The following is a 71,395-nucleotide window of genomic DNA, read 5'->3' on the forward strand; positions in this document are numbered from 1 at the left end:
CCTGGACCCACACACCAACCTCTGCAGGCAGAGGTGCACGTACCTCGTTTGAGGCCTGAGCCAAAATGGCATTGGACTCGAACCATAGAACCATAGTAAAGTTACGGCGCAGAAATGGGCCATTCAGCCCATCGTGTCTGTGCTGGCCGAAGAAGGAAAAAAACTAGCCTCCCATTCTAATTCCATCTTCTCACACCTGGTCTGCAGCCTTGCAGATTAATGCACTTCAGGTGCAGATCCAGGAGTCTTTTAAATGAGTTGAAGGTTTCAGCCTCAACCACCAAACCAGGGTGCAAATTCCAGACACCCACCACCCTCTGGGTGAAGACGTTTTTCCTCATGTCTCCTCTAATCCTTCTATCAATCACTTAACTATGTGCCCCCTGGTAATTGACAGCTCCGCTAGGGAAACAAGTCTTTCCCCTCTACCATATCCAGGCCCCCCATAATTTTGTGTACCTCAATCAGGTCACCCCTTAGCCTCCTCTGTTCCAAGGAAAACAACCCCAGCCTATCCAATCTTTCCTCATAGCTGCAATTTTCCAGCCCTGGCAACATTCTTGTAAATCTCCTCTGCACTCTCTCCAGCGCAATTGTGTTCTTCCTGTAATGTGGTGACCAGAACTGTACACAAAATTCCAGCTGTGGCCTAACCAGCGTTTTATACAGTTCCAGCATTACATCCCTGCTTTTGTGTTCAATACCTGGTCCAATAAAGGAAAACATTCCATGTTTTCTTTACCACCTTATCCACCTGTCCTGCCACCTTCAGGGACCTGTGGACATGCACTCCAAGGTCTCTCAATTCCTCAGCTCCTCTTAATATCCTCCCATTTATTGAGTATTCCCTTGCTTTTTTTGCCCTCCCCAAGTGCATTACCTCACACTTTTCTGGATTGAATTCCATTTGCCATTTTTCTGCCCATTCATCCGAACCATTGATATCATTCTGGAGTCAACAGCTTTACATACATATGAACATACAGACGTATGAACTAGGAGCAGGGGTAGGCCACTCAGCCCTTCAAGCCTGCTCCGCCAGTCAATAAGATGATGGCTGATTTGATTGTAACTTCCCACCTACCCTTGATAGCCTTTCACCCCTTGTTAATCAAGAATCTATCTAGCCCTGCCTTAAAAATATTCAAAGACCCTGCCTCCACTGCTTTTTGAGGAAGAGAGTTCCAAAGACACTCAACCCTCTGAGAGAAAAATTTCCTCCTCATCTCTGTCCTAAATGAGCGATCCCTTATTTTTAAACTGTGACCCCTAGTTCCCACATGAGGAAACATCCTCTCCACATCCACTCTGTCCAGCCATCGCCCCTTGATGTTCAATGGCATTACCATCACTGAATCTGCCACAGTCAACATCCTGGGGGTTACCATTGACCAGAAACTGAACTGGACTAGCCATATAAATACTGTGGCTACAAGAACAGGTCAGAGGCTAGAAATCATGCGACAAGTAACTCAGTTCCTGACTCCCCAAAGTCTATCCACTATCCACAAGGCACAAGTCAGGAGTGTGATGGAATACTCTCCTCTTGCCTGGATGAGTTCAGCTCCCACAACACCAAAGAAGCTTGACACCGTCCAGGACAAAGCAGCCCGCTTAATTGGCACCACAGCCACAAACATTCACTCCCTCCACCACCGAAGCACTGTAGCAGCAGTGTGTACCATCTACAAGATGCACTCCAGGAATTCACCAAGGCTCCTTCAACAGCACCTTCCAAACCCACGACCACTACCATCTAGAAGGACAAAGGCAGTAAAAGATGGGAACACCACCACCTGGAAGCTCCCCTCCAGGTCACTCACCATCCTGACTTGGAAATATATTGCCGTTCCTTCACTGTCGCTGGGTCAAAATCCTGGAACTCCCTCCCTAACAGCACTGTGTATGCACTTACACCAGCTGGACTGCAGCGGTTCAAGAAGGCAGCTCACCACCACCTTCTCAAGGGCAACTAGAGATGGGCAATAAATGCTGGCCCAGCCAGTGAAGCCCACATCCCGTGAATGAATAAACAAAAAAGACCCCTTAGGATCTTAAAGGTTTTGATCAAGTCACCTCTTACTCTTCTAAACTCCAATGGATACAAGCCTCACCTGTCCAACATTTCCTCCTAAGACAACTCACCCATTACCAGTATTAATCTAGTAAACCTTCTCTGAACTGCTTCTAACGCATTTACATCTTTCTTTAAATAAGAAGACCAATAGTGTACACAGTATGTGGTCTCACCAGTGCCCTGTACAACTGAAGGATAAACTCACTACTTTTGTAATCAATTCCCCTCACAATAAATGATAACATTCTATTAGCTTTGCTAATTACCTGCTGTACCTGCATACTGGCCTTTTGTGATTCATGCACTCGGACACCCAGATCCCTCTGAATCTCAGAGCTCTGCAATCTCTCACCATTTAGATAATAAGCTCCTTTTTTATTCTTCCTGCCAAAATGGACAATGTCACATTTGCCCACATTATACTTCATTTGCCAGATCTTTGCCCACTCACTTAACCTATCTATGTCACTTTGTAGCCTCCTTATGTCCTCTTGACAACTTATTTTCCTTCCCAGCTTTGTATCATCAGCAAATTTAGCAACCATACCACCTGACCCTTTATCCAAATTATTTATATAAATTGTAAGAAATTGAGGCCTCAGCACTGATCCCAGTGGCACACCATTCATCACATCTTGCCAACCAGAAAAAGACCCATTTATGGCTATCCTCTGTTTCCTGTTAGCCAGCCAATCTTCTATCCATGCCAATATGTTACCCCCTATACCATGAGCTTTTATTTTCTGCAATAACCTTTGATGTATCAAATGCCTTCTGGAAATTGAAGTATAGTTCCCCTTCATCCACAGCACATGATACTTCCTTAAAGAACTCCAATAAGCTGGTCAAACATGATTTCCCTTTCACAAAACCATGTTGACTCTGCCTGATTGCCTTAAACTTTTCTAAGTGCCCTGCTATAACATATTTAATAATAGCTTCTGACATTTTCCCTACAACAAATGTTAAGCTAACTGACCTGTGCTTTCCCCCCACCTTTTTGAATAAAGGAGTTACATTTGCTATTTTCCAATCTAATGGAAGCTTCCCCAAATCTAGAGAATTTTGGAAAATTAAAATCAACGCATCAACTATCTCACTAGCCACTTCTTTCAAGACCTTAGGATGAAGTCGATCCAGACCCGGGAATTTGTCAGCCGGCAGCCTCAACAATTTGCTCAATACCACTCTCTGGTAATCGTAATTTTCCTGAGTTCCTCCCTCCCCTCCATTTCCTGATTTACAGCTATTTCTAGGGTTTCTGGGATGTTACTCATATCTTTTAGGGTGAAGACTGATGCAAAATACCTGTTAATTCATCTGCCACCTCCTTACTTTCCATTATTAATTCCCCAGACTCACTTTCTAAAGGACCTGTGCTCACTTTGTTAACTCATCTTTTTAAAATACCTATAGAAACTCTTACTATCCATCTTCATATTTCCAGCTAGCTTTCTCTCGTACTCTAATTTTTCCCTCCTTATTAATCTTTTTGTCATTCTTTGCTGTTCTTTATATTCTGTCCAATCTTCTGACCTGCCACCCATCTTTGCCCAATTATATGCTTTTTTATAAGCTTGATACTGTCTTTAACTTTTTAAATTAACCACGAATGGTGGGTCCTCCCCTTGGAATTTTTCTTTCTCATTGGAATGTATCTATTCTGCGTATTCTGAAATATCCCTTTTAAAGTCTGCCACTGTACCTCTATGGGCCTATGCCTTAACCTCATTTGCCAATTCACTCTAGCTAGCTCTGCTTTCATGCCCTCATAATTGCCCTTATTTAAGTTTAAAATACTAGTCTTGGACCCACTCTTCTCTCCCTCAAACTGAATGTAAAATTCAACCTTATTATGATCGCTGCTACCTAGGGGTGCTTTCACTATGAGGTTATCAGTTAATCCCATCTCATTGCACAATACCAGGCCTAGTATAGCCTGCTGCCTCCAGAACATGCTGGTCCAAGAAACTATCCTGAAAACATTCTACGAACTCCTCATCGAGGCTACATTTGCTTGTCTGGTTTTTCCAGTCTATCTGTAGGTTATCACTGTACCTTTCTGACAAGCTTCCAATATCTCTTCCTTTACACTCTGTCCTACTGTGTAGTTACAATTAGGGTGCCTGTACACCACTCCCACAAGTGACCTTTTTTATCTTTATCATCCTCTTCCTAATCGACTACACTGCCAATTTTTGTGTCATCTGCAAATTTCCCAATTTAAGTTGACATTTAAGTCCAGTGATAATATATGTCACAAGCAGCAAGTGCCCCAACACGAAGCCCCTTGGAATGCCCCTGAAAACCGCTTTCCATTCACAAGAAACGTCCATCGACCATTACCCTTTGTTTCTTAATGCTGAGCCAATTTTGGATCCAACTTGCCACATCCTCCTGTATCCCATGGGATCTCACTTTTCTGAGCAGTCTGCCACGTGGGACCTTGTCAAATGTCTTACTGAAATCCATATAGCCAACATCCCCTGCACTACCCTCATCAATCTTCCTTGTTACTTCCTGAAAAAATTCGATTAAGTTAGTAAGACATGACCTTCCCCTAACAAAACCATGCTGACTGTCCCTGATCGATCTGTCCCTTTCTAAGTGACAGTTTATTCTGTCTCTCAGAATCGATTCGAACTGATGCCTTCTGCAACTTGGTGAGGAATTTAACTGAGTGAGCAGAGTACTGGTTGTACAAGCTAACAACAACATGCATTTATGTACTGCCTTTCATGTCATTAAATGACCAAAGGCACTTCACAGGGGGAATAATGAGTTAAAAGGTTGATATCAACAGGGATAAAGACAGTTGGGGTGTAATACAAACCTTACACCCAATGCTTGATCAGTTTCCTGACAGGCAGGTTAGTTTAAAATTGCCCCCCGCCCCCGTTTTACATCTGAAAACTCACCAGCACTGAGAACACTGTTCATGGGTGTGGTTAAGGGTGGGCTGGTAACAGGGAATGTGGGAAACCTCAAATACAATTTAAAATACTTCTGCAGGATGTTATTTAACAGAAGCAAAGCCTGCTGTCCCATGCCTTGTGTTAGAGGTCAGTGGAGCATGTATTACAAGCAGAGCAACTTGTCCACGGAGTATTTGAGGGAGTACGACAACACCCTCAAAGAAACCAGAGAGGAAATAGGTGGGCTCCGGGTAATATTTTTAGCAGCTTTATAAAGGCAGGAGCAACGGCTGTCCTCACATTCAGGGAAGGCACATGAGTCAAAACTAAAAGTGTTAGAGCAGTTAGCCTGAGGTCTGTGGTAAGGAACTACTCAACATGGGTTCAGAGCAGAAACAGTTTGGGACAGCTGAGGAAAGAGGGAGAGCATGGAAGGAGTGGGAGACAGCGCAAGAGGGAGGGAGGGGTGAGAGGAGGGAGAGAGGACACAGCAAGAAGGAAAGAGAGGCAGAGAATGGAGAAAGCAGAGAAAGGAAAGGAGAGGGGGACAGCGAGAGAAAGAAACAGAGCAAAATGTGGAAGGGGTGAAGGAGCGCGATGGAGGAATGGAACAGAACAAGGGACAGTAAAAGAGAGGGAGAGAGACAGACAAACAAAGGGAGGCAGAAAGAATAAAAGGGATGGAAGTTACAGGGAGTGAGATCGAGAGAAACAGTGAAGGACTATCAGGGACAAGAGTGAAAGAGAGCAAATGATCAATGACAGACTGATGTGAAGCAGCAGAAAGTGAAACATATGAAAGAAATGGAGAGAAAGAAACAAGAGAAAGAGAGAATGAATGCAGGAAAGACTCACAGGAGGTGGGGTACAGTGTGTGTTTGAGAGGGTGGGGTGTTGGATGGGGTACAGTGTGTGTGTGAGGGTGGGGAGTTGGATGGGGTATAGTGTGTGTGAGAGGGTGGAGAGTTAGATGGAGTACAGTGTGTGTGATAGGGTGGGGAGTTGGATGGGGTACAGCGTGTGTGAGAGCGTGGGGAGTTGGATGGGGTACAGTGTGTGTGAGGGTGGGGAGTTGGATGGGGTACAGTGTGTGTGAGAGGGTGAGGAGTTGGATGGGGTATAGTGTGTGTGTGAGAGGGTGAGGAGTTGGATGGGGTATAGTGTGTGTGTGATAGGGTGGGGAGTTGGATGGGGCACAGTGTTTGTGAGAGGGTGAGGAGTTGGATGGGGTACAGAGTGTGTTTGAGAGGGTGGGGTGTTGGATGGGATACAGTGTGTGTGATAGGGTGGGGAGTTGGATGGGATACAGTGTGTGTGTGAGGGTGGGAAGTTGGGTGGGGTACAGTGTGTGTGAGGGTGGAGAGTTGGATGGGGTACAGTGTGTGTGATAGGGTGGGGAGTTGGATGGGGTACAGTGTGTGTGATAGGGTGGGGAGTTGGATGGGGTACAGTGTGTGTGATAGGGTGGGAAGTTGCATGGTGTACACAGTGTGTGTGAGGGCGGGGAGTTGGATGGGGTACAGTGTGTGTGAGAGGGCGGGGTGTTGGATGGGGTACAGTGTGTGTGATAGGGTGGGGAGTTGGATGGGGTACAGTGTGTGTGATAGGGTGGGGAGTTGGATGGGGTACAGTGTGTGTGAGGGTGTGGAGTTGGATGGGGTACAGTGTGTGTGATAGGGTGGGGAGTTGGATGGGGTACAGTGTGTGTGATAGGGTGGGGAGTTGGATGGGGTACAGCGTGTGTGAGAGCGTGGGGAGTTGGATGGGGTACAGTGTGTGTGAGGGTGGGGAGTTGGATGGGGTACAGTGTGTGTGAGAGGGTGAGGAGTTGGATGGGGTATAGTGTGTGTGTGAGAGGGTGAGGAGTTGGATGGGGTATAGTGTGTGTGTGATAGGGTGGGGAGTTGGATGGGGTACAGTGTCTGTCTGTGAGGGTGAGGAGTTGGATGGGGTACAGTGTGTGTGATAGAGTGGGGAGTTGGATGGGGTACAGTGTGTGTGATAGGGTGGGGAGTTGGATGGGATACAGTGTGTGTGTGAGGGTGGGAAGTTGGGTGGGGTACAGTGTGTGTGAGGGTGGAGAGTTGGATGGGGTACAGTGTGTGTGAGAGGGCGGGGTGTTGGATGGGGTACAGTGTGTGTGATAGGGTGGGGAGTTGGATGGGGTACAGTGTGTGTGATAGGGTGGGGAGTTGGATGGGGTACAGTGTGTGTGAGGGTGTGGAGTTGGATGGGGTACAGTGTGTGTGATAGGGTGGGGAGTTGGATGGGGTACAGTGTGTGTGATAGGGTGGGGAGTTGGATGGGGTACAGAGTGTGTTTGAGAGGGTGGGGTGTTGGATGTGGTACAGTGAGTGTGTGATAGGGTGGGGAGTTGGATGGGGTACAGAGTGTGTGTGATAGGGTGGGGTGTTGGATGGGGTACAGTGTGTGTGATAGGGTGGGGAGTTGGATGGGGTACAGTGTGTGTGATAGGGTGGGGTGTTGGATGGGGTACAGTGTGTGTGATAGGGTGGGGTGTTGGATGGGGTACAGTGTGTGTGAGGGTGGGGAGTTGGATGGGGTACAGTGTGTGTGTGATAGGGTGGGGAGTTGGATGGGGTATAGTGTGTGTGATAGGGTGGGCAGTTGGATGGGGTACAGTGTGTGTGTGATAGGGTGGGGAGTTGGATGGGGTACAGTGTGTGTGATAGGGTGGGGAGTTGGATGGTGTACACAGTGTGTGTGAGGGTGGGGAGTTGGATGGGGTACAGTGTGTGTGAGGGTGAGGAGTTGGATGGGGTACAGTGTGTGTGATAGGGTGGGGAATTGGATGGGGTACAGTGTGTGTGATAGGGTGGGGAGATGGATGGGGTACAGTGTGTGTGATAGAGTGGGGAGTTGGATGGGATACAGAGTGTGTGAGAGGGCGGGGTGTTGGATGGGGTACAGTGTGTGTGATAGGGTGGGGAGTTGGATGGGGTACAGTGTGTGTGATAGGGTGGGGAGTTGGATGGGGTACAGTGTGTGTGATAGGGTGGGGAGTTGGATGGGGTACAGTGTGTGTGATAGGGTGGGGAGTTGGATGGGGTACAGAGTGTGTTTGAGAGGGTGTGGTGTTGGATGGGGTACAGTGTGTGTGTGATAGGGTGGGGAGTTGGATGGGGTACAGAGTGTGTGTGATAGGGTGGGGTGTTGGATGGGGTACAGTGTGTGTGATAGGGTGGGGAGTTGGATGGGGTACAGTGTGTGTGATAGGGTAGGGAGTTGGATGGGGTACAGTGTGTGTGATAGGGTGGGGTGTTGGATGGGGTACAGTGTGTGTGTGATAGGGTGGGGAGTTGGATGGGGTATAGTGTGTGTGATAGGGTGGGGAGTTGGATGGGGTACAGTGTGTGTGTGATAGGGTGGGGAGTTGGATGGGGTACAGTGTGTGTGATAGGGTGGGGAGTTGGATGGTGTACACAGTGTGTGTGAGGGTGGGGAGTTGGATGGAGTACAGTGTGTGTGAGGGTGAGGAGTTGGATGGGGTACAGTGTGTGTGATAGGGTGGGGAGTTGGATGGGGTACAGTGTGTATGATAGGGTGGGGAATTGGATGGGGTATAGTGTGTGTGATAGGGTGGGGAGTTGGATGGGGTACAGAGTGTGTGAGAGGGCGGGGTGTTGGATGGGGTACAGTGTGTGTGATAGGGTGGGGAGTTGGATGGGGTACAGTGTGTGTGAGAAGGTGGGGAATTGGATGGGGTACAGTGTGTGTGAGAGGGTGGGGAGTTGGATGGGGTACAGAGTGTGTGAGAGGGCGGGGTGTTGGATGGGGTACAGTGTGTGTGATAGGGTGGGGAGTTGGATGGGGTACAGTGTGTGTGATAGCGTGGGGAGTTGGATGGGGTACAGTGTGTGTGAGAGGGCGGGGTGTCGGATGGGGTACAGTGTGTGTGTGATAGGGTGGGCAGTTGGATGGGGTACAGTGTGTGTGTGATAGGGTGGGGAGTTGGATGGGGTACAGTGTGTGTGATAGGGTGGGGAGTTGGATGGTGTACACAGTGTGTGTGAGGGTGAGGAGTTGGATGGGGTACAGTGTGTGTGATAGGGTGGGGAATTGGATGGGGTACAGTGTGTGTGATAGGGTGGGGAGATGGATGGGGTACAGTGTGTGTGATAGGGTGGGGAGTTGGATGGGATACAGAGTGTGTGAGAGGGCGGGGTGTTGGATGGGGTACGGTGTGTGATAGGGTGGGGAGTTGGATGGGGTACAGTGTGTGTGATAGGGTGGGGAGTTGGATGGGGTACAGTGTGTGTGATAGGGTGGGGAGTTGGATGGGGTACAGTGTGTGTGATAGGGTGGGGAGTTGGATGGGGTACAGAGTGTGTTTGAGAGGGTGTGGTGTTGGATGGGGTACAGTGTGTGTGTGATAGGGTGGGGAGTTGGATGGGGTACAGAGTGTGTGTGATAGGGTGGGGTGTTGGATGGGGTACAGTGTGTGTGATAGGGTGGGGAGTTGGATGGGGTACAGTGTGTGTGATAGGGTGGGGAGTTGGATGGGGTACAGTGTGTGTGATAGGGTGGGGTGTTGGATGGGGTACAGTGTGTGTGTGATAGGGTGGGGAGTTGGATGGGGTATAGTGTGTGTGATAGGGTGGGGAGTTGGATGGGGTACAGTGTGTGTGTGATAGGGTGGGGAGTTGGATGGGGTACAGTGTGTGTGATAGGGTGGGGAGTTGGATGGTGTACACAGTGTGTGTGAGGGTGGGGAGTTGGATGGAGTACAGTGTGTGTGAGGGTGAGAAGTTGGATGGGGTACAGTGTGTGTGATAGGGTGGGGAATTGGATGGGGTACAGTGTGTGTGATAGGGTGGGGAGTTGGATGGGGTACAGAGTGTGTGAGAGGGCGGGGTGTTGGATGGGGTACAGTGTGTGTGATAGGGTGGGGAGTTGGATGGGGTACAGTGTGTGTGAGAGGGTGGGGAATTGGATGGGGTACAGTGTGTGTGAGAGGGTGGGGAGTTGGATGGGGTACAGAGTGTGTGAGAGGGCGGGGTGTTGGATGGGGTACAGTGTGTGTGATAGGATGGGGAGTTGGATGGGGTACAGTGTGTGTGATAGCGTGGGGAGTTGGATGGGGTACAGTGTGTGTGAGAGGGCGGGGTGTCGGATGGGGTACAGTGTGTGTGATAGGGTGGGGAGTTGGATGGGGTACAGCGTGTGTGATAGGGTGGGGAGTTGGATGGGGTACAGTGTGTGTGAGGGTGGGGAGTTGGATGGGGTACAGTGTGTGTGATAGGGTGGGGAGTTGGATGGGGTACAGTGTGTGTGATAGGGTGGGGAGTTGGATGGGGTACAGAGTGTGTTTGAGAGGGTGGGGAGTTGGATGGGGTACAGTGTGTGTGATAGGATGGGGTGCTGGATTGGGTACAGTGTGTGTGTGAGGGTGGGGAGTTGGATGGTGTACAGTGTGTGTGATAGGGTGGGGTGCTGGATTGGGTACAGTGTGTGATAGGGTGGGGTGTTGGATGGGGTACAGTGTGTGTGAGAGGGTGGGGAGTTGGATGGGGTATAGTGTGTGTTGAGGTACTTGATGGGCTATTAGGTTTGGTGTAAATCCAAATGTCAGTTAATTTTTTTGTTTTTCTTTGTCGTTAACATGTCATTAGAATTATAAGTGATCATTCTGCAGAGCAAATCATTCGTGCAGATTGAACAATTATGTTTTCTGACGCATATAGAAATCTGCCACCAATTTGCTTCCTTCAGCCTCCTCTTGGCCCATGTGAATTATTCTAATGCATGTTTGATTGTAATGAGTTCGATGTTGCTGATTTAACAGTTTCAGTAGTGCTCTGCTCCCTCGCCTCCACCTACCAGCTTCTCAGACAGGATCAAAACCCAGAAAATGCATCCCTCCCGAGTCTTGGAGGAGGTAATAAAGTGGTTTTATAATTACAATGTCTTGTACTAAGTGGGATTTTGTTGCAGATATTTTGTCTTCAGCACTGAGATTCCGAGCTGATCCTCAGGGAGTACAATCGCATGTATCTACAGCAGCAGCGTACATTTTTATAGCGCTGTCACGGTCGTAAAACAGCCCAGGTTGCTTCACAGGAGCAAAATTGGACATATCTGTCACCAAGCAATGCGGTTGACTCTTAACTGCCCTCTGAAATGGTATAGCAAGCCACTCTGTTCAAGGGCAACCAGGGATGGGCAACAAATGCTGGCCTTGCCAACGATGCCCACAGCCCATGAAAGAATTTCAAAAAGCGAAGCCACTAATGAAGGACGTGGGGCCATTGTCCACAGCCTTTGTTCAAAGGGATAGATTTTAAGGAGCGTCTTAAAGTCAGTGAAAGGGAATTTCGGAGGTTAGGGTGGGAATTTCAGCATTTAGGAGCCAGGCAGCTGAAGGCAAGGCTGCCAGTGGCAGACTGATGAAAATGGGTGGTGCGCAAGAGGCCAGAATTAGAGAAGAGCAGATATCTCAGAGGGACATAAAGTTTTGATACAAAAAGACCCACTGTTCCATTGACCTTGCCACACCCACCCCCCACCCCCGCTCCCAGAGTAGTGTTTCCTGAACTAACATTATTCACAACTCCTATTCATCCAGTCACCCACCAGCAGCCATGTAATCCCCTGAGAAGGCCACCTTTAAAGCCGCTTGCTCAACTTCCTTCCCCTCCACTTAAAGGGACCGGAAGGCGGTCAGTTTTACATCATGAGCAGGATATCCTCCCTGTCCTGATCTTCGCCTCGCTGTGCTCCGCCCAGACCTTGTTTAACCGCACCCCCCCACCCCGTCCTTCCACCCCTCATTCACACAGGACTTGCAGGATGTAACAACACTGTAAGTGAGAGCACTTCCTCAACGGCCCAGTTTCCTCAGGCACTGGCAGCTCTCTGGCACACAGCCCCTAGCAGACTTCACTACACATCATTCGGAGCTGAGGGAGTATCATAGTGCTGCAGGAGGATAGGCACCGTCAACCTCTAGGATTAACCCCCACTCCCCCCGCCTCCCACCACCTCCCCATCTCCCCACCGCAGCATTGACCTGGAGTCTTAAAAGTCTTACTCCTGGCACTGCTACCAACAAAAATCACAGAGGCAGTCATTGGAAGAGAAGGCTGCTTGACAGTCAAGAATCATCCAATGGAGGAATTCAGAGTCTATTCATCTTCCAATTAGCCGGATATCATAATGTTGCGTGGCTGGGGCAGAGCAGCTGAAGACAGGGGTCATGTGATGGCAAACCAGGACCATGTGACCAGGTAGAGTTGGCAACCCAACCCGCCAGCCCGGACTTGGCGATAGGACTAAAACTGAGGCCTGTGTAGGAGGGCCCAAGCTGACCATAAGGTTGTGGGTGAAGGGATAAGACGTGTTAAGGCGCTTTCCCCAGGTCTTCTCCTACTTCTTCCTCCCCTCACCACCCTGTCACCCCTTCCCCCCCACCATCCCCATGCTCCCTCTAACACCCCATCCTTGTGGAGCCTTGCTTTCCTGAGCCAGCTGGAACACATCGACTGGGTGACTCTAGAGTGTTGTCCAGCCTTTTAGTTCACAACCCAATGCCTATATTTTTATAATTGATGAACAAAAGTGCTCAAAAAAGTTTTAAAAAACCCATTTTTTCCCTCCTTTTTTTGGAAGCAGAAAGTGTCCTGGGGATTAGCCTTCAATTCCCGGGTATTCTAGAGAAATCTGGGAGGTTTGAAAAGCCCTAAGACCTCAGTGGAGAGCAATTCAGAGGCTGCGTGTTAAATAAGGCAATACCACTCACAGGGGCTTCAGGGATCCTGTGGGGAATGTGATCAGGGCAAATGTAAAGCTCTACTTGAGCACAGTTTGAAATCTGGTACTTCATCCCTCGTTCTCTCTGCCTATAGTCAGGCCTCCCCCGACTCTCGCCCTCCCTGGATTCTCCCCTCCCCCTCCCCCTCCCCCTCTCAGCTTGTCTGCGATGAGAAAGCAGACAAAGACTGCGAAGTCTCATCAATCTCATAGCAGGCAGCTCTGTGTTCACTCAGTGTCAGGAATAGGCCAGGCGAGGTCCAGGAACAGGATGGATTGAGCCTGAGGGGGAAGGCTCTTTTCCTAATCTGTGGAACAGCCCAGCTTCCTGCTGATGCTCATCTTATTTTGTATATGTGCCACCTGAGGACGTGATCACTGCAAGGTTTTTCTACTGAGAACAGCTGAGCAGTTTGTGTTTACACTTGCTAAATCCTCAAAACCATTAGGGACACAGGGCAGCCTGGTATAAACAGGAGCTCACTGAGAAAGCACACCATTCTCTCTCTGTGCCACTGGCTGGTTTTCCCTACCCTCTCTCTGTGTCACTGGCTGGTGTGCCCTGTCCTCTCTCTCTCTCTCTGTGTCACTGGCTGGTGTGCCCTGCCCTCTCTCTGTGTCACTGGCTGGTTTGCCCTGCCCTCTCTCTGTGTCACTGGCTGGTGTGCCCTACCCTCTCTCTGTGTCACTGGCTGGTTTGCCCTGCCCTCTCTCTGTGTCACTGGCTGGTGTGCCCTGCCCTCTCTCTGTGTCACTGGCTGGTGTGCCCTGCCCTCTCTCTGTGTCACTGGCTGGTGTGCCCTGCCCTCTCTCTGTGTCACTGGCTGGTGTGCACTGCTCTCTCTCTGTGTCACTGGCTGGTGTGCCCTGCCCTCTCTCTGTGTCACTGGCTGGTGTGCACTGCTCTCTTTCTGTGTCACTGGCTGGTGTGCCCTACCCTCTCTCTGTGTCACTGGCTGGTGTGCCCTGCTCTCTCTCTGTGCCACTAGCTGGTGTGCCCTGCCCTCTCTCTGTGTCACTGGCTGGTGTGCACTGCTCTCTTTCTGTGTCACTGGCTGGTGTGCCCTGCCCTCTCTCTGTGTCACTGGCTGGTGTGCCCTGCCCTCTCTCTGTGTCACTGGCTGGTGTGCCCTACCCTCTCTCTGTGTCACTGGCTGGTGTGCCCTGCTTTCTTCCCCCCACCCCCATGCTCCTCTCTCTGTCCCTGGCTACCAGTACAGCACCGAGAGAGTGCTGCACTGCCGGAGGTGTCGTTTCTCAGATGAAATGTTAACCTGAGGCCTTGTCTACTCCCTATAGTGGACGTAAAAAAAAAATCCCACAGCACTATCAGAAGAAGAGCAGGTGAGATTTCCCGCACCCCCCTCACACCTGGTCAATATGTATCCTTCAACAAACATCACTGAAACAGATTGATATGTATATTATCTCATTGCTGTTTGTGGGATCTTGCTGTGTGCAAACTGGCTGCCTGGGTCAAAACTAATGTTACTTCATCAGCAAAGCAGACCGATTTGATACACAAACAAGTGTTTGTCAACAGTTTGAGAGAGACGTGAATACACAGCATTAATTCATTGAAATATTTGCTACATTACAACCGTGAATACACTTAAAAAAATACTTCATGACTGTAAAGCGCTTTGGAATGTCCAATAGTCATGAAGGGTGCTATACAAATGCAAGTCTTTCCTTTCTTTTTCCAGTATCACAGTGACTGATGTTCTCCTTGAGTATGTAATAGAGGTCTTTAAAATGATGAAAAGGTTTTGATAGAGTCGATACGGAGAAAATGTTCCTTCTTATGGGGAAGGGCATAACTTGAGACCGTCAATGTAAGATAGTCACCAAGAAATCCAATAGGGAATTCAGAAGAAACTTCTTCACCCAAAGAGTGGGGAGAATGTGGAACTCGCTACCACAGCGAGTGGTTGAAGTAAATAGTATAAACGCATTTAAGGGGAAGCTGAAATAGTATATGAGGGAGAAGGGAATGTTATATATGATAGATTAAGATGAGGAAAGATGGGGGGAGACTCGAATAGAGCATAAACACTGACACAGATTGATTATGCCATATAATCTATTTAATGCTAAAGTTCAAATCGTAGATCGAACCAGAGATAAGGAGGGTGGGGGAGGAGGGGGTTGGGAGTGATTCAGAAGATAAAGAGGCAGCTCTAACTATGTTGCTGTTGAGAATGCTGCTAAAGAGCTCCCCCTGATGACTAAAGTAGCACTGATGAGAAGGCTCAGGGTGGGTGGGCAGTGTTTGTGCTGAACTCAAGAAGCGGTGCGATCAGCCTCACTAACCCAGCAAACTGTGCCACCAGCAGCTGGGAGATTGGTCACATAGGGTCGGCTGGGCTGTGACATCCTTCTTGGTCAAATAGCTGACTAAAACACCAGTGGCTTTATAGCCACAGGGGAAGCAGCCTTCTCAACAGTAACATGCTCGGAGCAAACTTCTTGTCTTCATTGTCACCCGTTCCACCACCCACATCCTCTGGTCATCCCAGGCCCCTCTTTTCTCTGATTCGATCAAACAATCAGGCTTGATTTGATTCCTCGATCAGGATGATTTGAAACCAGGTGATGCTGGGTTAGAATTCCACTGCCTGGGCTCCTACACAAAGGAGTGGCCACTTCCAGGGAACTAATGGAGTTAGTGCCAAGGCTTTGAGGCTTTGGAGACAGAAGAAGAAGCAGTGCAGCTGCCAGAACCCCAGGATAGCCCTGGAAGTCTCCAGGAATGAAAGATTAAGCTCCAGACCACCCCGGGGGAAGATCAAAACGAAGATCAATTAAAAATAGTGCTTTTCACACATTTTCTTTGAACCGTTTTGATCACTGGTTCTAACACATTCAGACATTGGAGTAAATATTTGACAGTCCAATTAAGCAACGAGTATTAAGTTCTGGAGAAGAGTCGTATTGGACCTGAAACGTTATTTCTGTTTCTCTCTCCACAGATGCTGTCAGACTGGCTGAGATTTTCCAGCACCCTCTGTTTTTACTTCAGATCTCCAGCATCTGCAGTATTTTGCTTTTATTTTCGTGTTTAATTCACTGTCACTTCTCTTCAAGGGATGCCTACCTTGAAGGAGCTCTACTCTTTTCTTGGACTGGATTTTGTTTGCCACTTTAATAACATCATCACCGCTCCTTTTGTCTTGTGTTCCATGACATCTTTGTAACTTAATCTCCCCCCCCCCACCCTCTAATTTATCCCTGGCCTTCTCTTTTGCTCCACCTGACCCACCCCACCCCCGCTACCTTTTCAACAGCATAAAACCCGTCACATTTCTGCCTCTCTTCAGTTCGAAGAAGAGTCACATTGGAGTCGAAACGTTGACTCTGTTTCCCTCTCCACAGACGATGCTCAGTTTTTCTCCGACCCTTTCTGTTTTTATTACAGGTAACGAGTATATTCACTTTCCAATTGGCCATGGGAAGTTAGGGCACCGTGAGGGTGGGAGTGGGGTGGTTGAAGGTCATGTGATGACATCTCCAGGAATACGCCTATCCATAGGTGGCAACCCAAAGAGGCCAGATTGTCACTCCTCCTGCTATCTTCTGTGCCTGCTTGTTTAACCACCGAGTGTTGGTTGGACTATTAATACCGCTAATAAATTGAGCAAGTCTATTGTGCAGAGTGAGGCTATGAAGAGGGATAGCGAGAATCCAGCCCAACTCTCCACTTCCTGTTGCTGGGGAGCTGCTTCCCGTTTCCTGAAAGCTGCTGCTTGCCTGGTTTCGTACACTCGCACACATACCAATAAAATAAACAGTGAACCAATAATCTAATTAACTAATTAGTGCCTCCTTAAAGGAGCACTGTAGCAAAACAAAACAAAACTTCAAAGGAAACTTAAAATGAAATGAATGTTCCCGGGGCTGATAGTGCACTCCAGCTCCTGTGGTGCTCACTGGTTGTGGAAAGCCTTAAGTAGACCTGGGACCCCCCCACCCCTCCAGGCACAGACGTAGCTGCGGAAGAGGGGCGGACAGTCAAGCCAAATGACCCCCCTTGCCTGCTGCCTGAACCTGTTAATAGCCACTTTGGCCTGGGCCGGGCTGGTTTCATTGGCTCAGTGTCAGTGAGTGTGGGAACGTTGTGACATCGACACCTAACCGAAAGCTCTGACGTGGCGTGATTCAGGCTGTGCAAAGCATCAGGAAATGGGATCCAGCTCAACTGCAGCCCTGAGGCCAGCTGGGACATGTAAGAGGTCGCAGGGTGGGGAAACACTGCTGGTGGCCTCAAAAGTTAGGAAGGAGGACAGTCAGTCCCGGTTACTGCTTCTGATTGCTATACAATTGCGCCTGTTGGACAGTGTGAATATCAGGGGGGATTCGAACTTTGCAGTGATGCCTACCAGAGTCAAATAGACAGCCACTGTTCATAGAATTACATCATATTTACAGCACAGGAACAGGCCATTCAACCCTACTGGTCCATGTCAGTGTTTATGTTTTATATGAGCCTGCTCCTATGTTACTTCACCTCACCCCATCAACGTACCCTGCATTTGTGCTATTTGCCTCACCTTCTCCATGTGAGAGGGAGTTTCATCTTCTAATCACTCTCTTAAAAAAAATATAGGAGAGATGGTGGTATAGTAGTAATGTCACTGGACTTACTAGTTACAGAGGCCCAGACTAACACTCTGGGGCCTTGGGTTCAAATCCCATCATGGTAGCTGATGGAATTTAAATTTAATTAATTAATAAATCTAGAATTGAAAGCCAGCCTCAGTAATGGTAACTATGAAGCTATCATTGATTGTCATAAAAACCCATCTGGTGCATCAACCTTCCTTTAGGGAAGGAAATTGGTTGTCCTTTTCCAGTCTGGCCTACACGCGACTCCAGGTCCACAGCAATGAGGTTGACTCTGTCCTCCGAAATGGCCTAGCAAGCCGCTCAGTTGTACCAAATTGTTACAAAAAGGAATAACAGTGGATGGACAGGACTGTGAGTGTACCTGCACAATATGGACAGTAGCAGTTCAAGAATTGGGGATGGACAACAATGCTAGCCTTGCCAGTGATGCCCACACGTCATGTATAAGAATAAAAAAACATTCTCCTGAATTCCTTATTGGACTGACTAATAACTACCTTATCTTTATGACACAAAACAAAAACAGAATTACCTGGAAAAACTCAGCAGGTCTGGCAGCATCGGCGGAGAAGAAAAGAGTCGACGTTTCGAGTCCTCATGACCCTTCAACAGAACTGAGTATAGTTAGGAGAGGGGTGAAATATAAGCTGGTTTAAGGTGGGGGGCGGGGGAGGGGAGAGAAGTTTGTTTTGGATTTCCAGCATCCGCAGTAGTTTTTTGTTTTTATCTTTATGACCCCTGGTTTTATATTCCCCACACGCCCTTCATAATTTACAGGAACTCTGTCGGGTCTTTCCTCAATCTTCTCTTCTCTTCACAGTCATTTGGGAAGAAAACCCAAGATTGAATAAAGGTTTTCAAACGTTATTTTTGAGAGAGTGAATAGTCAATGATTTATTATTTTCTCTTGATGGGAAAACAGTGACAAGGAATCATCAAGTTAAATTTATCACTGAGAGTGAGGAGGAGAGGTTAGCAGAGATGCAGAGGTTTGTCGAAGTGTGGAATAGTTTGCCAGAGAGACTGGTGGAGGCAGTGCTTTTTAGGTAAAATTGGCAACAGAGGAAGGAAAGAGCACAATAGTGAGATGGGTTTTACAAACTGCTGGGACAGACACAATGGGCCAAATGGCCTCCTTCTATGCTGAACATTTTCTGTTTCACATTAGCCAGTAAAGGGGAAGTCACCAGCTAAAGAAACATTAAAATTCCACTTTTGCTCTCACTTCTGCTTACATAGTATGGCCTAGTGATATTTCCACTCCAGACTGCTATAAAAGCTGCACTGCACAGACTCTGTGACAGTCACACCCAGGGGAGCAGCGAGTGAGTCATTCCAGGAAGTCCAGAGGGAAAAAAATCTAACTCGTGCACAAAATAGCTAGGGATTTTTTTTTAACTCAGTCAGTGCTCTGATTTCCTCTTTAATTTCTGATTATACAAGACCTGTTTTAACACACAAAATGTGACACAAAGAAACCCTAATGCCGTATGGGCTCCTCTGAACCCAACAAACTCTCCTGACTTTAACGTCCTGCCCATCACCTCCGAGTCCCAACCCACTGCCCTTTAATGAATTCTTGGCTTTGGATCCAAACTAACCAATTGGTTGGCAAGTCAACATGATTGGCCAGGCATTATCATGGAGAAAGCAACAGGGAACTATAGGCTCACCAAGCTCCCAGGTAATTTAAAGAAGGTGAAAGGATTGAACTTATTTTTTTTGTTTGAAGAGAATGGGTCCCTGTGTATGAATGTATGTCACTTCTAGCAAGAATAAATGAGCCACATTATGAGCTCGACTGATTATTTTAAATAGGTTGTTAGTGTAGCTATTAGTACACTCAGGATTGTTCAACAAGTGCTGCCCAAATGTGGGATCACATTTAACAGTAGGTGTTTTGGTTTGGGTTTTGTAAGCCTAGGCTGGCTGAGTATGATCTGTACTCTGCCTATTACAAATGACCAAAGTAACATGCTGTTTGATTGGATCAGCCAATCACTGGGACGTACACTGACAACCAATTTAAAATAATCAGTCAAGCTCATAATGTGGCTCATTTACACATGCTAGAAGCGACATACATTCATAAGCAGGCACCGTTCTCTGCAAACAAAAGGAATATATTCAAGCCTTGCACCTTTTTTGAATTAGCCATTTCCTGATGCTTTCTCCATGGCAATGCCTCCACCAATCAGAGTTGACTTGCCAACCAATCAGCGCCCTTTTCTCCTGCAGTATAAATATAGTGGTCATTCGAAATTTGGTATTCTTGTGTTTGTCCTGAGTGTAAGATGAAAAGCTTGAGCAATGTGTCTCTCTTTTCAGCAATATTCAAATTCTGTATTATCAAGCGATCTAGCTGGAAGGTCATGATGTATTCACTATGTATGCAATTTATTCGACTGCTCAGAGAGAACACACAGGAAAATTCAATGGAGAAGCAGCATAGCCTGCATGGTCATTATCACATTGCTGTTTGTGGGAGCTTGCTGTGCACAAATTGGCTGCTGCGTTTCCTACATTACAAGAGTGACTACACTTCAAAAAGTACTTCATTGGCTGAAAAGTGCTTTGGGATGTCCTGGGATTGTGAAAGGTGTGATAAGACTTTCTTTTTCTTTTCATCCAAATCAGTAGTGAAAACCCTCTATTAATGTCATTGGGCTACAAGAAGCAGCCTTGCAGTTATTTAGCGCTGTTTGTGACCCCAGGATGTCCCAAAGTGTTCAACGGCCAATGATGTATTTTTGAAGTGTAGCCATTGTTGTAATATGGGAAAGGCAACAAACAATATCAGCCCACAGCAAACTTCCACAGACAGCAATCTGATCGTGTTTCTAGCAATACAAGAACAAAAAAATTAGGAACGGGAGTAGGTCATTCAGCCCTTCGAGCCTGCTTCGCCATTCCTGTCTCCACTTTCCCGTCTGCTCCCTAAAACCTTTGATTCACTTGTCGATCAAAAATCTGTCTAACTCAGGCTTGAATATACTCAGTGACCCGGCCTCCACTGCTCTCTGGGAAACAGAATTCCACAGACGAACGACCCTCTGAGGGAAGAAATTCCTTCTCATCTCCGTCTTAAATGGGAGATCCCTAATTTTTAAACTGTGTCCCCTGGTGCTAGATGCCCCCACCAGGGGAAACGTCCTCTCAGCATCCATGCTGTCAGGTTTCCTCAGGATCTCATATGGTTCAGTAAGATCACCTCTTATTCTTCCAAATTCCAATGGGTATAGGCCCAACCTACACAAAACCACGGTGACGCTGTCTGATTGTATAATGATTTTCTGAATGTCCTGCTCTTATCTCCTTAATAATGGATTCTAGCATTTTCCCTATGTCAGATGTTAGGCTAGCTGGCCTATAGTTTCCTGCTTCCAATCTCCCTCCTTTCTTGAATAGGGGTGTTATATTTGCTATATTCCAATCATCTGGGACCTTTCCAGAATCCAGGGAATTTTGGAAGATCACAACCAGTGCGTCTCCTATCTCTGCAGCCACTTCTTTGAAAAGCCTAGGGTGCAGGCCATCAGGTCCAGGGGACTTGTCAGCTTTTAGTTCTAATAGTTTTCTCAGTACCTTTCCCTACATGATTGTAATTGTTTTAAGTCCCCACACCCATCCCCCTCAACCCCACACATCTCTTTTACCCCTTGATTTTCAAGTATTCTTGGAATTTTTTTGTGTCTTCTGTACTGAAGACAGACACAAAATACTTGTTCAACTTTCCCTCCATTTCCTTGTTTACCATTATTAATTCCCCAGCCACACCCTTTAAGAGACCAACGTCCACTTTTGTAACTCTTTTCCTGGTAGAAATTCTTACTGTTTTTAGATTTCTAGCTAGCTTTCTCTCATACTCTATTTTCATTATTTCACAGGATGTGGGTGTTGCTGGCTAGGCCAGCATTTGTTGCCCAACCCTAATTGTTCTTGAGAAGGTGGTGGTTGGTGATCTGCCTTCTTGAACCGCTGCAGTCCATCTGGTATAGGTATATTCACAGTGCTGTTAGGGAGGGAGTTCCAGGATTTTGACCCAGCGACAGTGAAGGAACGGTGATATATTTCCAAGTCAGGACGGTGTGTGGCTTGGAGGAAAACTTGCAAGTGGTGGTGTCCCCATCTATCTGCTGTCCTTGTCCTTCTAGCTGTAGAGGTCACAGGTTTGGAAGGTGCTGTCACACTGCTGTCACTGCGCATTGGTGATGGAGGGAGTGAATATTTAAGGTGGTGGATGGGGTGCCAATCAAGCGGGCTGCTCTGTCCTGGATGGTGTCAAGCTCCTTGAGTGTTGTTAGAGCTGCACTCATCCAGACAAGTAGTGAGTATTCCAGCACACACCGGATTTGCACCTTGTAGATGGCAAATAGGCTTTGAGGAGTCAGGAGGTGAGTTACTGTCTGCAGGATTCCCCGTCTCTGAACTGCTGTTATAGCTGCAGTATTTATATGGGTGGTCCAATCCAGTTTCTGGTCAATGGTAACACCCAGAATGTTGATAGTGAGGGATTCAGTGATGATGATGCCATTGAATGTCAAGGGGTGATGGTTAGATTCTTTCTTGTTGGAGATGGTCATTGCCTGGCACTTCTCTGACGCGAATGTTACAGCCCAAGCCTGAATGTTGTCCAGGTCTTGCTGCATATGGATAGAGACTGGTTCAGTAACTGAGGAGTTGTGAATAATACTGAACATTGTGCAATCATCAGCGAGCATTCCCACTTCTGACCTTATGATGGAAGGAAGGTCATTGATGAAGCAGCTGAAGATGGTTGGACCTGGGACACCACCCTGAGGAACTCCTGGGACTGAGATGATTGACCTCCAACAACCGCAACAGCCTTCTTCTGTGCTAAGTATGATTGCAACCAGTGGAGTTTTCCCCCTGATTCCCATTGACTTTATTTCTCCCTCATTTTTTTTTAGTAATTCTTTGCTGGTTTCCAAAATCTGCTCAAACTTCTGACCTTCCACAAGCCTTCGCAGAATTGTTCACTTTTTCTTTCAATTTTATGCTATCCTTAACTTCCTTATTTAACCACAGATGGCACATCCTTCTCATACGAGTCTTTCTTTCTCCATGGAATATATCTTTAATGAGAGTTATGAAACATTGCCTTAACTCTCTGCCACTACTTCTTTACTGTCCTGCCTTTTAACCTATTTTCCCAGTTCATTTTATCCAACTCTGTAATTGTCTTTATTTAATTTTAAGACACTAGTCTTAGAGCCACACTTCTTATCCTCAAACTAGATTGAAATTCTATCTTGTATGATCACTCCCACCTAGAGGCTCCTTTAAGACGATGTCATTAATTAATCCTGTCTCATTGCACATTACTGGGTCTAAAATAGCCTTCCTCCAGTTGGCACCAGAATGTAATGCTCTAAGAAACTGGCCTGAATACACGCTATGAACTCATCTTCCAGGCTACCTTTGCCAATTTTAAAAAATTCCTTCATGGAATGTGGGCCTTACTGGCCAGGCCAGCATTTATTGCCCATCCCTAATTGCCCTTGAGAAGGTGATGGTGAGCCAACTTCTTAAACCACCGCAGTCTATGTGGTGTAGGTACACCCACAGTGCTGTTAAGGATGAAGTTCCAGGATTTTGATACAGCGACAGTGAAGGAACGGCGATATATTTCCAAGTCAGGATGGTGAGTGGCTTGGAGGGGAACTTGCAGGCGGTGGTGTTCCTTTACATCTGCTGCCCTTGTCCTTCTAGATGATAGAGGTCACTGGTTTGGAAGGTGCTGTCGAAGGAACCTTGGTGAGTTACTGCAGTTCATCTTGTAGATGGTACACACTGCTGCCACTGTGTGTCGGTGGTGGAGGGAGTGAACATTTAAGTTGGTGGATGGGGTGCCAATCAAGCAGGCTGCTTTGTCCTGGATGGTGTCGAGCTTCTTGAGCGTTGTGGGAGCTGCACTCATCCAGGCAAATGGAGAGTATTCCATCACACTCCTGAATTGTGCCTTGTAGATGGTGGACAGGCTTTGGGGAGTCAAGAGTTAAGTTACATGCCTTAGAATTCTCCGTCGCTGACTTGCTGATGTGGCCACAGTATTTATCTGGCTGGTCCAGTTCAGTTTCTAGTCAATGGTAACCCCCAGGCTGTCGATAGTGGGGTATTCAGTGATGGTAATGCCATTGAATGTCAGGGGTGATGGTTAGATTCTCTCTTGCTGAAGATGGTCATTGGCTGCCACTAGTGTGGTACTGATGTTAGTTGCGCACTTCCTGACCTAGATACACCTTCAGATAGATCTTATTGGTTCATTGCCAGAAACTCCAGGCAATGTTCTGCTACTAGATAAATTTACAAAATGGATAGAGGTTTTTCCTTGCTTTGGTTGTAGCTAAAATATGATTGAGTGAAGTGATTCACAGGCAGGGAGTGCCCATACAGGTAAATAGCGATCAAGCATCACAATTTACAGGAGAAGTTTTTACAGAACTCCTGAAATTGATGGGAATTAAACAAAAATTGCACTTATCCCATTTATCCTCAATCATCTGTATAATGTAACCATCCATATTCTACTGGCTATATAATGTAACAAAGTGTAGTCCACTGACTATATAATGTAACCATGCGTTTGCTACTGATTGTATAATGTAGCCAAGTGTGTTTTACTGATTATTGGAAAGAATCATGTGAACCACTCACTACAAGGTAATGAGTTGCCTGCTTCTGTGCTGCGCAATTCCTTGTGAACATAAGAGACCGTCTGCTGTAGAACCTCCCTCAATGCCATGGTTATATATGTGCACAGAACGTTACCAGCTGGATTCTACTCCTGCTGTTGGTGGATATTGTACATTACTGAACTGAAAGCTTTTCACTAGCAAGTTTCATGAGCAATGAGTAGTTTAAGCTGACGGAGAGTCAGTGCAACAAAGGTGACATCTAGTGCCTGCCGTAGGCAATGCGATCCCTGTTGGTTTTTCCATTCAGATTACATTGGGTGGAATCTAATCAGGCGTTAGGGCAGCTAAGGTCTCACTCAGAGCCATTTATAGAACCCCTCGGCATCTCTCAATCCTCCCCATCACTGGGATGAAGAGGTCACAGCTGGGGCCATGAGCAATCCTGTAGGGGAGGGTTTCCCCCCTCCAAAATGATGACCCTGACAGCTGTGGGCAATCTTTAATTTTAAATTCTCAGGGAGCTTTAGAGAGACACCTTCATTTTGAGCACCCTCGCAATCTCCTACCTGTCTCAGCAGTGCCACTCTCCCTTTTGGGCTGCCAGTCAGACATCGCTGCAGGTCCTCCAATCGGACCTCCTGCCTTGAGAAACCGACCTGTCCTTAAGTGGGCGATGAACATGGAGGCAGCCTGTTCACCACAAAATCATTAGCTGGGCGCCTCCCAGAAGATTCTAACTGCTGGTGCACCTTTGACTTGCACAGGCTTGGGAGCTGCAACTTATCCCAATGTCTGAAATCTTTAAAAGAGCATCAGAATCCATTCCTTGTGTTTAAAAGGATTCGATAATCCCTAAATAGTCTGTTATTCAACACACTGAACACTGACAGGTATTTAGTTCCCAGTTATCATTTTTGTAATTTGTTTCAGGATGAAATGGAGCTTCTGCCCCACCACCCCACCTCCCGTCACCCCACCCCACCCCTGGTCAGGAAGATGAAAGGAACGAGCAGAGTTCCTGCTCTCATTCGACATACAAGCTCTCTTTTCAGCAGGGATTGCTGGAAAGTGAAATGAAACAACCACTCGCACTTATACAACACCTCAACATAGGAAAACACCTCAAGAGACTCCACAGGAGTAAAAAAAAGGAAAAACTGAAAATAAAAGGAAAAGTGCTGTAAATAAAACACAGTTCAGCCAGCATGCGTAAAGGGGAAGGACAGATCATAACAGTTTTGGTGTTTGCCCTTCATCAGAAAAGTGGATGAGGGTGAGATCTGGTAGTTCAAACTCACAAGTGCAGAGAGTGTGAGCTGCTGTCCAGCCCTGAGGAGGAATCCGAAGGGGTGAGGAATAATGAAGGTGCTGAGGGGGTTGGAGAGGTCAGGAGGGATATGGGATAAAGGGGAGGGCAATCATTTTAATCTCAGTGCACTGGAAAAATGTGAGTTGGGAGATTTCAGTGAAGTTCAGTGGAGTGGGAGTTTTATTTTAATTCATTCATGGGATGTGGGCTTCGCTGGCTGGGCGAGCATTTATTGCCCATCCCTAGTTGCCCTTGAGCTGCCTTCTTGAACCGCTGCAGTCAATGTGGTATAGGTACACCCACAGTGCTGTTAGGGAGGGAGTTCCAGGATTCTGACACAGTGACAGTGAAGGAACGGCGATATATTTCCAAGTCAGGATGGTGTGTGGCTTGGAGGGGAACTTCCAGGTGGTGGTGTTCCCATCTATCTGCTGCCCTTGTCCTTCTAGATGGTAGTGGCCATGGGTTTGGAAGGTGCTGTCTCAGGAGCCTTGGTGAATTCCTGCAGTGCATCTTGTAGATGGTGCGTCAGTGGTGGTGGGAGTGAATGTTTGTGGATGTGATGCCAATTAAGCGGGCTGCTTTATCCTGGACAGTGTCAAGCATTCTGAGCGTCGTGGGAGCTGCACTCATCCAGGCAAGTGGAGAGTGTTCCATCACACTCCTGACTTATGCCTTGTAGATGGTGGACAGGCTTTTTGGGGACAGGAGACTGGTTACTCATCACACGATTCCTGGCCTCTGACCTGCTCTTATAGCCACAATATTTATATGATTGGCCCAGTTCAGTTTCTGGGCAATGGTAACTCCCAGGATGATGATAGTGGGAGACTCAGTGATGATAATGCCATTGAACATCAAGGGGCAATGGTTGGATTCTCTCTTGTTGGAGATGGTCATTGCCTGGCACTTGTGTGGTGCAAATGTGACTTGCCACTTATCAGCCCAAGCCTGGATATTGTCCAGGCCTTGCTGCATTTGGGCATGGACTGCTTTAGTAGCTGAGGAGTCACAAATGGTGTTGAACATTGTGCAATCATCAGCAAACATCCCCACTTCTGACCTTATGTTGGAAGGAAGGTCATTGATGAAGCAGCTGAAGATGGTTGGGCCGAGGACACTACCTGGAGGAACTCCTACAGTGATGTCCTGGAGCTGAGCTGATTGACCTCCAACAACCAGAACCATCTTCCTTTGTGCTAGGTATGACTCCAACCAGCAGAGAGTTTTCCCCCTGATTCCCATTGTCTCCAGTTTTGCTAGGGGTCCTTGATGCCACACTCGGTCAAATGTGGCCTTGATGTCAAAGGCAGTCACTCTCACCTCACCTCGGATGTTCAGCTCCTTTGTCCATGTTTGAACCAGGACTGTAATGAAGCCAGGAGCTGAGTGGCCCCGGTAGAACCCAAACTGGGCATCAGTGAGCAGGTTATTGCTAAGCAAGTGCTGCTTGATAGCACTGTTGATGACCCCTTCCATTACTTTACTGATGGTGGGGCGGTAATTGGCTGTGTTGGATTTGTCCTGCTTTTTGTGTACAGGACATACCTGGGCAATTTTCCACATAGCTGGTAGATGCCAGTGTTGTAGCTGTGCTGGAACTGCTTAGCTAGGGGTGCGGTAAGTTGTGGAGCACAAGTCTTCAGTACTATTGCCGGAATATTGTCAGGGCCCATAGTCTTTGCAGTATCTAGTGCCATCAGCCGTTTCTTGATATCACGTGGAGTGAATTGAATTGGCTGAAGACGGGCATCTGTGATGCTGGGGACCTTCGGAGGAGGCCAAGATGGATCATCCACTCTGCACTTCTGGCTGAAGATTGTAGCAAATGCTTCAGCCTTATCTTTTGCACTGATGTGCTGGGCTCCTCCATCAGTGAGGATGGGGATATTTGTGGAGCCTCCCCCTCCAGTGAGTTGTTTAATTATCCACCACCATTCACGACTGGATGTGGCAGGACTGCAGAACTCAGATCTGATCCATTGGTTGTGGGATCGCTTAGTCCTGTTTATCACTTGTTGCTTATGCTGTTTGGCATGCAAGTAGTCCTGTATTTTAGCTTTACCAGGTTGACACCTCATTTTTAAGTATGCCTGATGCTGCTCCTGGCATGCCCTCCTGCACTCTTCATTGAACCAAGGTTGATCCCCTGGCTTGGTAATAATGGTAGAGTGGGGGATATGCCGGGCCATGAGGTTACAGATTGTGTTCGAGTACAATTCTGCTGCTGCTGATGGCCCACAGCACCTCATGGATGCCCAGTCTTGAGTTGCTAGATCTGTTTGAAAGCTATCCCATTTAGCATGGTGGTAGTGCCACCACGATGGAGGGTACCCTCAATGTGAAGGTGGGACTTCATCTCCACAATTACTGTGTGGTGGTCACTCCTACCGATACTGTTATGGATAGATGCATCTGTGGCTGGCAGGTTGTTGAGGATGAGGTCAAGTTGGTTCCCTCACCACCTGCCACAGACCCAGTCTAGCAGCTGTGTCATTTAGGACTCGGCCAGCTCGGTCAGTGGTGATGCTCTCGAACCACTCTTGGTGATTGACATTGAAGCCCCCCACCCAGAGTACATTCTGCACCCTTGCCACCCTCAGTGCTTCCTCCAAGTGATGTTCAACATGGAGAAGCACTGATTCATCAGCTGAGGGAGGGCGGTACGTGGTAATCAGCAGGAGGTTTCCTTGCCCATGTTTGACCTGATGCCATGAGACTTCATGGGGTCCAGAGTCAATGCTGAGGACACCCAGGGCAACTCCCTCCTGACTCTATACCACTGTGTCACCACCTCTGCTGGGCCTGTCCTGCAGGTGCAACAGGGCATACCCAGGGATGGTGATGGTGGAGTCTGGGACATTAACTGTAAGGTATGATTCTGTGAGGATGACTATGTCAGGTTGTTGCTTGACTAGTCTGTGAGACAGCTCTCCCAATTTTGGCACTAGCTCCCAGATGTTAGTAAGGAGGACTTTGCAGGGTCGACAGGACTGAGATTGTCGTTGTCGTTTCTGGTGCCTAGGTCGATGCTGGGTGGTCCGTCCGATTTCATTCCTTTTTTGTGACTTTGTAGTGGTTTGTTACAACTGAGTGGCTCACTAGGCCATTTCAGACTGCATTTAGGAACCAACTACATTGTTGTGGGTCTGGAGTCACATGTAGGCCAGACCAGATCCCCACAGTGATGGATTCGGGATACAGAAGACTGTAGATGAGTTGGAGTTGGAATACTGGCAAAGGAAGCATTGGGGAACTGGACTTGGTGACGATAAGACCATGGATGAAGCTTTCTGCAGTGCTAAGGATGAAGGACAGCAAAATATTTCAAGAGAGGTGATCCATGGAATGGCTCTGGGGTCTGCTCAAGTAAGTCGAAAGCCAAACCTGGTTTAGGGGGTGAGTGAGCTGTCAAGGTATAGAATGAAATCAAGACAAAACTGAACAGTTTCTGGTATAAACCAAAATTAATAACTCTCATGCAAAATCATTTAACTGGGACAATTAAACAAAATTAATGACAATTAAATGTTATCTCTGCAACATCGCATGCCTCTGCCCAGCCTTGGATCATCTGCTGCTGAAACCCTCCTCAATACATTTCTTACCGCTGAACTTGATTATTCTAATGCTCCTCAGACTGGCCTGCTACCTTGCATATTCCATAAACTGAAGCTAATACAGCCCAAATCTGAACTCACACCAAGTCCTGTTCAGCCATTACCCCAGATCTTGCTGACCTCCAGTATCTCCCAGTCCAGAAGCGGTTCACAAGAACACAAGATATAGGAACAGGAGTAGGCCATTCGCCCCCTCGAGCCAGCTCCACCATTCGATAAGACCATGGTTGATCTGATTGTGGCCTCAACTCCACTTTCCTGCTTGCGCGCCCCCCATAACCCTTGATGATCAAAAATCTGTCTAACTCAGCTTTGACTATATTCAGTGACCCAGCTTCCACTTCTTTCTGGGGAATTTTAAAATTCTGATCCTTGTTTTCAAAATGTTTTTATGACCTTATCCCTCCATATTTCTGTAACATCCTCCTACCTTACAAGTTGCCAAGAACTCCTCCAATTCTGGCCTCCTGCGCACCCCAATTTTCATTTCTCCTCTATTGGTCGCTGTGCCTTCAGGTGACTAGGTCCAAAATTCTGGAATTCCCTCCCTAAACTTCTCTGCCTCTCCATCTCTCTCTCCTCCTTTAAGGTGCTCCTTAAGACTGCTCTTGTGACCTTTCCTACTAACTCCTTTTATGAGTCTGTGTCGACTTTTGTTTGAAAGCATCTTTTGTGAATGTATGAGGTTGTTTGACTATGTTAGAGGTACTACTTAAATGTCAATCATTGCAGAGTGCTCCCCACTTACTTGAAAACTATAACTTAATATCTGACATTTTAAAAATCCTGATAAGGTCCACAAACTTCCTGCTTTCCTGAATTGGAAATTGTGGCATCAAAATTTCTAATTCAATTTTTTCCATGTCAACAGTCACAGCGTAGTTGCAGGCTCTGGCTATTAGGGTGGCGCAGTGGAGAGAGTTTCTTAGTTCTCTCTCCCACATTAACACCTTGTGTGTAAAAAATAAAATGTACCCACCAACTGACCGTGAGCAATGCCACGGTCAATTTAGCTTCCTTTCAAAATTTTTTGAATTTATGTCGCGAATACATCATTCTTTGTACATCTTCCTTTACTATAATTTATGGAATAACTTACTACATGGAGTGGATTCAGGAATTCTACTTGTAATCAGATGCTTGGGCCAATTACAATGATGCTGCAAGAGTACAAAAGGGTTGTGGTGGGGAAGGAATCTTGCTGCTAGTACGTGTGACTCTCCCCTCTCTCTGCTGCAAGGGAGGGAGGGAGGGAGTGAGTGCATACTACTTTTACAGATTCACACAGCCATGGTGTTTCACTCAAGTCTGGTGCTTCAAGTATTTCCTCAGGATTAGCGGAATGTCCAGTTGGTCAATGGAATGCAGGCCGCTTAATAGCTTGAGGGACTTGCGGATGGCCATTCTGGTGAGTGACATCAAAGATCTCGGCTGAGCTGAAAAATCAAACATAGATTAGTTGGTAAGTAAGTAGGCTACACATTGACATGACTATCTGGCCATTATCTGACAGGGGCAAGAGTGCACTTCCATCTGGAAGCAGATGGGTTTCTCCCTGCCTTGCAGACCAGGAATTGAGCAGAATTTCCCATCTTCCATTAAGCCTTTAACAGTTTTTCTTTCCCGCTCCCCTAATGGTGCTGACTCTTACTGAGGTATGGTTTGACCGACACCAGCAGGACTCAGATGCTTTGCTCAACTGGATATTCTACACAATATAGTTGTACTCAACCACAATCTGTAACCCCATGGCCCAGCATATCACCCATTCTACCGTTACCACCGAGCCAGGGGATCAACCCTGGTTCAATGAAGATTGCGGGAGGGCATGCCAGGAGCAGCACCAGGCATACCTAAAAATGAGGTGTCAACCTGGTGAAGTTACAACACAGGACTGCTTGCATGGCAAACAACATAAGCAGCAAGTGATAGACAGAGCTAAGCGATTTCGCACCTAACAGATCAGATCTAAGCTTTGCAGTCCTGCCACATCCAGTTGTGAATGGTGGTGGACAGTTAAGCAACTCACTGGAGGAGCAGGCTCCACAAATCCCCATCCTCAATGGTCGAAAAGCCCAGCACAGCAGTGCAAAAGATAAGGCTAAAGCATTCATAACAATCTTCAGCCGGAAGTGCTGATTGGATGATTCATCTCGGCCTCCTCCAGAGTCCCCAGCATCACAGATGCCAGGTTTCAGCCATTTCGATTCACTCCACGTGGTATCAAGAAACGGCTGACGGCACTGGATATGACAAAGGCTATCGGCTCTGACAATATTCCGGCAATAGCACTGAAGACTTGTGCTTCAGAACTTGCCGCGCCCCCAGCCAAACTGTTCTAGTGCAGCTACAACACTGGCATCTACCCGGCTATGTGGAAAATTGCCCAGGTATGTGTTGTGCACAAAAAGCAGGACAAATCCAACCTGGCCAATTACCGCCCCATCAGTCTATTATCCATCGACAGTAAAGTGATAGAAGGGTCATCAACACTGCTATCAAGTGGCACTTGCTTAGCAATAACCTGCTTACTGATGCCCATTTTGGGTTCTGCCAGGGCCACTCAGCTCCTGAACTTGGTTCAAACATGGACAAAAGAGCTGAACTCCCGAGGTGAGGTGAGAGTGACTGTCCTTGACATCAAGGCTACATTTGACCAAGTGTGGCATCAAGGAGCACTTGCAAAACTGGAGTCAATGGGAATCAGAAGGAAAACTCTCTGCTGGTTGGAGGCATTCCTAGCATGAAGGAAGATGGTTGTGGTTATTGGAGGTCAATCGTCTCAGTTCCAGGACATCACTGCAGGAGTTCCTGATGGTAGTGTCCTAGGTCCAACCATCTTCAGCTGCTTCATCAATGACCTTCCTTCTGTCATAAGGTCAGAAGTGGGGGTGTTCACATAGGATTGCACAATGTTCAGCACCATTCGCGACTCCTCAGATACTAAAGCAGTCTATGTCCAAATGCAGCAAGACCTGGACAATATCTAGGCTTGGGCTGACAAGTGACAAGCAACATTCGCGCCACACAAGTGCCAGGCAATGACCATCTCCAACAAGAGAGAATCTAACTCTCGCCCCTTGACATTCAATGGCATTACCATCACTGAATCCCCCACTATCAACATCGTGGGGGTTACCATTGACCAGAAACTGAACTGGACTAGCCATATAAATACTGTGGCTACAAGAGCAGGTCTACAAGGCACAAGTCAGGAGTGTGATGGAATACTCCCCATTTGCCTGGATGAATGCAGCAGCAACAACAACAAAGAAGCTTGACACCATCCAGGACAAAGCAGCCCACTTGATTGGGACCCCTTTCACAAACATTCACTCCGTCCACCACCGACGCACAGTAGCAGCAGTGTGTACCATCTACAAGATGCACTGCAGAAACTCACCAAGACTCCTTAGACAGCACCTTCCAAACCCACAACCACTACCATCTAGAAGGACAAGGTAGATGGGAACATCACCACCTGGAAGTTCCCCTCCAAGTCACTCACCATCCTGACTTGGAAATATATCAACGTTCCTTCACTGTCACTGGGTCAAAATCCTGGAAGTCTCTCCCTAACAGCACTGTGGGTGCATCTAGACCACTTGGACTGCAGCAGTTCAAGAAGGTAGCTCAGCATTACCTTCTCCAGGGCAATTAGGGGGTGGGCAATAAATGCTGGTCTAGCCAGCGAAGCCCACATCCCTTAAAAAAAAAAGTGGGTCTCAGAAACTGATCTACTCACCCAAGCTAAGAAGATAACATCAGAAATAGGGTGGGGTGGGGTGGGGGGGGAATAATCCCATGGGGTGGAATTCCATGGGGGAGGGGCAAAATCCCACAAAGGGGCAATTCCGTCGAGGGAAGATCCAGTCGGGTGGGAAATCCCGTCATGGGAGGGATCCTGTCGGGGGGAATCCTGTCCGGGGGGGAAATCCCATGGGACGGGGGTGGAATCCCGTGGTGGCGGGGAAACCCGTGGAGGGGGGGAACACCATGGAAGGGGGGGAATCCTGTTGCTGGGGGGAGAATCCTGTGGGGGAGGGAAATCTCATGGGGGGTAGAATCATGCTAATATATTAACCTCTAACTCATGGGCACTCATCTTGTGTGTTAACCTTTTATGGCACCTTATCAAATGACTTTTGCACATCCAAGCATACTACATCTACAGGTTATCCTTTATCTACCCTACTAGTTACATCTTCTAAAAAAAAACGCGAATAAATTTGTCATACATGATTTCTCTTCGTAAAACCATATTGACATTGTCCACAGAAAAGAATTTCCCAGTGGCTGGCCACTGATGAGTGGACAGGAGAGGGATCACTGGCTGATTTTTCCTTTGCTTCCTTAAGCTAGGTTAGTGCAGTTAACTGTTGCACTGCAATTGCTGCCCAGCTGAGGAACATAGGAATGGGAGGAGGCCACTCAATCCCTTGGTCTACTTGCACTATTTAATTAGCAGATTTGCAGCCTAACTCCATCCACCCGCTTTGGTTTCATAATTCCTTAATACCCTAAATTTTATCAATCTGTTCTGAAAATGTTCAACTGATTGTGCTCCCCCCCCGCCACAACATGTCCCAAGCCTCAGCTTTTCAAAGAGAGTTCCAAACTTCCACTACCTCCCACCCCTTGATCAGACTCTTCTGCAACTGGATTCCCCCTGCTTGCAATCAGACCCCCTTGGCCATCACTCACCTATTACCCAGAGGTCTCCCACCCAACTCCCCCACTAGATATAACTGCTCTCTTCTCACCTGGCCTGTGCCCTTGTAATGCAGGCTATCCCACCCAAAAAGCAGCTAACCTGTCAATCAGGCTAGCCGTGGATAGGAAGCCAACACAATAAAATTTAGAAACTGCAAGCCATTTGGGAAACCCATAATTCTGGTTTTCCCGATCTCAAAACAGACCCCCCTGCTCCCACCCCACCTCCGAGATAACATTCGGCCCTGTGTCTCTTACCTGTGGCTCGGGCTAGAAGTTCTGCTGCTTTGTTCTGCTGTGTATTTTTTACTGGTGTGTGGCCTGGCAGGTGAAGGTTTGCTCCGAAGTCTATGAGTAGCTGGATGTATTGAGGCCCACAACCATACCTGAGGCACATCTCCAGGACTGTTTTTGGTTGTTTGATCCTTGCTAAGAGCCTCTGCTCTGTACAGTTGAAGTCGGGGTCCGCCCCGTACAGGAGGAGCAGCCGAAAGCACTCATAGTGCCTGTACACTGAAGCAAGATAGAGTGGGCCACTACAAGCACAAGCATTGGAGGCCCACTCTGGCACCTTGGATCGCACGTTGACTTCAGCCCCATACTCCAGCAGCGCTTGCAAAATGTCCACATCCCCTTCTCTGGCAGCGGTTAGGACAGGCGAGCAGTTGTTGTAGATGCTTCCATTTGGGTTCGCCCCTGCCCTGAGGAGAGCCCGGGCACAGTGCAAGTGCCTGCCACTCACAGCTGTGAACAAAGGGGTCTGGGCTTTCACGTCCAAACTATCTACCTCGGCACCATGCCTCAAGAGAACCTCCAGGCAGCTCAGGTGGCCTTTGGAGGCTGCCAAACGCAGGGGAGTACCCGGGACCCCCCAGCCACTCCGGTTATTGATAAACTGAGAGTACTTCTCCTTGGACAAGAGCTCAGCCAAAAGTTCAGCATCATTTCTGGAGACGGCTTGGTTGATCTGATTAACCTCGGCGTTTTCATCTTGATTTCTGGGCTGGAGCATCGAGAAGATCTTACCGATGTCCACCAGGCTCATCTTCATTGGGCTCATTATCTTGTCCACTTTCAGCATGTTGCTGGATTCTCTATCAGGCCAGTATCACACAGAGGCATTCATGATGTTACTAGTTACTCCTGTAGGCTATGTTGACATTGTCCGTGATGCAACATAGTGATGATTGTGAGGTCAGGTGGACAGAGTGTTGCATTGTCCCACTTCATTGGTCAGGTCATGCATAGTAAGAAGAAAGTTGTTGAAATGTACACTTGCAACCAAAGTAGAATTGTACCTAAAGCCCATAACAACTGGGCTGGTACTAAATGCTTGTCTGAATTTAGTTCTCAAATATGCTTCTCCTTATGCATTCACCCATTACTGAGGGTAAATACCACTGGCAACAAAGCATTGCTCATGGTTACAATGGGCAGTAGTTTAAAAGAAAAAGGGGGAAGGTGTGGAAGGGTTAATGTACCAACAGCAATCTGTTGGCTATCAGCTAGAGATATGGCAGCACAGGTGGCAACAAAATACTTGCAGAAGTTATCAACAAACTTTTGAAAGCATCTTTTACTGAGTCCCCAGTGGTTCCCCTTGTCTGCCAACAATCCCTTGCTGCTAACCAGCTTTCCAGCTCCTGGTTACAGATTGGGTCCATGGTGAATCATAGCTCCAGTGCCGTGAAGGTGTTGGATTTCCGGGTGCATTCTGCAATCATGATGTCACTGGGGAAAAGAAGTGATAATGTCACAGGTGGAACACCCTTTGTTTCTGTGTGATGAGCTCTGTACTTCACAAAAAAAGCTTGTACTTGTGAGATACCCTTTTACATCAAAATAAAACTAAAGAGACTACTGGAAAGTGGGGTGATTGGACTTCCTAGCTATGACATTGTTTCCGAGAAGTTAGGCCCTGGCTGAGGTTGCTATGGGGATGAAAGGCAGGTTAAAAAATAAAGACAAATAGAAACTAAGCGGGGGTATCAGGTTACAGCTTGTGGTCAGCAGCAGAACACAGAATTCTTGTGGGGAGAAGAAACAAATCTGTCTCAGGAAGAGGTCAGGTTTCCTGTTTGGCAGAAATGGGTACAGGAGCTCTTGGAGGCAATGTGTGAGCTGGCTAATACAGTCTGAAACCTCGAAAGCTGTGTACATAACTTGGAGATGCCAAAGAGCTGGATGTTTTTACCAGAAGTGGCCAAGTGTGAATGTTATTGGCTGGTTGGTTGAGAAAGAGCTTTGGAAAACTACGTAGGCAGGTTTGTCAGGACCTGAGGGAGAGGAGGTTCATTGAAATACATCTCGCTGATGATAATTGTACCCATGAGACTTGACAGTTGATGCTCATGGAGGCGTACGATCTTAGCACTGGCAAGTGGCACTGAGCAACACTGATGGCAACGGAGCAGAGGGTGGCATCAGGGACACGGTGCAGGAAAGAAAAGGTTATTTCTGTGCAGTCACTCTGTTTTATAGGAGCTACATTCATTTGCATGCAGTCACTGTCTTTTCTATAAGAGGATCTTTTCCCCTTGTGGGGAAATCTAGAATTAGGGTACACAGTTTCAACATAAGGGCTCTCCCATTTAAGACAGAAATAAAGAGGAATTTCTTCTTTCAGAGGTTATTGATTATATCCGAGGCTAGTTAGACAGATGTTTGTTTGACAAGGGAATCAAGGATTATGAGGGCAGGCAGGAAAGTAGAGTTAAGGCCGCAATCAAATCAGCCATACACATATTGAATGGCAGAGTAGGGTTGATGGGCCAAGTGGCCTACTTCTGCTCCTATTTCTTACATTCTTATGTAGGTGATAGGTTTAATTTGGTGCAGTCACTCAATGCTGTATTCAATACTGTGCCATTATTATTCCTCAGTATTATCCGCATTACGTTCAGTATTAATCCTTGCCCATTTCATACTTTATTGCCTCCCAGTTACAGTGTGATGGATTTATCGGCATCTTTCTCACCCTCTCTCCACTTTTCATGTCTCGAGCGCCTAGACCTGCTCCTCGTTGCGCGGGTAATTCTGAGACTGCCCCCACCGCCCCCCAGCCCAAGCCCACTGGTAGTTCTATAGCTCCAAAAATAGTTTAGCTTTGTCCAGTATTTATGTTTTCCAATTAACTTCTTAGTACTTGGTGAAAAAAAAATGAGACAATAGAGGGTTTGGATTTGGGAATTGCAAGCATTATTTCAAAATTTGCAGGATGCACTAAGCTGCAGGGCGGGGAGGGGGGGGCGGGCACAAGGTGCTGGGGGGGATATAATTAATACTCAGATGGACTGAATCAAAATACAAGCTGACATTAATAAATTTGCAGAATGGATGTGTAATTGGCAAATTTATTTCAGTATAGGTAAGTGTGGTTTGATGCAATTTTGTAGGAGGAATTACGCATTGGAAAATAAGACTCTAAGGCTGCAAAATTCAGCACCAGGGTCCCGGGAACTGAAAGTGGCGGCCAAACTGCTCCCAAGCTGCCCTGGCATGGCCTGTGGGTAGTACCATGCTTCTAAGGGTGCTAGCAAACGCATGCACTGGAAGCATGCAGGGTGGGCAGATCACGACATCAATTAGCATCTAACGCAGATCTTGTTAACGCCCTCTCTTAAACACTCCCAGATGAACATGCATTCAAGTGCTCGAGGGGCACACTGCACCGCCCCCCCCCCCCAACCACCATCCCTCCCCCCACCACCCCCACCCCCTACTTCTGATTAAAGGCATCAGAATGCGACTTTCAGGTGAAGTGCATTTTACTTTCTTCTGCAGCTGCGGAAGTACTGTTCACTGTTAGTGGAGCAGCTCTCACGTGTAGTCGGAATCAGAAGGGAGTGCTGCTGGGCCTTCCCGAAGATTGAATGGATTTTGAAGCCCTCCAAGCGGAATTGCTATCACTCATGGGGGCTACAGATGCAGTCTCTGTAGGGAGATGGGGGACAGACGGCAGAGAGGGGAAACTAAGTGGGAGGAGGAACAGCAAGGAAGAAGAAGAGGACAAGGAGGCCAATGAGGAGGAGGAAATGAATGGAGGAGGCATCTTGGACAACATTACACCGGATGGGTGCTTCATCAGGCTTTGATTCCCCTGAAAATATCCCCATATCACCACGGTTCCATAATTTCCCTGTCTCTCCATCCTTCTACTACTGACCATCAGTGTCCTCTTGCCCAAAACCCTGAAATAAAATATACCATAACAAAAAACATCTATGAACAACTTTATCCAACAACTTTATTCAATAATACATACACATCTGAACTATTCACCTTTGTGCATTACCTTAGTTCCTGTCTTGCAGGTGCCTGTGCCTGTCCTGGTGCTGCTGGGCGCTGCCAACACAGTGACTGCAGCATGGCTGGTGGAAGGTTGTTGACTTTCACTGAGAGAGGCCGTTGATGGCCTTGCAGGGTGACATCTCGCAGCTTTGAATCTTGAGGGCCCAACTTTGGATAGCACCACATCAGCAGCAGTCCGGGCCGGGTGACTGAGGGGCCTCAGCAAGGGCATTTGTGGGCCAGTAATGTAGGAGCATGAATGCTGTCTTTCCGAGAGAGGTCAGCAGAGTTATACCACAAAGCCACTGGCACTCCCCCGCAGGGTGCACCACCACAATCCTAGTGATCTGCTGGAGCACAGGTGGTTGGATAACTGAGAGCCTTCATGCTCCTTTGAGCACTGGTGCCTGCAGCCATGATGGCAGCAGTCTGAACATACATGGCACCAAGCTGCATGTTAACAAGTTTGAACCACGTGATCTCAGTCTGAGCTTCCACTGCAGTACACAAACATTGGGTGGCTTCTACCTGTGCTGCGATGGAAACTGAGACATTGGCCGCTGGCTGCTGCATCACGGCAGGGTCTGCAAGTGCTGAAATGGAGCTGGTTGCCATTTGCATGCTGAAAAAGGTGGGCTCCAATCTCTGCCTGAAGCCCTGTCTCGTCCATGCTCTTTGACAGTGACAGCAGGCTTTCCAGCAGGCCAACCAATGCACCAGGCATCTCTGTTCGCATGCCCATCAGCCTTTTACTGTGGGCCGCCCCATCAAAGCCTTCATCTGAGTCCTGTGCAGCAGAACTCGGGTTCAACCTTGCGAGCTGGCACCTGCGCCATCCTTTCCCACTGGCCTTCCTGCAGCTCACCCATGCCTTGACTCACCATGTACATATCCTTCCTCTATACTGCTCTGTAAAGGCCACGCAGTACCAGTGTCTGAGCTGGTGCCTGGAATTGTCAGATGGTGCTCCTTCCTGAGATATCTACTCTTGATTGGATTGAGGCTGCACTGGCTGGCCAGGCAACGGTTCTTGGGTATCTGAAAGCAGATAAATGCAGAAGGGGAGGGCTGAGTGAGCTAAAAGGTGTTGGGTGGAGAGCATGGTCCTTGGTTACTCCATCTGCACTTCATGCTAGATTGCAGGATAAGGGTCCGATGGGATTTGAGAAGGTGCCTTAGGCAGGAATAAACCATCACCCTGGATATTCATGGTGATGCTGGTTGCAATGGCCTCAGTCAATGCTGGCCCAATAATTTGCAGCACCATCACTTCCAAGGGGCCCAGGGGATGCAGATGTGCCTAAGCCCTGTCGGTTTTCTGCTTCTCCCTCCTATTATGTGCAACCTGTCTTGAAAGAGAGAGGGAAGAGTGTCAGTGAGGGTGTTGGGTAATGAGCCTGTCATAGCTGGAAGTGTGTGAAGTTGTGAAATGTGGGGCTTCCAGGATTGATAAGTATGAGGTGAAGTGGAGCATCTAAATGTTTGGCATAAGCCATGATTGCTTACGGGTGGGGGGGGGGGGGGGGGGGGGACATGATGCATTGAACAGTGAAGTTGGTGGTGCAATGGTTAGGATAACACTTTTGAAGGGCGAGGGAGGGAGGGGTGGAGGAGGGGAGGGAGGGGTGAAGGGTGTGAGGGAGAGAGGGGGGAGGGAGAGGAAGGGCGAGGGAGGGAGGGAGGGGGGCTGGAGGAGGGGAGGGGGGCTGGAGGAGGGGAGGGAGGGGTGAAGGGTGTGAGGGAGAGAGGGGGGAGGGAGAGGAAGGGCGAGGGAGGGAGGGGTGGAGGAGGGGTGAAGGGTGTGAGGGAGAGAGGGGGGAGGGAGAGGAAGGGCGAGGGAGGGAGGGAGGGGGGCTGGAGGAGGGGAGGGAGGCTGGAGGAGGGGAGGGAGGGGTGAAGGGTGTGAGGGAGAGAGGGGGGAGGGAGAGGAAGGGCGAGGGAGGGGGGAGGGCTGGAGGGGGAGGAGGGGGCGACTGTGTCGGGAGGGATGTGGTGAGGGGGAAGCCGGTGTTGCCCTGGTAACGGCTCTGACATGTCCTGCAGTATTTTCCCGCCTCTCACTGCGGGACGAATCCTGATTGGTCAGTTTAGGGTTATCGGGACACGTGACCTTGGCGCGCGCGGTCCCGCCCGTCCTGGGCAGACGGGAACGCGCGGCGCGGTACCAGCGGGAGTGTGGACATGGCGGCGGCGATTTGTGGCCGAGCTTTCGGCTTGTTGCACGGAGCCGGACGGCAGGTGAATGAGCGGAGAGCGGGGCCCGGATCCCGGATCCTGGATCCGGCCGGAAACAGGGAGGGAGCGATAGCGGGAGAGAGACCGTGTCACAGGCCTCATTGTCTCCGGGGGGTCGGGGGAGGTCAGACTCTCCTCAGTCCGAGGGTCAGCCGCTCCGCCCGAGGGTCAGCGCCGAGATTCACATGTAGGCCAGACCCACAAGACAGCAGATTCCCCACCCTACAGGGCATTGGTGAACCAGATGGGTTTTTTTGTTTCATGGGCACCATTCCTGAGGCTGGCTGTATAATCCAGACCTGGTAATTGATTTAAATTCTTATCAGCTACCATGGTGGGATTTGATCCCATGTTCCAGGCATTAGCCCGGGCCTCTGGGTTAATTGTCCAGCGACATTAACACTGTCTCCCTCAATTTTCTGCTCTTACCGCTTTGCTGTTTGTGCTGCTGAAGTTGGCTGCTGCATTTCCCACATGACCACAGTACTGGCACTTTAAAAAGAATTTCATTGGCTCTAAAGGGAGATTGTGAAAGGTACTATCAAAATCTTTCTCTGCTTTTGGACTCTTGGCACCTAAAATTCTTATCCTTATCTTCTACTCCCTCCTTGTCTTTGACCCTCCCTATCTCTGAGAGTTTCTGGCGGTCCGTGTCACTGTGAGCACTGCCCTCTCCAGCAGAGACCTATTTATCATCCTCTGCTTTCTCCCCTTTACCATTACACACTCCTTAAGCCCTCCACCTTACCATATCCCTCCTGCCACACGTCTTCTCAAGTTTTGAGACTCTCCTTCACTTGTGCTTTTTAATTCCTCCTTTCTTTTTAATTTTCCTCCTCCTTTGCTCAGGGCTCAGTCAGTTTCTATCTCCTGCGAAACTCTAAGCTGCCATCCAGCGAGTGCTGTAGGAATGGAAGTTAAAAATGTGTATGATTGCATTTTCATCGTGTATGATCTAAATTAGCAGCAATTCTTTCATGTCACAATTCTGTTGCATTCTGTCAAAAGTGGAACTAAAATTTGCCAGATGCTGGTGCCTATTCTATGATTCCTCTAGCTTGCCAGTGAGTTTATTTTGAATGGATGCCTTTTCCATGGGTGAAGTTTATCCCTTTAATTGCTGTTTCCTGTCATATGACAACTTTGCACACAAATTCACTCTTTTACAATCATACAGCGCAGAAGAAGGCCATTCAGACCATCTTGCCTATGCTGTCCTTTTAAAAGAACTATCCAGTTAGTTCCTCTCCCTCAATCCTTTCCCCACAGCTCTTCAAATTTTTCCTGGATATATCTGATTTGAAGATTGCTTCCATGTGAAAATGAGAAAATATTCTGCAGATCAGATTAATGTATCCTTCCAATTGTGTGGAATTGATTTGAAAAGTCTTAATCAAACTTCAAATGAATGTGGTTCCATAGCACAAAACTTTACCTCATTTGCTACAAATCAATCTTACTCAACAATGGGATGAGAGAAACTTTTTATTAAAAAGACACTGGTGCAGTAGCAAATGCTCTTGTATGTCTGTGGTAGGGTAGAGGGGGTTTTACTTGCACCTATTCTTCAACAGCGCCTTCTAACCTCAAGATCTCTACCACATAGGAGGAGAAGGCAGAAGACGCAACTTACCACCTGCAAGTTCCCCTCCAAGCCACTCACCATTCTGACTTGGAAATTTATTGCTGTTCTTTCACTGTCGCTGGGTCAGAATCCTGGAGCTCCCTCCCTAACAGCACTATGGGTGCACCTAGACCACATGGACTGCAGCGGTTCAAGAAGGCAGCTCACCACCACCTTCTCAAGGGCAATTAGGGATTGGTAACAAATGCTGGCATTGCCAGCAAAGCCCAGATCCTGTGAATGTATAAAACAAACCATGCTATGCTGGCGTAGAGGAACTTGAATTGGGAAGTGTACTGGACCCAGCGCTAGCTTTCCTCAAGTGCTGAAGAACATTGAGGGAGCCTGTGTATTTGAGGAGGTGGAGCGAGTATATATAGAAGTAGTTTGCAAGGTGTTTACTCAATGATGCTTCGTATCATTCTAGCATGTGCGATGCTAGTGGGATATAACTTTCCTTTTAATAAACGCTCGTATTTTCCCTTTTGCAGCTGTTGTCATGGATTCCAGGAGGGAATGTCGGACCTGTTCGAAATTACTACGTGGACTGGCGAATGCTGCGGGATGTGAAAAGGAGGAAAATGGCCTTTGAGTACGCGGATGAGAGGCGGCGACTTAACGCAATACGGAAAAATACCATCTTGCCGAAGGAGCTGCAGGTATGTGCAGCTGAAGCAGGTGGTGGGTGCTGAATATTGAGAGTTATGTTCTGCTCTTAGGACTAAGACCCCTTTTGCCAGGGACTGGGAGTTTATTTACTGTGTGCTCGAGGCCAGAAACTGTTGGAGTGGTAAACGCTACAATGCCAATAGTACTTAAGATTAAGGTGAGACCAAAAGGTGACATTGTATCATCTTAACTCTCACAATGCCACATTGGAGTGGCGTTAAGTGGTTATTACTTAAACAGTGGGTTAATCTTGTGATGTAGGATGCAAGGCTGTCTTTTAATGCCCATTCCTAATTGTTCTGAGAAGTTAATGGTGGATGTTCTCCTTTAATTGCTGCATTCCTTATGCCAATGCTACTTCAACAGCAGTGTTAGGTAGGGAGTTCCAGGATTCTGACACATTGACGATGGATGGAAAGTGATATATGTTCAGAGTAGGATGAGGTGTGACTTGCAGGGTAATGTTCCCAAGACTTTGCTGCTTTCTGTATTTATCAGGGTTGGGAGGTGCTGTTGATGGAAGCCTCAGGATTCATGTGGACATAATGCGTTTGCTTGAACCATGAAAGCACCAAGCAGTTCAGCATAGGTGTACTTTTTCTAAATTTGGATTGTTTCTTGAGCTGTATACCATCAGGAGCTAATACTGCTGGTTTCAGGGTTATGTGCGTGGATACCAGCAGTTTGGGATAATGCACTAAGTGCACCGGCAATTGTTAAAGCAATATTGACTTAAGTGGGATTTCTTTCTCTGACTGCATTTTTCAATCATCTGAGTTCCGACACGTGCAGAAACGCTTCGTTGCACTTGAACCTCTGAACCAGATCACCAAGATACTCTGAGAGTATTGGGGGGGACATGCCCTTCTTACATTGCCTGTTGGAACATTAGAAACTACCCGTCCATCTGAAACCTAGCCATGACAGGCAGCCATTGCTTGGCGTAAGTTCACAGCCTCGTACCCGTGCCCCATGTAGCACCTTCCACCAGCTCTCGTTATCACATGGACGGATAGTGGGCGTTGCAAGCAGGAGGCTCTGGCTGAGAGCAACTCACTTGGCACAAACCCAGGGACTGAAGCTAGTTTGGTGGCTCATACCTCTCATCATTTACCCACTACAATAACTGCTCCTCCTGCATTCACAGTTGGCATTCAGGAAAGTACCTAAATGGTGCCAGAAGAGGTCAGTATATACCAAAAAAGTTGCATGTTAATTAAGTTTTTTAACTCTTGCATCAAATCTAAAGTAAAATTTGAATGTAGATAGAATGTAGAACTATACTCGGGTGGGCTTCAATTCTAGTGAACGCACATGTTGAAGAAAGGAAAAGATATCAGGCAGAGGTTCCAGTTTATGTGCCAAAGTGGTTGAAATTCAAGGAGCTTCAGGCTAGCTTACAGGAGCTGGCGATAGTGCTTCGGGCTAGTCTGCAGGAGCTGGCGATAGTGCTTCAGGCTAGTCTAGAGGAGCTGGCGATAGTGCTACGGGCTAGTCTACAGGAGCTGGCGATAGTGCTACGGGCTAGGCTGCAGGAACAGGCGATAGTGCTTCGGGCTAGTCTACAGGAGCTAGCGATAGTGCTTCGGGCTAGTCTGCAGGAGCTGGCGATAGTGCTTCGGGCTAGTCTACAGGAGCTGGCGATAGTGCTTCGGGCTAGTCTGCGGGAGCTGGCGATAGTGCTTCGGGCTAGTCTGCAGGAGCTGGCGATAGTGCTTCGGGCTGGTCTGCGGGAGCTGGCGATAGTGCTTCGGGCTAAGTCTACAGGAGCTGGCGATAGTGCTTCGGGCTAGTCTACAGGAGCTGGCGATAGTGCTTCGGGCTAGTCTGCAGGAGCTGGCGATAGTGCTTCAGGCTAGTCTGCAGGAGCTGGCGATAGTGCTTCGGGCTAGTCTGCAGGAGCTGGCGATAGTGCTTCGGGCTAGTCTACAGGAGCTGGCGATAGTGCTTCGGGCTAGTCTGCAGGAGCTGGCGATAGTGCTTCAGGCTAGTCTGCAGGAGCTGGCGATAGTGCTTCGGGCTAGTCTGCGGGAGCTGGCGATAGTGCTTCGGGCTAGTCTGCAGGAGCTGGCGATAGTGCTTCGGGCTAGTCTGCAGGAGCTGGCGATAGTGCTTCGGGCTAGTATGCAGGAGCTGGCGATAGTGCTTCGGGCTAGTCTGCAGGAGCTGGCGATAGTGCTTCGGGCTGGTCTGCGGGAGCTGGCGATAGTGCTTCGGGCTAGTCTGCAGGAGCTGGCGATAGTGCTTCGGGCTAGTCTGCAGGAGCTGGCGATAGTGCTTTGTGTTAAGTCTACAGGAGCTGGCGATAGTGCTTCGGGCTAAGTCTACAGGAGCTGGCGATAGTGCTTCGGGCTAGTCTACAGGAGCTGGCGATAGTGCTTCGGGCTAGTCTACAGGAGCTGGCGATAGTGCTTCGGGCTAGTCTGCAGGAGCTGGCGATAGTGCTTCGGGCTAGTCTGCGGGAGCTGGCGATAGTGCTTCAGGCTAGTCTACAGGAGCTGGCGATAGTGCTTCGGGCTAGTCTGCGGGAGCTGGCGATAGTGCTTCAGGCTAGTCTACAGGAGCTGGCGATAGTGCTTCGGGCTAGTCTGCAGGAGCTGGCGATAGTGCTTCGGGCTAGTCTGCAGGAGCTGGCGATAGTGCTTCGGGCTAGTCTGCAGGAGCTGGCGATAGTGCTTCAGGCTAAGTCTACGGGAGCTGGCGATAGTGCTTCAGGCTAGTCTACAGGAGCTGGCGATAGTGCTTTGGGCTAGTCTGCAGGAGCTGGCGATAGTGCTTCGGGCTAGTCTGCAGGAGCTGGCGATAGTGCTTCAGGCTAGTCTGCAGGAGCTGGCGATAGTGCTTCGGGCTAGTCTGCAGGAGCTGGCGATAGTGCTTCGGGCTAGTCTGCAGGAGCTGGCGATAGTGCTTCGGGCTAGTCTGCAGGAGCTGGCGATAGTGCTTCGGGCTAGTCTGCAGGAGCTGGCGATAGTGCTTCGGGCTAGTCTGCAGGAGCTGGCGATAGTGCTTCGGGCTAGTCTGCAGGAGCTGGCGATAGTGCTTCGGGCTAGTCTGCAGGAGCTGGCGATAGTGCTTCGGGCTAGTCTGCGGGAGCTGGCGATAGTGCTTCGGGCTAGTCTGCAGGAGCTGGCGATAGTGCTTCGGGCTAGTCTGCGGGAGCTGGCGATAGTGCTTCGGGCTAGTCTGCGGGAGCTGGCGATAGTGCTTTGGGCTAGTCTGCAGGAGCTGGCGATAGTGCTTCAGGCTAGTCTGCAGGAGCTGGCGATAGTGCTTCGGGCTAGTCTGCAGGAGCTGGCGATAGTGCTTTGGGCTAGTCTGCAGGAGCTGGCGATAGTGCTTCGGGCTAGTCTGCAGGAGCAGGCGATAGTGCTTCGGGCTAGTCTGCAGGAGCTGGCGATAGTGCTACGGGCTAGTCTGCAGGAGCTGGCGATAGTGCTTCGGGCTAGTCTGCAGGAGCTGGCGATAGTGCTTCGGGCTAGTCTGCGGGAGCTGGCGATAGTGCTTCGGGCTAGTCTGCAGGAGCTGGCGATAGTGCTTCGGGCTAGGCTGCAGGAGCAGGCGATAGTGCTTCGGGCTAGTCTGCAGGAGCAGGCGATAGTGCTTCAGGCTAACTCTACAGGAGCTGGCGATTGTGCTATTGGCTAGTCTGCAAGAGCTGGAGCACAGGTGGACTGATGCGAAGGGTCATTTGCAGCAGAATTTTCTCTAGTCCAGGCAAAGAGCTGAATTGTAAATTTGAGGCCTTGGATAGAAAAGGTGAAATATCATTGTAAAATATTCCTTGAAAGATAGTTGAACTAATGAAAACTCTTTCCTCTGATTGGGGAGCCCGGAACAAGGCGACATAACTTCAAAATTAGAGCCAGGCCATTCAAGGGTAAAGTCAGGGGGCACCTCCTTATGGATTCAAACCCCTCTACAGACTTAAGGAGATGGAATTTCTGATGTTGTGGGGGGGAGGTGGCTCTTGCAGTCAGCCACTGTAATCTCTGTAGAAACTTTCGAAAATTGTTAGTTTAATCATGGTTACCTGTGGATCTGTCATGGATATGACAGCAGGTGTGTGGCAGAAGCCCCTTATGGAAATCTGTTTCCGTGCTATAGAGAGGGGCTAATGGAGTTCACTGAGTGACCTGGCTAACATTCCCCTTCCAAGCAGCACAACTATAAACATGTTAACTGGTCATTTATCTAATTTGTTAATTGTGGGACCTTGAGGTTTCAAATTGGCTGCCTTGTAATCCACCCCTTGTGAAAGTATTTCTGGATGTTCTGGGATGATATAAAACCCGGAAGTATTGTGAACTGTGAGGAGGATAGTGACAGATTTCATTAGGGCATAGACAGGCTGATGGAATGGGTGGACACGTGGCTGAGGAAATTTAACACAGAGAAATGTGAAGTGATTCATTTTGGTCAGAAGAACAAGGAGAAGCAATATAAAATCAAGGGTACAACTCTAAAGGGGATGCAGGAACAGAGGGACCTGGGGGTATATGTGCACAAATCATTGAAGGTGACAAGGCAGGTTGAGAAAGCAGTTAAAGGCATTATAAATTGAGGCATAAAAAAGAAAGCAAGTTATGATAAAGTTGTAGAAAACACTGGCTCTGCCTCATCTGGAGTATTGCCTCCAATTCTGGGTGTCACAATTTAGGAAGGATGTGAAGGCACTGGAGAGAAAAGATTCAGAAGAATGGTTCCAGGGATGCGGGTCTTCAGTTACATGGATAGATTGGAGAAGCTGGGACTGTTCTCCTTGGAGAAGAGTTGGCTGAGAGGAAATTTGATAGAGGTGTTCAAAATCATGATGGGCCTGGACAAAGTAGATAGGGAGAAACTGTTTACGATGGCTATGGGGTCAAGAAGTAGAGGACACAAATTTAATGTGAATGGTGAAAGAGCCAGCAGCGACATGAGAATGCAGTGAGTGATCAGAACCTGGAATGCACTGCCTGGGAGGGAGTTGAAGGCAGATTCAGTTATGGCTTTATTATGACACAGCCGATGGCAAAGGCTGAGTTGTTCAAATCCCAAAGGGAAACTTGAAACAACTATCATAATCCATTTTTGCAGTTTGTATGTTTCAAGATGCAGGCTTTGAATTCAGTAGTAATAATACCACCAAGCCTCGAGGGTTTTTATAAAACAAAATTAAACATTTATTAATACAAGAAAGATTGTAAACACATACATGCATCTGCAAAATTACTACTATCATAACTACAAAAGTCCCCTAATTGATCTGACTTTCAGTTAGATGCCTGGTAAGGTAACAGTAAATCTCATAGATTTAAAGACACCTGGCAAAGCACAACCTGGACAGTCAAAAACACTTTCAAAATGTGTTTCTTTCAGCTCTGGGTCCTTGCAGGCAGCAGCTTGAGGCTTTTCATACTTGTTGGATCTTAAAAGGCCTCTGCCTTACCCACAACCTCCTTTCTCCTTTATACATATCACCTTTTTCATTGTATCATTAGGCTTTAATTTTACCTCTTCTAACAATAACATCCTTTCATTCCACCAATTTTATTAGTAGGCTGAAAAAAAACGCATTGCTTGGCGTCTTCTAGCTAGGTGCAAGATTTCACCCATTCTTCCGAATGTTTTATTTAAAAATGCTAATTGCCCCCTTGACACCTGTGTTTCTAACCTTCCCCATGTTTATCTAATTACTATTTCAAACCTTCTTTCTATCCATCGAAGCCTCTAGACCAGCTGGCTTTGATCCAGTTGAGGTGTTTCTCACGTGTCGGTGCAGACTCGATGGGCCGAAGGGCCTCTTCTGCACTGTGTGATTCTGAGAGACGTACGCACAAACTCTATTTTAAAAAATAATTTCCAATAACTTTATAGACAATATCTCTTCATGACATCCCCCTCCTTATCGACAAATGAACCGCCATAATTTTAAAAGATGGCTTCATTTTTAATAACCCATCTTGCATTATCTCCTATACTTATTACACAATTACACTAACAGATGCATGCATTAACATAATATATATACAAATCCTTGGCATCAGCAGAAATCATTCAAGTTCAGTGTCCAGGTTTTAAGATGTCCAACTTTCCCTTTAAGCTTCAAACTCTTGATAATGCACCTGCGAACAGATTCTCTCTACCAGCAACATGTATAATCTGTAGATTAAATGGTTGCAGTAATAAATGCTCTATCTGAATAGCCTTGCACTTCTGTCTTGAAATTTGTCTAGAAATTTTAAAGGATTTTGGTATGTATAAACATTTGTTTCTGACGAATTGTTTGCCACATTGATTTCAAAATGCTGCAATGCTAACACCAAACCCAATGTCTCCTTTTCGATCGTTGAATATCTTCTCTGTTGTGCATTCAACCTCTGTGAAAAATACCCCATCGGTTTTTCAATTCCAGTGTTGTCAACTTGTAACAGTACGGCCCCAATACCTATATTACTTGCGTCAACGGCCAACTTGAATTGCTTGGCATAATTAGATACTGCCAGAACTGGTGTCATAGTTAATACAGTTTTCAAACTATCGAATGACTTCTGACACTCCAGTATCCATTGAAACAACTTCTTGTTTTTTAATAGTTTAATAGTCAGTGGAGCAACCACTTGGCTAAAATTTGGTACAAATTTCCGGTAAAACCCACTCATGCCCAGAAATCTCAAATCTTCTCGTTTTGTTGTAGGCACTGGGAAATCCACGATAGCCTTGACTTTCACATCTCTTGGAGCTGCCTTACCATGTCCAATGGTATGGCCTAGATACGTAACTAACGCTTTTGCAAATTCACTTTTAGCCAAGTTCATCACCAAATTAGCTTCTCGTAATCGAGTAAATAATTCTTACAGAGGCTGTAAATGCTTATCCCACGTCTGACTGAAAACTATTAAGTCATCAACATAAACAGCACAATTGCTTAGACCTGCAATTACTTTGTTTGTCAGTCTTTGAAATGTCGCAGGTACATTCTTCAAAGCAAATGGCATGACTTTAAACTGAAATAGTCCATTTGGCATCACAAAAACTGATATCTCCTTTGCTCTCTCCGATAACTGTACTTGCTAATATCTTTTTAGCAAGTCAATTTTGATTGTCCCACTTTCTCAATACAATTGTGGTATAGGATATGAATCTGTTTTTGTCACCACATTCACCTTTCGATAGTCCACACACAGTCTTTGTGTTCCATCCAGTTTCGGTACCAGCACAATAGGTGTACTCCAGTTACTGCTACTAGACTCAATGATATCATTTTGAAGCATGAAGTCAATTTCTTTCTGTATTTGTGATAACTTTGCTGGATTTAACCTATAAGGATGTTGCCTTATACCTGAAAAGAAAGTTTGCAGAGTTGCAGGGCAGGGGCTGGGGGACTAGCTGAGTTGCTCTTGCAGAGACCCAGCAAAGAAACAACAGGCCAAAATGGCCTTCTGTACTGTAACTGTTCTATGATGAGGTGGTTGATCTTGATCAATCTCTCTGTGCATGTTTGGCTATTGAAACAATCCTTATGCTTTCAAATAAAATAGAAAGTTACTACTTCATAGCAGAAAAACTGCTTTCTACACCTGTTAGTGTCTTCAACAGCAACTTGCATAGCAGCCTTATTGTAATAAACAATCCCAAGGCATTTTCACAGGAAAGCTATCGTATAAAAAAACTGACACACAAGGAGACACTAGGATAGGTGACCAAAAGCTTGGTCGAAGAGGTAGGTTTTAAGGAGTGTCAACGGAGGAGGAAGAGGAGAGATTAAGGGAGGGAATTCCAGAACATATGGCTGCCAATGGCACAAAGGAAATTAGAGATATAGATGAGGCCAGAATTGGAGGAGTGCAGAGATCTCAGGGAGAGGAGTGGGTGATCGTAGGGATAGAGGAAGATATAGAGATAGGGAGTGAAGAGGTCATGGGGAGGATTTGAACATAAGCATTGCAAACTGAATATAGGCCTGTGAACTGGTCTTATTTCAAATTGCAGTAAGTGACCAGTGCTGTATCTTTTACTCACTGCAATATTGTATTCCTACAGGAAGTTGCCGACCAGGAGATCGCTAACCTGCCGAGAGACAGTTGCCCGGTTCGGATCCGCAATCGCTGTGTCCTCACCTCTCGGCCACGGGGTGTCAAACGCAGGTGGCGTCTCAGCCGGATTGTGTTCCGCCACCTTGCCGACCACAACCAGATGTCTGGGATCCAGCGTGCCATGTGGTAGCACCACTCCTGTTTGTGGGAGGGTGGCACAAACAACTCCCACTATGGGACTAGTATGAAGAGCATTTGTAACAATTACTGGATCACAGAACTTCCTTTCCCGAGATGGGTGGAGCAGGGGGTGGGTGGTGTTGCTAATGCATTACTCCTACATTACTACAGTAACTACACTTCAGAAGTGTTTTATTAACTGTAGAGTGCTTTGAGATATCCTAAAGTTGTGAAAGGGACTATATAAATGCAAGATTTGCTGGAATGAGGGAGATGCTTACCCCTCTGTTATTCTGCCTAACCTCCCTTCTCCTAAGAAATTGACCAGGGTGCAGTTCCATGGGCATGGGCAGTACCACCTTACCTAAGTGGCTGATCTCTGTTTGAGCCTGGGCAGAGAGTACTGGCAAAGGGAGCTAGCACCAGGCACGGTGTGATGGACCGACTAGCCTCCTGTGTGAAACAACAGCATTGGGAAGCAATTTCACTGAGGGGCATCACAGTTGCGCCCGTACCCAAGCCAGTTGTCCTGATGCTTCACTCCAGCTGTGCCCATGCTGCAAACAAACACTTGTAACCGAATTAAAAACAGGAAATTCTGGGAATATCCTGCTGCTGACTATTTCCAGCATTTTCTCGTTTTATTTCAGATTTCCACAACTGAATGTTTGGTGAGCGTTTCTTTTATTTTTAATTTCCTCATTTTCGAAGAAGACCTGCTCTTTAAAGAGGCACCAGAAGTCTATTCTTGCTAGAATAAGATGTGTTTTAAGTGTATCAATATTTATGATGAGCGGCTGTAATGAGATTACAAGGAGCTGTATTATTTAAATGACCTAAGGGTAATTTGCAGTCTGCTGTATAGCATCCAACATTAAAATCCACAAAACTGAGTTAAAGGGACATTATTTTCATGGCAACCTATTTGTTGGGGTTGGGGAGTGATGAGCAGTAAGTCTGTTTTTGTTAACCATGACATCATGTGCATTTGATTCAATATATTTGAATGTAGTCCACATCATGTTTGGTAAATAATATTTTGTTTGTACAAGAGCACTTCCAACCTTAATCAAAATCAATGTGGTGCCACTTAGCAGTCTCCCTTGAATATCCTGGGGTGGGGTGGGGGCTGGTGTGTGGGGTGCACTATACTCAGTCATGCCTCTCGGCTGCACAGTGAAACTTATGGCAGGGATAGTTGCCACATTTAAATCGCAAATATTTGCTCTTTGCCTTTGTACAAAGGTTAGTTTTCTGTAATGCTCTGAAGAACACATGGTAATGATGTGACTTTTAAACTACTTGTCTCACTTGAACTTAATAAAGCTCATTCCAAGGATTCTGCTAATCAGCTAGCTTTCTTTGTTTAACGATTACCATCTTTGTTCAGTCACACTAGACAAATAAAAATCTATTCTCTTGTCCCTTTCCCTCTTGCAGCTTTTATGGAGGACAGGAGACAAGTGTTGCTCTATATCTCTTGATTGTTGGTTGTACCTATTGGTCTTGATCAAAGGGCAGTAAGACAGTGTTACTTTTTCCTTGATGGCTGTCTTGAGACCCTTTCAGACTTTGTAAGCCATTTGCGGTGCAGAATTTTGCCTCCTTTACATTGATAGTTAGAGATGAGCGAAAGTATTTTATTAATTTTATTATTTTACTTAGACCTGTTCCTTTTAGTATCTTAAACTTTGACCAAATCACCCCTTAACCTTTTAAGTTTCAGGGAGTACAACTTGAGTTTGTGGAATCTGTCCTGTATAGGGCAACAAAATGTGCAATTTTCCAAACTAAAGGAATGGTTCCTGAATCAAGAAACCTTTGGAAGATTATAGTTAGAGCATCTGCAACATTCTCCCCCATTTCCTTTAAAACCCTGGGATGGAAACCATCTGGTCCTGGGGATTTGTTACTCTTTGGTGCCATTATTTTCTTTATCACTGTTATTTTGTTTATGTTAATTTTATTGAGTCTCCATCCCTGATTCAATACTGGTTTCCTTGGGATGTCTGGCGTGCTGACCTTTTCCTCGACTATAAATATGATAGTGTGTCTGTGTCTGCCATTTCCCTATTGTCATTGACAAGTTTGTTGACGATACAAAGATAGGTGGGAAAGCAAGTAAGTGAGGAAGATACAAAGAGCCTGCAAAGGGATGTAGATAGTGAGTAGGCAAATATTTGACAGATGGGGTATAATGTGGGAAAATATGAGGTTATCCACTGGCAGGAAGAATAGAAAAGCAGAATATTTAAATGGAGCAAGATTACAGAATGCCAAGGGATCTGGTTGTCCTTGTTCATGAATCACAAAAAGTTAGTATGTAGATACAGCAAGTAATTAGGAAGGCAAATTGAATGTTGGCCTTTATTGGAAGGGGCTTGGAATATAAAAGTAGCTCCTCTTATCTGTTTTGTCACCCTTTGTTCTTTGTATCTTCCACACTTGTCCGAATCAGTGCTACTTCTTGCAGTTTTGTATTTTTCTTCTGGCTTTATGATGTTCCTTACCTCTTTAGTTGTCCATGGCTGTCTTTTCTGGAAAGTAGAGCTCTTGCTTCTTCAGAAATAAACTAGTTCTGTGACATAATGTTCTTTTTGAACACCTACCATTGATCTTCTATTTTACTCATTAACAGATTTGCCCAATTCACTGTGGGCAGTCTCTGTCTCATCCTATTGAAGTCGGCCTTCCTTAAATCTTGAATCTCAGTAGCTGATTTTTTTTTTGCCTTTGAGCACCACCTTGAACTTGACCTTATGATCATTGTTGAATAAATGTTTGTGCACTGCTAGGCTCTTAACCAAATCTAATTCATTACTAAATCTAGTATAGCTTGCCCCTTTTTTGGCTCTGGAACATATTGCTGCAGATAACTACTCCTGTCAAGAAATTCATTATCTTTTTGATGTGTTACTCTGTTTCTCCTAATCTATATGAAAGTTCAAATCCTCCATTAAAGCTACTCTGCCTTTGCTACATGCTTGTCTCTTTATTTATACCATTTACCATTTCACAGCTGCTACCAGGGGGTCTATACACAATTCTCACTGTAATCTTAAATCCTTTTGTGTTTCTTAATTCTGCCCATCCAGTGTTCCACGCAATTCCACATCTTGTGTATCATGATATAGATTCTCCAACCCACCTAGAACCCAGTGACCTCGTGGGATAGACAAAAAAGAAGATAAATATGCATGCCAGTTTGGGGGGAAAAATCTGGAAAATTCTTCTCTGTACACCCACAACTAGTCTCACTCAGGCCCTCACAGTGCTATGCAGTACTGAGCCTTTTATACCAGGTGATCTCTGCCCCAGTACCAGACCAGCTCTCACTGGATTTCAGTGAATCAGTCCACTGCACTAGCTAGCTGCCTGTTTGAAAGGATCCACTATTCTCTAGGGAAAGAACTATCTGCTGACATCTAACCTAGATCTAGCCTTACACAACTTAAAATTGCGATCCCTGGTTCTTAATTTATTTAATTGGAGTATCTGTCCACAAAACATAATATATTCCGTTCACTATCTACAAACCTTGAACAAGTAGATCACCCACTAATTCTACCTTTTTCTAAAATATGGAGTTGCAGCTCTTTTAGCCTATCTTGATAACTATGTTTCAATTTGGGAATTCATCTAAAAGCAAAAAACTGCGGATGCTGGAAATCTGAAATAAAAACAGATTTCAGAATTCCAACATCTGTAGTATTTTGCTTTTACCTTAGTGTTTAATTCACTACCACTTCTCTTCCAGGAATGCCTACCTTGAGGAAGTACTGCTTTTCTCTCTGACAGGATTTCCGCTTGTCTCTTTCGCCCTGTTTGCCTTCATTGCTTTCCATTTCCCTCCTGGTGTTTGACAAGGTGTTTACTAAAACTCGCTTTTACAGCCATATTTCCTTTCTCAGTGACTGTCTCCTCTTCCGAATTACCCCACGTGGATTCCAACTGAAGATCCATCCCTCGTGTTTCAAATCCACCCAGGATTACAGGTATCTCCGGGGCATACAACGTTCCTCGGACTGCTGTTCTCGTCGCATCCTGAGATCCACACTCAGTGCTATGTGCCGCCATATGAACACACTCGACCTCTCTCTCCAGCAGCACCGATTCAGCCTGCCTATTTCAAAGTTAGCCTTGTACCCAGTTTCATTTTATTCTTCGTCTTATCCAATACCTTAACAATAAACTTTTTCTCATCTGTTCAGGTGTAAAGGAACACGAGCTCCAACAACTTATTGATACCAATGCCCAACCAGGACCCTCCACCCCTTCCTGTCCCTCTGACCCTATCCCTTCTAATCCCAGCCCCGGCTGTGTATTCACCATACCCTGTGACCTTCCCCTCTCTGATGCTGAACGTTCTGTTTCATACCCTTACACCCTCACCTCAATGAATTTCAGGCTTGGCACGATGCTGAACTCCTTCTGCCGCCTTCGTCTCTGTGCTCGCTTCTTTGGGCAGGAGTCCTCCCCCCGTTCAACGGATCCTTTTGCCCACCTCCAGTATTCTCCGTCCACCTGGACTCCTCCCTCTGGCCTTTTGCCTGCTCTTGACCTTTTCATCGAGAACTGTTGGTATGGCATCGGCCATCTCAATTTCTCTGCTCCTCTCACCCACTCTAACCTGTCTCCTTCTGAACTTGCTGCACTCTGTCCTGTCAGATCCAACCCTGACTTTATCAAACCTGCCGACAAGGGTGGTGCTGTTGTCTGGCGTACTGACCTCTACCTTGCAGATGCTGAGCGTCACCTCGCAGACACTTCCTCCTACCTACCCACTGGACCATTACCCCACCACTGAATTGTTTCCAGGACTGACACTGACCTCATCTCTGGAGAACTTCCCTCCACAGCTTCCAACCTCGTAATCTCCCAACCTCAGATAGTCCGCTTCTACCTCCTCCCCAAAATCCACCAACAAGATTGTCTTGGTAGACCCATCGTGTCAGCCTGTTCCTGCCCCACGGAACTCATTTCTTCCTATCTTGACTCTGTTCTCTCTTCCCTTGCCCAGTCTCTTCCCACCTACATTCACGATTCCTCTGATGCCCTACATCATATCAACAATTACCAGTTTCCTCACCCTAACCGCCTCCTTTTCACTATGGACGTCCAATCCCTCTACACTTACATCCCCCATCAGGATGGTCTGAGGGCTTTCCACTTCTTCCTTGAACAGAGGCCTGAACAATCCACCACCGCTCCTCCATCTGGTCGAATTTGTTCTCTCACTGAACAATTTCTCCTTTAACTTGGCTCACTTCCTCCAAATAAAAGTTGGGACTATGGGTAACTGCGTGGGCTCCAGATATATCTGTCTTTTTGTGAGGTATGTGGAACATTCCTTATCCCAGTCCTACTCAGGACCACCACCACCCCCCCCCCCCCCCCCCCCCAACCCCCCCCCGCCACCCATGACACTTTTATTGGTACATCGATGACTGTATCATGCTGCTCCATGCTCTTGTCTGGACCTGGAAAAATTTATTGATTTTGCTTCCAATTTCCACTCCCTCTCATCTTCACATGGTCTATCTCGGACACTTCCCTTCCTTGACCTCGCAGTCTCTATTTCTGGTGATGGACTGATGGACTGTCTACCAATATTCATTATAAGCCCACTGACTCCCACAGCTACCTCGACTATAGCTCCTCACACCCTGCTTCTTGTAAGGACTCCATCACACTCTTCCAGTTCCTCTGCCTTTGTTGCATCTATTCCAATGGTGCTGCCTTCTGACATGTCTTCCTTTTTCCTTAATCGAGGTTTCCTATTTCTCCATTTCTGCCAAAAATGCCACCACTAAACACATCTTCCCCTCGCCCCCTCCGCCATCAGCATTCCATAGGGACCGTTCCCTCTGTGACACCCTGGTCCACTCCTCCGTCACCCCTAACTCCTCATCCCCTTCCCACGGCACCTTCCCATATAATCGTGCAAGGTGCAACACCTGCCCCTTTACCTCCTCCCTCCTCACCGTCCAAGGGCCCAAACACTCCTTTCAGATGAAGCAGTGCATCATTTGTCCCTCTTTTACTTTGGCCTACTGTATTCTCTGTTCCAATGGGGTCTCCTCTACATTGGAGAGACAAAATGCAGACTGGGTGACCCCTCTGCAGAATACCTTCGGTCTGTCCGCAAGCATGACCCAGACCTTCATGTCGCTTGCCATTTCAACACACCACCCTGCTGTCATGCCCACATGTCCATCCTTGGCCTGCTGCAATGTTCCAGTGAAGCCCAACTGGAGGAACAGCATCTCATCTTCCGATTAGGCACTTTACAGCCTTCCGGACTTAACATTGAATTCAACAACTTCAGTCCATGGATTCTCTCTTCCATCCTCACCCACTTTTTAAATCAATTATTTATTTATTTGTTTTTTTAAATATATATATTTTAATCCTTTTTCCCCAACCCCCTCCTCCCTCCATGGGGCCATCTGTCACTTATGTTGTGCTTTCACAGAGCGCTGACTATTGTTCTGCTATTAACACATTCTGCTATCTTACCTTTATGCCACTAACAGCACCTTCTTTAGTCTTTAACACTACCATTAACACTCCTTATTTCCTGTGTCCATGACATTTTTATCAATCTCTCCTAAAGCTCCCACCTATCCCTGACCTTCATTTTGTTCCACCTGCCCCACCCACTCTTAAACAGTGTAAAATCCATCACATTTCTACTTCTGTTTAGCTCTGAAGAAGAGTCATACAGACTCGAAATGTTAACTCTGTTTCTCTCTCCACAGCTTTTCCAGCATTTTCTGATTTTATTTGGGAATTAATCTAGCTGCCTCCTCTACATCCTTTTCCAAGTTTCACTATCACCCACCATGTGAGATGAAAACTGATACTGTATCCTCACTGAAGCATGGTACTTTGTTCTTTACTCAGTTGTCCTGTAAATGCCACCCCACCACACTTTTTGCTCTAGATATTGCTTAATGGCATTGCAGGTGAATCTTTAGAAATCTATGCACTAGATCACTCAGATCTCTCTCAACTTTTATTGCTTCTCCCTGAAAGATGTATCTATATTGAATATTAACCCTGCCCACACACTCAACAATGTATTTTTCTAAATTAAACATAATGTGCCAATCCCTAAAACAACTAGATTCATGAAACAGTCCTGACTTTAGCACAAATATTGGTATAATCTGTAATTTTTCAGATTGAGTCTCCAACACCTACATCTAGGTCATTAACAAATATAGCCCTAAGCAGCGGTCCCTGTAGGACACCATAGTGACCAGTCTCCAAACAAATCTAAATCCACCTGTAAATACTTTCCAGCCAGTTCTCAATCCAGCTCAAAATATTACCATGAATATTTAAATTTTTTACAGGTGCTTCTCAGATGATATCTTGTCAAAACCATTTTGGACACCCTGTGTGACGACGCCCACTGGAAGATTTTAATGTAACAATTTCTATTGCTCTTTTAGTTCTGATCTGCTTGTAAATCAGTTTCAAATTAACTCACTTTACTTTTGTTCGTATGAGATTTAACCAATTAATGCCAGACGAGACTATTTGGATAGCAAATTCCAGAAAGTTTATCAAAGAAAAGGTATACCTATCAAACTTTTGGACAATGACTATTACAACTTCAACCATTCCACAATCCATCTGAAATGCTGGTCACTTTCATTCTCTCTCTGGTCTTTGATATTTGATCTTGAATTCGCTTGTGGAGTTTGACATGCAATGAGTCTTCAAATCTTGGCTAGCAATGAGACTTTTACAGGACTCTGTTTTTATCCCTGTTAGTGGACATCATGCTATGTTAGATCAGACTACTGTTAGCTTATAGATTGGTTCTAGCTGTTGTTAGGTTAATTTAATTGGTCTTTAATTACATCTTTCAATGATAACACCTCGGTTCAAAAGGACAGTTTATGGAAGGCAATAGTTTCCTTACTTAGTAATCTTGATCAGAGTGTGAACAATGAGCCTTTTTGTTAAGCCAGACCTTGGTAGACCATGATGCCCTTTAGCTTATCTAAATTTAGAAAGATTCCTTTATCTGAACAGTTTCTACTAACTCTGGATTTCCTAGAAAAATTTAAGTTTAGACTAATTTAAAATAAAAGTCTAGACTTTCCAATATACTTATCAATTATAAAAACAAAAAACTACTGCGGATGCTGGAAATCCAAAACAAAAACAGAATTACCTGGAAAAACTCAGCAAGTCTGGCAGCATCGGTGGAGAAGAAAAGAGTTGACGTTTCGAGTCCAATGACCCTTCAACAGAACTTGGACTCATTGGACTCGAAATGTCAACTCTTTTCTTCTCCACCGATGCTGCCAAACCTGCTGAGTTTTTCCAGATACTTATCAATTACATTGATTCACTAATTATAACTTAATCAAGGTTATTTGATTCGCTAATTATAACTTAAGGTTAATTGATTCACTAATTATAACTTAATCAAGGTGCAATACTTTATAATCATTTGTTTCTTAACTGGCTTTTGATCCATAATCAATGTTATGTAGTTAATTTAAAAAATGCAGAATGTGAAATGGCTGCAGGAAGCCATATGTTAGTGTTAAAATGGCTTCCTTGACCTTGTTACTTAACAGTCAATACGGTATGAAAGCAATTGATTTTTAAGACTAAATTTAACTACCCAGGGCTACCTACAATTCTCCAGTTTGAGAGTGAAAAATATTGGCAATATATTGATCTCTCACTTTTTTTATTATCAATTAGAAAAGCTGTTCACCATCTCGAGTTGGAGGTATGCCTCTGTAGCCTTGCAGTGAGCACTCTCAAGTAGCTGATAATGAAAATAATGACAATTGACTTCCTCATGCACCATCTTGGTGATCTCTTCAGAAAATAGAATTAAATTTGGAAGACCTTTGAAGCCATGTTGAGTGTCCCTAAGATGTCCCTCTCTATCCAAATAATTGGATAGTGCATTCCAAATGGTTCCCTGAAGCATCTTTCCTATTACTGATGTCAATCTATTGGATCTTATAGCCTGTCTTATCTCCTTTTTCAAAGATAGTAACAACATTCGCCCCCTTGCACTCTAAGTGAACAGTTGCAGAGTGCAGTGAGCTATTAAAAATATGGGCAATGGACTTTCACAACATGTCCAATCTCACCAAGGAGTATTGGGTGGATATCATCCAGCCTGGTTGCTCTATCTATTTTCAGGTTCCTAATTCTATCAAAAACAATAGGTTCACCTATGTTAATATTAAGTTTTATTATTAACAACATCGCTAAATTCTATCACTTGAGCTTTGTCTTTAAGAGTCACACCCAATGGGGGTAATTTTAATCTAACTTCCCAGGCAGGAAATCCAGAGGATTGGGTTTAATTCTGGTTTTATATCCCACTCAATATTATTCTCCACTGACTTCAATGGGGAGCAAAGTCAGGCGGGAGGGGGATGCGAATGGAGCGCTACTGTGCAGAGGGAGGTGTATAACCATCCTCATGTTCAATCCCATTTGTTCCTCGATGGGCAGGTTAGGTTAAAATTGCTACCAGTATCTTCAGCTGGAATCTATCCTATTGCTAGGCATTGCCTTGTCATTGTCTGTCTTCACTGAGGAAGATACAAGAAATCTCCCAGAATTAGAGATCTAAGGGTCTAAGGAGGATGAGGAATTGAAGGAAATTAGTATTAGTAAGAAGTTGTATTGGAGGAATTAATGGGACTGAAGGTTGATAAGTTCCTGGGACCTGATATTCTACATCCCAGAGTGTAGAAGGAGGTAGCTATGGAGATAGTGGATGCATTGGTGATTATCTTTCAAAATTCTATAGATTCTGGAATGTTTCCTGCAGATTGGAAGGTAGCAAATGTCACCCCGCTATTTAAGAAGGGAGGGAGAGATAAAACAGGGAATTACAGACCTGTTAGCCTTACATAAGTGGTAGGGAAAATACTAGAACCTTTTCTAAAGGATGTGATAATTGGACACTTGGATACTAATGATCTGATTGGGCATAGTCAACATGGATTTATGAATGGGAAATCATGTTTGATGAACTTGTTGGAGTTTTTTGAGGATGTTACTTACAGAATTGATAAAGGGGTGTCGATGGCCGTGGTTTACTTGGATTTTCAGAAGGCACATGGGCTAGGAGGCAATATGTTGTCATGGATTGGTTAATAGGCAGAAAACAGAGAGTAGGAATAAATGGGTCATTCTCGCGTTGGCAGGCTGTGACTAGTGGGGTACTGCAAGGATCAGTACTTGGGCCCCAGTCGTTCACAATATATATCAATGATTTGGATGTGGGAACCAAATGTAATACTTCCAAGTTTGCAGATGACACAGAGCAAGGTGGGCATGTGTGTTGTGAGGAAGATGTAAAGTGGCTACAGGAGGATTTGGACAGACTTATTGAGTGGGCAAGAACATGGCAGATGGAGTATAATGTGGAAAAATGAGAGATTATCCACTTTGGTAGGAGGAACAGATGTGCAGAGTACTTCTTAAAAGGTAAGAGATTAGAAAGTGTAGATGTACAAAGGGACCTGGGTGTCCTTGTCAGTAAGTCACTGAAGGTTAACATGCAGGTGCAGCAAGCAATTAGGACGGCTAATGGAATGTTAGCCTTTATCACAGAGGATTTGAGTAGAGGAATAGTGAAATCTTGCTTCAATTGTATAGAACCTTGGTTAGACTGCACCTGGAGTACTGTGTGTAGCTTTGGTCCCCATATCTTAGGAAGGATATTATTGCCAGAGAGGGAGTGCAACGAAGGTTCACCAGACTTGTTCCCGGGATGGTGGGTCTGTCTTATGAAGAGAGATTGGGGAAACTGGGTGATCTCATTGAAACCTACAAAATACTTAAAGGAATAGACAGGGTAGATGCAGGTAAGATGTTTCCCCTGGTTGGGGAGTCTAGAATCAGGGACACAATTTCAAAATAAGGGGGAAGCCACTAAGGACCGAGATGAGATTTTTTTTTAAATTCAGAGGGTTTTGAATCTTTGGAATTCTCTACCCCAGAGGGCTATGGAAGCTCAGTCACTGAGTATGTTTAAAGTAGAGATTGACAGATTTCTAAATGCCAGTGACATAAAGGGATATGGGAATAGCGTGGGGAAAAAGGCACTGAAGTGGATGATCAGCCACGATCATATTCTCGATGGGCTGATTGACCTACTCCTGTTCCTATGTTCCTATGCACATGATGGGAGGTTTCCTCCCATTAGTAACGTTGCCTGCAGAAGTAGCAGGCTATGTTTTTGAGCAGATAGCCTATAATTTAAGAGAAGTATATGATTTCTCTCCCTCTTCAACCATACAGTGCCATTGTGCCTTGATATCTTGTCCAAGTGACTATTCTTTGTGTGTTTGGATATAGAGCTCTTCATCCATGAAGGGGACCTGTACTGAGTCCTTCTCTAATGTCAACCCTTTCCAGATGGGGTTACTCGACAGAGCTCAGGTGCAGGAAACCTGGCCGAATCTTCCCCCTGCCACACTGCCTAATTGTAGACATGTTCCAATTACTGCAGCAGTTAAGACCAGCACACGCCAAGAATCTAACCAGGGGCTTTCTGATGTGTCTTTCTCAATAGCACACCACATGGCGTCAGTACCCATTAGGCTAGTGTAAGAGCTTGAATGATAAAGTCCTTTAGCTACATTACCCCTATCATGTAGTGCATGATACAATTAGGTGTGAGGGTGGATCTAACATTACTTCTACATTGACTTCACCCTGGCATATCCTTTCAGTTTGTCAATTCCTTGTCTTAGGAAGCTGCCCTCATCCAAACTGACATTTTCAGCCAAGTCCCAAAGTTCACTTCATTGATCTAAAGGAAGCTTTCTGCTTCGCTACTCAACTCTCCCGCTTGGACAAATCTGCTCTTAATGCTTGCCTACAAAAAGCATCCTTCACCTTTGTCCCTCTGAATGGTTTACGGATCAATTTCCTTCTCTATCAAAATCATGAACACAAATCAGTGCATTTCGAAGATTTCTGAAAGTTCACTTGGCATCACCTTGCACGCTCAGTACTCCGTGCTGGGCGAACGACAGGCTTGTATTCAATCACTGCCATCGTTTTGCTGGAAATAACATTTTAACTCATGAAAACAGTGGAAGGTGGAACACAGATTAGCTTTTATTGCCTAGAGAAAGTAGCTAAGAGGGATGTCCTTCGGCAAATTCAATGCCTTTATCTATAAACTGGGTTGGAGGGGGCCTTTGTTAAGTCACACAGATCACAGACGCTTGAGGGCTACATCCATGGCTTGTGCCACCTTAGCAGAACGCAGTGAGGGATGTTGGCTGCTATAATTGGCCTCGGTCCCTGAGAGAGAGAGGCAGAAGACTTTATCTTGGTTTTGCATTCCTTATCATCAAAAATAACATTTCTTTTCCTGTGCTGTGGTCGATGGCTCATCCTCGGGCACTCCCATTAGCGTTCAGAATTCCCTGGGATAACTCTTCACACCAGTGACCTCCTTTATATATCAACCAACCCAATTCACTCTCCCCTAGGGCTGCCAACCCTCCAGGATTGGCCTGGAGTCACCAGGAATTGAAGATCAATCTCCAGGACACTGCTGTGTACAACCCTGGAGAAACATCACCGGGACCTTAAAAAAGATTGGGTTTTTTTTGTCATTTTCCTTGACTGTTTATCTTTACCATATATAAAAATATTGAAAATGGGGAAAAAAAGGCTCTTTGGCTGACAGTTAAGCATCATCCAATCGCATAATGAGTCTTTTTGCTTTCCAATTGGATGATGGATGTGTTGACCGACTCATGGCTGGAGTGTGGAGCATGTCATGTGACGAGATCTCCAGGAATATATTTAATCATAGTTGGCAATCCTACTCACTGCAGTGACAATTTAACCCCCTGCTTTCAGATTTCACACACTTAGGGCTCACTGCATTCGATCCCACCCCATCCCAATGGCTCACTCGCTGGACCTGGATCCCAACATGACTTCCAGCTGGGCAAACAAGGTTTTTTTTTTTCGATTCTTTAGACACACAGCAGCCCTGAAATTCCACTGTGGCTCTGTTAGGAGATGGGTGGCACTTCCCCGGGGAAATGGCAGAGACTCAGTGCGACCCCAGTACTGGGGGGTTCTGCTGGGGTTATGGCAGTAGATAGAATCACGGCATTATACAGCACACCCCCAGAAGGAGGCCATTTGTGGCCCATTGTACCTGTGCCAGCTCTGTTGAAAGGAGCTATCCAATTAATCTCATTCTTCCCCACCCTACCGCTCTCTCCCCCTAGCACTTAAAATATTTCCTTTTTCAGTATTTATCCAAATCTCCTTTGAAAGCCATTATCAGAAATGCTTCCACCCAGCATTTCAGGCAGTGCACCCCATTATAACCCATTGTATAGAAAATTCTCCTCATCTCTCCTCTGGCCCTTTGGCAAATTATCTCAAATCTGTATCCTCTGGTCACAGACCCAACCTGCTACTGGAGAGAACCAGATAATCGGGGAACGCCAGTTAAATTTCAGGGCCAGATTCTTGCTAGCAAAACCTATGGCTCCCACCTTACACATTTGAAAGCTTTCCTTAGTTCTTCTGTATCCATCGAGGTATAAAGATTAATCTGCGGACCTCACGCTCCCAGTGGGGATACTCATCCAAGTGAGCACATATCAGAAAGTCCATTGGGTGCTCTGTATGGTTTTTCAGAGAATCCTTTTTATATACTCAGAATACGGTATTGGCCCAAGTTTACAAAATGCACCTTTGATGGACAACAGTATCCACCCAGAACACAATAATTCTGCTACAATCTTCAAATGGGAGTGAACTTGACGAAAGCAGAGTTCAGGGGAAAAATCTTCATACAGGGGCCTTGTGGGAGTGTGGGACATATGGCGCCTCTTGCTCTGGAAGTCCATAGGTGCAGAAATAATTCAGGCGTTAAAAAGGAAGAGAGATAGATCGAGGCAGCAAAGAAGGTGTCACTGTGCCTCCACTGCCAGTAAGGGGATTAAGGACTATTTCAAAAGATCATCATTCTAGCTCATTCCTCCACAACTGCAGGACCTGAAAGGGCATTTTGTGCTGATGTCAATGTCTACATTTGGGTGGATACTGTATTTGGCCTTTCCTGCATTGGGTGATTCAAAGGAGTCGTGACGTAAAAGTGCCTGATTCTACCAAGAATTAAAATGTTAAAAAGAGATGCCACAGTGAATAAAATGGCAGACCAGGCTTAACAAGTTGAACGATCAACCATTGCTTTTTCTCATGGGATGTGGGTGTCACCGGCAAGGCTAGCGCTTATTGCCCATCTCTAGTTGCCCGTGAGAAGGTGGTGGTGAGCTTCTTCTTTGAATCTCTGCAGTCCATGTGGTGTAGCTGCACACAGTGCTGTTAGGGAGGGAGTTCCAGGATTTTGACCCAGCGACAGTGAAGGAACAGCGATATATTTCCAAGGCCTTTGACAGTTCAGCGGGCACACAGCCGAGTTGGCTACGCGCCTGCCGAACTGAAATTCTAAATGACACACGGTGACGTTGGGACGCCTGCCCGATGTCACTGCGCATAATTTTATGCATCAGTGAGCGGGCCCCGCCCCCGCTCGCCGACGGGAAAATTCTTCCCCTAGTCTCTGATACCCGGGGTTCCGCCAGGGCCACTCAGCTCCTGACCTTAATACAGCTCGGGTTCAAACATGGACTAAAGAGCTGAATTCAAGAGGTGAGGTGAGAGTTGACATCAGGGCAGCATTTGACTGAGTGTGGCATCAAAAGCCCAAATAAATTTGAAGTCAATGGGTTATAGTCATACCTAGCACACAGGTAGATGGTTGCGGCTGTTGGAGGTCAGTCATCTCAGCTCCAGGACATCACTGCAGGAGTTCCTCAGGGTAGTGTCCTCAGCCCAACCATCTTCAGCTGCTTCATCAATAACCTTCCTTCCATCATAAGGTCAGGAGTGGGGATGAGTTTTCATGAAGTGTTTTAAAATCTAATAAAAATGTATACATTTATTCTTTGACATGTCCCAGCTCATGTGATAATGTCACGTGAGGGGACATGTTTTAAAAGTGTTAAAAACCTTTATTTAAAACTTTAGCACTGAAACAAATCTCCATGAGGCACCTCCGTGCCTTGGGGAGATCTCTGTGCTCTTTCATGCGCATGCACGAAGAGCGCAGGGAACCTCTCAGGGAATCCCATCCCACCGCCCGCCCCCCCCCACCCCGCACAGGGAACACTCAACACTTCTGGGCGAGCGTCACGTCACACTGGGCAGGCCTTAATCGGCCCGCCCACGTAAAATGGCGGCGTGTCCCCGATCGGGGGCACTGATCAGGTTCGCGCCCTCCCCCGCCCGTCTCCGCACAACCCCCCCAGTGGGGGGAAATTTCTGGCCCAGGTTATTGCTGTGTAAGTGCTGCTTGATAGCACTGTTGATGACCCCTTCCACCACTTTACTGATGATCGAGAGCAGAGTGATGGGCAGTAATTGTCTGGGTTCGATTTGTCCTTTTTGTGGACAGGATATACCTGGGCAATTTCCCACATAGTCAGGTAGATGCCTGTGTTGTAGCTGTACTGGAACAGCTTGGCTAGGAGTGCGACAAGTTCTGGAGCACAAATCTTCAGTACTATTGCTGGAATATTGTCAGGGCCCATAGCCTTTGCAGTATCCAGTGCCTTCAGCCATTTCTTGATATCACATGGAGTGGATCGAATTGGATGAAGACTGGCATCTGTGATGGTGGTGACCTCCGGAGGAGGCCGAGGTGGATCATCCACTTGGCACTTCTGGCTGAAGATGGTTGCAAGTGCTTCAGCCTTATCTTTTGCACTGATATGCTGGGCTCCCCTAGCTTCACCAGGTTGACACCTCATTTTTAGGTATGTCTGGTGCTGCTCCTGGCATGCCCTCCCGCACTCTTCATTGAACTAGGGTTGATCTCCTGGCTTGATGGTAATGGTGGAGTGGGGGATATGCCGGGCCATGAGGTTACAGATTGTGGTTGTATACTATTTTGCTGCTGCTGCGGATGGCCCACATCTGTTCGAAATCTATCCCATTTACCATGGTGGTAGTGCCACACAACATGACGTAGAGTATCCTCAATGTGGAGACGGGTCTTTGTCTCCACCAAAACTGGGTGGTGGTCACCTGTGCAGATGCCTCTGGGACAGATAGAGTGGCAAGAATAAAGTCAAGTAGATTGTTCTCTCTTGTTAGTTCCCTCAGCACTTCCTGGAAGCCTAGCCTTGCAGCCATGCCCTTCACTCAGTCAGTAGTGGTGATACTGAGCCACTCTTGATGATGGGCATTGCAGTCTCCCGCCCAGAGTACATTCTGTGTGCTCGCTGCCCTGTTTCGTCCAAGTGGGTGCACTGATTCATTAGCTGAGGGTGGTGCACTCTTTGTGCCTTCTATCCCTCAGCACCTCTTTACCCAAGCCAATTCCATTCACTAACTCCCCTCACACTCCCTGACAGGTCATGAACCGACCACAACCATACAATTGGAAAAGTGACTGCAAAGGGAGAGCTGCAGCGTGCAAGGGAGAGCCTACTTGCCCTGCCTCCAGCCTTCTGGCTCCACACCCCCCAAGCCTGCTGGCCCCGCCCCAATCAGACAGACACGCCCACAGACCACTAGCCGAGCCCCCCAGCCCGCTGGCCCCGCTCCAATCAGACAGACACGCCCACAGACCACTAGCCACGCCCTCCAACTTGATGGCCCCGCCCCAATGAGACGGACACGCCCACAGGCCACTAGCTGAGCCCTCCAACCTGATGGCCCCGCCCCAATCAGACGGACACGCCCACAGGCCCCTAGCCACGCCCTCCAGCTGGGTGGCCCCGCCCACGCCTCGGCTTTGTAGGTCACATTGAGAGGCTGTGGCTCGCGGGGGGGCGGAGAGGGCGGGGACTCGGCAGCAAGATGCAAGGAGGAACGGGAGAGATCAGGAGCCTGTGCGAGGGAGAGGTGCCTGCAGCCTGGGCTCTAGAGACAGCTGGGTACCCCGCGGAGGAAGCAGCCAGCCTGGGAAAGCTGCAGGCTAGGCAGAGGGAAGCTGGCCAGCTGTTCCTGGGTAAGACGCATTGCAACTGGCTGGACTCTGCAGGCAAAGGGCACTCATTCTGTCCAACCTATCAGCAGCAAATCTGCTTCTCGTCTCCACTTCCAGTTGCAACTTCAAACCTGATGTTCTTAATCTTGCACTTCAAGCATTAAAGGTGCTGGTCCATGTGTAAAGGAAAGCAAACCATCTTTGACATAATACTGAACACTGAGAGCTGACTGAGGGTAACCCAAGGATTCAGGCCTTTTGTCAGTCTTGACTTGGCTGGGAGGTGGGCATATGGGCCCTCCCTCTGCCCAATGCTACTCCACATGGGGCCAGCTACCCCAAAGGACAAACCAGGGGTGGGGTCCTTCTGAATGGAAACCTATCCTAAAGCAGGGAGTTCCGGAAGGCCGCGTGGGCACATCCCTGTGGCCTGGTGGAGGCAGCTGGCTTTCAGGAAGGAATTCCTGAAGAGAGGGGAAATAAAAAATGTCAGGGCTACGAGGGAAAAAAGGCTGTGGGGAGCAAGACTGATGGAGCGGCTCCTGCAGAGAGTCGGCACACGATGGGCCGAAATGTATGGTGTCCGGGAGTCGCACAGGCAAGGGAAGGTGGCAAGGTGTCCGTGGCTGAGCAGGCTGGTGTCAGTCGGAGTGACACAAGGGAGACGGGTTGCAGATGTCACAATTGGGCCTCAGTGTCCTTGGGCGAGAGAGAGAGAGAGAGAGGGGTCAGGTCAGCCACTGATGATGATACAGTGACCCCTGTAGTAATGTGCCAGCAACCACCTGCAGTGCACGTCTGGAATTTAATGGGCGCTAACGCAATGGGCAGAACTTTCCTCTTGTCGGGCGGGCACGGCAGGCGGGCCCAGGAGCAGCTGTGCAACAGTCCGCCACCCGCGATCGGGTCCCGACCGCGATTTCATGCCAATTAACGCTGCAACGCTCAGCGCTGCTGGGATGGCGGTGGGGAGGAGGGCGAGCGCAGAAGTCAGCTCATGCACGCGGGGGTGCTCGCTGAAAGCTCCCTGAAGGCACAGAGCTGGTTCAGGGAACGGAAAAATTTTTCACATCGAAAACGAAGTTTTTTAAAAAAACAGGAAAATATGTCCGTGACTCTTCCACATGAGCAGGGACGCGTTAGAAATTAGATTTTAAAATTTATAGTTTATTTTTAATTGACATCAGAAACCTCATCCTGCCCGCGGATGAGGTTTCCTCAAAAATCCAAAAGCCACTTGGCCTTTTTGCCCACCCGCCAACTGTAAGGTTGGACGGGCAGTGAAAAATTCAATTCAAGTAATTTATTAAGGGCCTTAATAGGCCTTTTAGTTGCCAGTGGGTGCACTGCCCACTCTCGCGCGCGCCCACTGACCAAAATATCATGTGAGTGCGCGATGATGTCGGGACACTCTCCCAACGTCATCGCGCACCATTTTTCTCCTGTTCGGGGTGGGCCTGCACCCGCCCGAAGAGGGAAAAATTCTGCCCAATAGCCTAATGGCCCTAGTCTTTAGCTGTTGGGCTTTTTGAATACGCTACAGAAATTTAAACTTCTGCCCCATTACACCCCACCCCCCCCACCACTCCCCACCTCTGTCAGTGGCGGGTACTGTAATGTAATGATGTTACTGGACTAGTAATCCAGAGATTTGGACTAATAATCCATGGAACAAGTACAAATCTCACCTTGGCTCTTTCAGAAATGCAAGCAGTAAAAGTCTGGAAATAAAAGGTTGCTTGCAGCCAAGCTGTCGGATTGTCTTAAAAACCCAACTGGTTCACTTATGCCTTTTAGGGAAGGAGATGCTTATTCTCACCCACTCTGACCTTTACGTGACTCCAGTTCCACCCAAACAACTTGACTCTTCACTGCCCTCTGAAGTGGCCTTCACCACCACCTCGGGATGACTAAGGATGGGCAATAAATGCCAGCATCCTGAGAATGTAATAAGAATGTTTCCCTTCCTTTCCTGACTGTAGCTAGGATGCCATTCCACAGGCCCACAGCACTCTCTCTCTCTCTCTCCCACACGTGTGTGAGAGCTGAGCGAGTGGGCTGGTTATGAGTGGGGCACTGCGTATGAGTGCGTTGCCATCTTCAGCCAATGTCCAAATGCTCACACCTTTCACACTGAGGCTAATTGTCAAAGCCCTGGTCAAACCATACCTGGAGACTGTGTCAGTTCTGCGCACCGAGCCTTAGGATGAATCTACTGGGTGGAATCTCACCGCCTCTCCCGCCGGCGGGATTTTCCAGTACCGCCAAACTCGATGGACCTTTTGAACGGCTCGCTGCATTTTATGGCCCCGCCCCCACCACGACAGAGCCATAAGATTCCGCCCATTGACCACTGAGGGGACGCAGTGCAGATTGGCCAGACTAGAGTGTTACATTATGAGGACAGGTGGTATAGACTGGGCATGTATTTCCTTCAGTGTAGGAGATTAAGGGGCAATCTCCTTGAAGTGTTAAAGATCATTAAAGGATTTTACAGGACAGGTAGAGAGAAGCTATTTTCTCTGGTGTTGGGGGAGTTTAGAACAGGGAGGCAGGACCTTAAAATTAGAGTTTGGTCATTCAGGGATGTCAGGGAGCACTTCTTCACACAAAGGGGAGTGGAAATCTGGAACTCTCCCTCTCTAAAAGCTGTAGATGTTGGTGGCCTGGTGGAGATTTCAAGACTGAGATTGATAGATTTTTTTTTAAGGGATATAGAACCAAAGCCGGCAAATGGAGTTAAGGTGCAGATCAGTCATGATTTATTCGAATGGCGGAACAGGGTCAAGGGGCTGAATGGCTGCCTCCTTTCCATAATATTGTAATATTCCACACCATTCCCCAAGTAAAATGAGCTAACTGGGGATCGATAGGGAAGGGAGCCTGGCTCCAACCAGGGCTGAATAGTTCAATGTTACTTGTGGGGAGTTCGGAATTAGGGGTTACGAGAATTTTCAGCGGTAAATCCAAGAAAGAATTCAGGGGAACGTGGGGCTCACCACCTCAAGGAGTAGTTGAGGTGAATAGTCTGGATGCATTTAAGGGGAAGCTCAGTCAGTACATAAGGGAGAAAGGAGCAGAAAGTTATCTTGATGGGGTGAGATAAAGTAGGGCCGGAGGAGGTGTGGAGCAGTTGGGCTGAATGGCCTGTTTCTGTGTTGTAGGTTCTATGTATTCTGGGTAAAGCTCTGCATTGTGTAACCGACTCAATTGAGGGGAGCTTAGGAAAATAAAACTGACGACCATTCTGATCTTGTTCAAGGGTATTTCATTAATGACAAGCTGATAGGATTTGTTTGTGGGACCCGCTCATTCGCTGACCACCTTACGGAGAGGTCCATGGAAGTCCATGAATCCGCAGGAACGACCATCTGTGTTCACTCTGTTTGCGTGGATGGGGCTTGGCGACGCCAAGGGATCGCCCTGGGCCTGCTGCGGCACTACGTGGCATCTGTGGTGTGGACCCGTCCCGCTCCAAGGAGGATCTGCCTCATTAGCCACAGGCACCTCCTGCCCCTATACACCAAGGCTGGTTTCACGGTGATCGGTCCCTCCTCTGTGAGCCATGGGCTTGGGGCCTGGTACGAGTGCGCCATCGACCTTAGCACATGACGTCATCTGCGACCAAGGAACCCCAGAACAATGTCGG

General features: G+C 46.9%; 3 protein-coding genes across 3 annotated transcripts in view; 2 read left to right on the forward strand and 1 right to left on the reverse strand.

Annotated features, from left to right (window-relative positions):
- Nucleotides 1-30,278: 30,278 nt before the first annotated feature.
- Nucleotides 30,279-34,761, reverse strand: LOC144692769 (ankyrin repeat and SOCS box protein 12-like). Its single transcript, XM_078561847.1, has 2 exons — nt 33,948-34,761; nt 30,279-30,412 (listed from the first exon to the last, which is right to left on the reverse strand). Exons 1-2 carry the CDS (start codon nt 34,747-34,749, stop codon nt 30,279-30,281), a joined length of 936 nt encoding a protein of 311 aa, XP_078417973.1. The 5' UTR covers nt 34,750-34,761.
- A 5,328-nt stretch (nt 34,762-40,089) lies between these two features.
- mrps14 (mitochondrial ribosomal protein S14) lies at nt 40,090-52,041 on the forward strand. Its single transcript, XM_078561495.1, has 3 exons — nt 40,090-40,217; nt 42,330-42,497; nt 50,530-52,041. Exons 1-3 carry the CDS (start codon nt 40,161-40,163, stop codon nt 50,710-50,712), a joined length of 408 nt encoding a protein of 135 aa, XP_078417621.1. The 5' UTR covers nt 40,090-40,160; the 3' UTR covers nt 50,713-52,041.
- Nucleotides 52,042-67,577: 15,536 nt separating this feature from the next.
- The window catches only part of LOC144692530 (uncharacterized), a 4,756-nt gene continuing 938 nt past the window's right edge, over nt 67,578-71,395 (forward strand). Inside the window, exons 1-2 of the mRNA XM_078561496.1 lie at nt 67,578-67,767; nt 71,009-71,395. The exon at nt 71,009-71,395 is cut by the window's right edge and continues 938 nt beyond it. Coding sequence (XP_078417622.1) covers nt 67,617-67,767; nt 71,009-71,358 — 501 coding nt within the window. The 5' untranslated portion in view covers nt 67,578-67,616 and the 3' untranslated portion in view covers nt 71,359-71,395. The remainder of the gene's footprint in view (nt 67,768-71,008) is intronic.

The sequence above is a fragment of the Cetorhinus maximus genome, chromosome 17, assembly GCF_964194155.1.
Source record: "Cetorhinus maximus chromosome 17, sCetMax3.hap1.1, whole genome shotgun sequence".
NCBI classification, from domain to species: Eukaryota; Metazoa; Chordata; class Chondrichthyes; order Lamniformes; family Cetorhinidae; genus Cetorhinus; species Cetorhinus maximus.

What these genes read in the sequence shown, in the direction of transcription:
- LOC144692769 (XM_078561847.1), bottom strand. Translation starts at nt 34,749, where the DNA reads ATGAGCCCAATGAAGATGAGCCTGGTGGACATCGGTAAGATCTTCTCG. An exon ending in ACTTCTAGCCCGAGCCACAG is followed by an intron (nt 30,413 to 33,947) that starts GTAAGAGACACA and finishes TTGATTTTTCAG; the next exon opens with CTCAGCCGAGATCTTTGATG.
- mrps14 (XM_078561495.1), top strand. Translation starts at nt 40,161, where the DNA reads ATGGCGGCGGCGATTTGTGGCCGAGCTTTCGGCTTGTTGCACGGAGCC. An exon ending in TGCACGGAGCCGGACGGCAG is followed by an intron (nt 40,218 to 42,329) that starts GTGAATGAGCGG and finishes TCCCTTTTGCAG; the next exon opens with CTGTTGTCATGGATTCCAGG. An exon ending in TCTTGCCGAAGGAGCTGCAG is followed by an intron (nt 42,498 to 50,529) that starts GTATGTGCAGCT and finishes GTATTCCTACAG; the next exon opens with GAAGTTGCCGACCAGGAGAT.